The following is a 72,089-nucleotide window of genomic DNA, read 5'->3' as shown; positions in this document are numbered from 1 at the left end:
TCCGTTGGCTATGGGAAAAATTTTGTACAAACTCTGCAGAGTCATATACTCCTCCAAATCATCTATTCCCTGTCCTAGATCGATATTATCTTATCCTAATCAAATGTCAGTTTTGATGACAGAGACTCCGGTGATTCGCATGAGTGCTAATTCCGGTTACATGATTATTCCTGTGGATGGACTAACCCATTTATTCTCATGAATTAAATGTTTATTATGAGTATTATTTACTTGTGAATCAAAGCCCTTTCTGCGATGTCGCTCAGACGTCCGACTGTGGCATTGTTGTATTTTACTTTCTTTTCAAGCCCTTTATGTGATGTCGCCCCGATGTTCGACTATGGCATTTCTTTTTAAAGCCCTTTCTGTGATGTCGCCCCGACGTCCGACTGTGGCATTTCTTTTAAAGCCCTTTCTGTGATGTCGCTCCGACGTCCGACTGTGGCATTTCTTTTAAAGCCCTTTCTGTGATGTCGCCCCGACATCCGACTGTGGCATTTCTTTTAAAGCCCTTTCTGTGATGTCGCCACGACGTCCGACTGTGGCATTTCTTTTAAAGCCCTTTCTGTGATGTCGCCCCAACATCTGACTGTGGTATTTCTTTTAAATCCCTTTATGTGGTGTCGCTAAGACGCCCGACTGTGGCATCATTTCCTTATATTTATTTGTTCACCTTTCGAGGCGTCGCTTCAGACACCCGATCGGTAGTTATTTATGTTTTGATGGGATTTCAGGCGGACTACCGCCGTTTCCCTTTTACTTACCTTGTTATGCTAATTTTTTGAATGTACATTGCTGAATTATTCATGACGCATCCATGCATGCATTTGTTATATCTTACATCCGAACTGTCTTGCGAGTACTTTCAAAGTACTCACTGGCTTGTTTATTTGGCCAGATGCTGACGAAGGCGATCTCATGGATGAAGAGTTTGATAGCGAGTCCGACACCTAGAGGAGTCCCAGTCAGTCTCGTGCGACCCTGGATTTGGTCACTGTTTTATATCCGCTTCCGCTACCAAATAAATTCATCGAGCCTCACCTCGACGCTCGATGAGATGATAGACTTAGAGTCTTGTATTTCTCTCCCCGCTGTGTTTCTCCACCACCGCCCTATCCTCGAGTCAGTAGTATGCCTGCACACCACTGTGTCATGTCCGCCATTATGTCTAATTATTGGCGTGCTTGTAATAATTTGGTTGAGCAACCGTAGTTCGACCCTGTAATATATTTTATGCTACTGGCTTATTGTATCAAGAATTTGTCTACCGGTGAGGAGGATTTCTCTCATACTGGACTCAAAAGATTGGTTTCTCAATAAATATTTTTATTGGAAAACCGATCGTGACACCAGCACGGAGCCAGGCGGCAGCCGGCAGGCGGTCGGGCCAACAGCCGGTGCGAGTGGAGTCTGGCGGGCAAAGCCTGCAGGCAGCAAGGATGCAGCGGGACCAACCGGCCTGGGGGACAACGCGTAGGAGCTGGCGCGGACGCCGGATGCGGATTCCATACCCCGGGGACTCGGCGGACAGGCGTAGGAGCGGCATAGACGGAAGAGATCGGGCGCGCCGCGAAGAGGACCTGTGGGCCGTCCGGGTTGCCGAGTCGAACAGGCGGAGCCAGTAGGCGACCGACGCGCGCGGACCCAGCGCAAGGGCGAGAGAGGCTAGGCGGAGCCGGCAAGTGCGCGGGCACGCGGACGCGAAGTGGTGCAGCGGAGCCGACCGCCGTGGGGAGGCTGAGCGGCGCAGCGGGGGTGGCCCAATGGCGCGAGGCGGCGTGGCCGGGTACTGGGGCCGGCGCAGGCGGCGGTGGCCGAGGCCGCAACTGGCTTGTGGCTAGCGGGCGTGGAGCAGGCGGGGATGCGGGCTGGACCTGCATGTTTGGAGATGGCAAGGCAGGGGAGCGAGAACCAGCGCGCAAAGCCGGACGGCGGGGCGCGGAGCCTGGGGTCAGCCGGGAGCTAGCCAGTGCGGGCACGGGGCAGGAGCCGGAGGCCAGCAAAGGCGGGGCGCACGCGGACGTGCAGAGCAGTGTGCTAGCAGGGCCCGCAGGCATGGGTGCGTGCGTGCATTGTTTGGCCACTTTACGAGCAGTGTACGGGCGGTGTCCGACCACTGTGTTATATGGGAGCAGTGTATGGTATGATTTTTTGGTCATTGGCTAGCAACGATGCATGGGTGTATGGCGTAGTCTGGGTAGTATTTTGCTAGTGTATTTGGCTAATGGTTTGACCATTGTTGACTCGCATCTAGCTAGCTTGCGTAGATAGTATATGGAGGGGCGAGCGCTCGTGTGTCGGCCAGAGCAAGGCGCAACACATAGGGAAGCAAACGCAAGCGGCGCGTGGATGGCCACGGTCGACCGAAACAAGGCCCCGCGCGCCGCGCGCACGGACGGACAGCCGGCGTCACAACGGTGGTGATGACGAAGGTGGCGAGGCCGACGACGAGGACGCGCCGTCCCCCGCGGTTGCTCTGGGGGCGGGTCGAAGTCGAGTCCCCGAGTGCTACCGGAGAGATGGCGCGACACCGTGGTGGTGATGGTCCCACCCAGACTGTGGAACCAGCAGCAGCACGGTAGCATAGTACCACCCCACGGTGGGCGCCAATTGTCATGGTATTCTCACAGGGGGGGGTGCAAGACGACATATGCCACAAGGTGGCTTCGTGTGAGGGCAAGACTCCTATCGAAATATCCAGGGACGGGTATGCGAGTAGCATGCGCTAGTTTACCCAGATTCGGGGCTCTCCGGAGAAATAGCACCCCTACTCTTGCATGTCTGAGTATATCTGGTATATCTGGTACAGAGTTGCTCCTAGAGCTGTATCTGGGCTCAGTGCCATAGGCCTCTGGCTTTGTATATGCCTCGTATGTTGCCTTCTAGTGGCCGGCCATGCTCATGGCCGTGAGCATGTGACTGCTCATGCGTGAGTGTGTGTGTTCTCTGGATGGATGAATGGATGTATGGATGGCTATATATAGTGTGGGCTAGCTTAGAGAGTAAGCTAGGTGGTGGCATGGACAAGGCATGGTGGGTGTCATCCTTGTCCCTGGGTCACTTCATAAATAGTGCCAAGGGAAAGTGACACTATACATGATGGCTGAGGTGACACGTGAACAGTGCTCGGGTACAGCCGTCTCATCGGTGTCGGGTCGGGCTGCAGTCGGCAGCCGGCTGGTTGGCGCAGTCGGCAACCGGTAGTCGGCCGGGCAGAGCAGTCGAATGGGGAGCCGGCAGGAGCGGCCAGACAGTCGGACTGAGGGGCTTTGCTACCCCTGATGTCTTGAAATATCGTCTTGCTGTCTTTGGGGTACCCGTCGCCAATTACTCCGACAGTAGCCCCCAAGCCTTCGGGCAACTTGGCAAATTTGGGCGGAGGTTTTTTGGCGAGTGTTCATGGAAATGATCATGAAAAAGACAAAGTTAGTCCACGCAGATATATCAAATGTTTGCTTTTAGCATTGCATGTTTTATGCGGAGGGTGCCGACTCGGTTTCGTCTGAACCCCCTTAATCTTTTTCATGTTCCCTCCACTTTTTGGCTTGTGCTCTCGCTTGCCAGACAGCCGCTTTGCTCTCTATGGCAGAGAGTGGGCTGTGAAGCAGAGTGTACAGTCCTCAGAGGCTGGGAGCAGATTTAACTGAGCAGATACTCATAAAGGTAACGGTCGGGTCGCCCGAATCGTTTTTCTTCCCGGACATTTTTCGCGTGGGTGGCCTCCAGCGTTTGCTCTTGCTAGTCGGACAGCCACTCTGCGGTCTGTGACTGAGAGTAGGCCCTTCGTACCGCGCACGCTACTAAGCCGTCTATGGGAACTAACGTCTCAGGCCAAGCGGCCGGCCGCCGGGCCAACTCTGGCTGGCACCGGGGCGAATAGTGATGCAACTGTAATAAAATGCGGAGATAGCCCCCGAGCATCGCTCGAGGTTATCCGTTCTTGCGTGATGCAAAGATATGCGGGTGAGGAGCTCACATTGATTTTTGTGTAGCTGAGGCAGAGTTTGCCGAAGACAGCCGCCACGGCTCAACGCTTGCTGAGCACGCCGGCACACACGCTGGGTGTAGTCTTCCAGCCTCCGGGTGCTCAAAGGGGGTCCCGGCCGGTCAGGCTCGACCAGCCAGGTGGCAAGGCGGCCTGCAGCACCCTTTTTTTCTTATTTTTGTCTTCTGCCGGCTGCGGGCAGCCGGACAAAACTCTTCTTTTGTCTGCAATCTTCCGTAGGTGCGCGCCAACACACCCACTGGGTGTATCCCCCAAGATTCGGGCCGTCTGCTGAGCAGTCGGGCCGGATCTTCCGGCAATGACTTTGTCTTCTTTCCTCGCGGGGGCGCGTCAACATACCCATTGGGTGTAGCCCCCGAGATTCGAGCCGACTGCTGAGCAGTCGGACCGGATCTTTCGGCAACGACTTTGTCTTCTTTCCTCGCGGGGGCGCGTCAGCGCACCCGCTGGGTGTAGCCCCCGAGATTCGGGCCGACTGCTGAGCAGTCGGGCCGGATCTCCCGGCAACTAATTTTTCTTCTTCTTTTTCTCATCAGCCGCCTGTGCACAGCCGGACCGGCTCATCGGTCGGCCAGGCAGCGAAGCGGTCGGATGCACATCTAGCAGTCAGACGTACATTTCTTTCTTTTTCTCTGCGGGCTGTGGGCAGCCGAACGGCTTTCTACTCGTGGCCATGTTGATGGAGCAGTCTACCCACATCTTTCTCTCTTTTCTTTCTTTATTTCTTTTTGCCAGTCAGCCATGGGCACCCTGCCTTTTCTTTTTTCTTTCTTTTACCAGTCAGCAGGGGCTGAGCAACTGGATCTCTCTTTTTCTTTCGTTCTATCAGCCGGCCGCCCTGTTCTGTCAATGCTCAACCGGCCGAAGCGGGCGGCCGCAACTGCGGGGAACCGGCCGTGTCCGCGGACTGGAGCCGGCACGGAGCCAGGCGGCAGCCGGCAGGCGGTCGGGCCAACAGCCGGTGCGCGTGGAGTCTGGCGGGCGAAGCCTGCAGGCGGCAAGGATGCAGCGGGACCAACCGGCCTGGGGGACCACGCGCAGGAGCTGGCGCGGACGCTGGATGCAGAGTCCATCCCCCGGGGAGTCGGCGGACAGGCGTAGGAGCGGCACAGACGGAAGAGCTCGGGCGTGCCGCGAAGAGGACCTGTGGGTCGTCCGGGTTGCCGAGTCGAACAGGCGGAGCCAGCAGGCGGCCGACGCGCGAGGACCCAGTGCAAGGGCGAGAGAGGCTAGGCAGAGCCGGCAAAAGCACGGGCACGCGGACATGAAGTGGTGCATTGGAGCCGGCGGCCGTGGGGAGGCTAAGCGGCGTAGCAGGGGTGGCCCAATGGCGCGAGGCGACGTGGCCGGGTGCTGGGGCCAGCGCAGGCGGCGGGGGCCGAGGCCGCAACCGGCTTGTAGCTAGCGGGCGCGAAGCAGGCGACGATGCGAGCCGGACCTGCAAGTTTGGAGATGGCAAGGCAGGGGAGCGAGAACCAGCACGCAATGTCGGATGGCGGGGCGCGGAGCCTGGGGTCGGCTGGGAGCCGGCCAGTGTGGGCACGGGGCAGGAGCCGGAGGCCGGCAAAGGCGGGGCGCACGCGGACGTGCAGAGCAGTGTGCCAGCAGGGCCCGTAGGCATGGGTGCGTGCGTGCACTGTACGAGCAGTGTACGGGCGGTGTCCGACCACTGTGTTATATGGGAGGAGTGTATGGTATGGTTTTTTTGGTCATTGGCTAGCAACGATGCATGGGTGTATGGGGTAGTCTGGGTAGTATTTTGCTAGTGTATTTGGCTAATGGGTTGACCATTGTTGACTCGCATCTAGCTAGCTTGCGTAGATAGTATATGGAGGGGCGAGCGCTCGTGTGTCGGCCAAAGCAAGGCGCAACACAGAGGGAAGCAAATGCAAGCGGCGTGTGGATGGCCACGGTCGACCGAAACAAGGCCCCGCGTGCGGCGCGCATGGACGGACATCCGGCGTCGCAACGATGGTGATGACGAAGGTGGCGAGGCCGACGACGAGGATGCGCCATCCCTCGCGGTTGCTCTGGGGGCGGGTCGAAGTCGAGTCCCCGAGCGCTACCGGAGAGACGGCGCGACACCGCGGCGGTGATGGTGAAGATGGTCCTGCTCGGACTGCAAAACCAGCAGCAGCACGGTAGCATAGTACCGCCCCACGGCGGGCGCCAAATGTCATGGTATTCTCACAGGGGGGGTGCAAGACGACATATGCCACAAGGTGGCTTTGTGTGAGGGCAAGACTCCTGTCGAAATATCCAGGGACGGGTATGTGAGTAGCATGCGCTAGTTTACCCAGATTCGGGGCTCTCCGGAGAGATAGCACCCCTACTCTTGCATGTCTGAGTATATCTGGTATATCTGGTACAGAGTTGCTCCTAGAGCTGTATCTGGGCTCAGTGCCATAGGCCTCTGGCTTTGTATATGCCTCGTATGTTGCCTTCTAGTGGCCGGCCATGCTCATGGCCGTGAGCATGTGACTGCTCATGCGTGAGTGTGTGTGTTCTCTGGATGGATGAATGGATGGATGGATGGCTATATATAGTGTGGGCTAGCTTAGAGAGTAAGCTAGGTGCGGGCATGGACAAGGCATGGTGGGTGACATCCTTGTCCCCTGGGTCACTTCATAAATAGTGCCAGGGGACAAGTGACACTATACATGATGGATGAGGTGACACGTGAACAGTGCTCGAGTACAGCCGTCTCGTCGGTGTCGGGTCGGGCTGTAGTCGGCAGCCGGCTGGTTGGCGCAGTCGGCAGCCGGCAGTCGGTCGGGCAGAGCAGTCGAATGGGGAGCTGGCAGGAACGACCGGACAGTCGGACTAAGGGGCTTTTCTAGCCCCAATGTCTTGAAATATCGTCTTGCCGTCTTCGGGGTACCCGTCGCCAATTACTCCGACAAGTACGAAACGGTGTGAGCACCCTTAGTCTATTCCTTCTTGCTACTCCTTCCTCTCCATCCCGGCTACTCGCCACTCCCATGGCTCCACCGAAGAGGTTCTCGGTCGCGGAGAAGGGAAAGGCCCGTCACGAAGGGCCTGACTCTGCTCCGACCAAGCGCGGCCGGGCCGCCCTCGCAAGCATCCTGCGGCCCCTGTGGTGGCTTCCCGTAGTCGTGGAGGCGGTCCCCAGCGCGGCGATGAGTGCCCGGTTGCAGATGGGAGGCACGCCGCAGCCGCGCGACCCCCCTAGGACGCGCTTCCACTCGGCGGAGGTTCTGTCGAAGTTCGTCGTGTGGTCGGCGGACCCGACCAGCACCTGGCTCCAGCTCCCCCGCTTCTTTGTAGGTGAACTTCCGGTCGGCGCTCCGGGCGGCCTCTAGCTTCACATGGACGGTTGCTGCAGCAGGGCCTCCTAGGCTTCGCTGGAGGTCTCCGTCGCCGGGGATGTGGCTCTGACCCGTTGCTGGCAAACGTTCGCCCGTGCGCGTGGCCTGAGCCGGAGGTGCACCCTGCACTTTAAGTTCGACGGTGATGCCACCCTCTACGTGAGGGTGTTCGGGGAAGACGGCCATCGTGCTGGGTGCTGCCCCGAAACTTCACCACAATGTCATCGACGTAAGCCTCGGAGTTCCTCCCGAGCTGCCGGCCCAAGGCGATGTGCATCGGCCGCTGAAAGGTCACGCCTGCGTTGCGCAACCTAAATGGCATGCATGTATAGCAGTACACTCCACACGGGGTCAGGAAAGCCATTTTTTCCACGTATTCTACCGCCATCTTGATCGGGTGATAGCCCGAGAAGGCATCCAGGAAGCACAACAGGTCACACTCAGTGGTGGAATCGATGATCTGGTCAATGCGAGGGAGCGGAAATTGATCCTACGGGCAGGCCTTGTTGAGGTTGGTGAAGTCGACACACATGCGTTCCTTTCCTCCCTTCTTCGGCACGACAACCGGGTTAGCCAACAAATCCGGGTAGCGGACCTTGCGAATAACCCCTGCTGCCTCTAGCTTGCAGGACTCTTGGACGATGAAAGCTTGCTTCTCAGTGGACTATTGCCTCACCTTCTGCTTCACAGGGCGCACGTTGGGGCACACGTTGAGGTGATGCTCAATCACCCCCCTCGGGACCCCCGCTAGCTGATCAGGTTCCCATGTGAACAACTTCTTGTTCACGTGCAGGAACTTCACCAAGGCCTCCTCCTTCTCGAGTTCGAGGTTGGCACCTATGGTGAAGGTGGCGTTAGTGGACCCGTCCTCGTCGACTGGTACCTGCTTGGTTTCCGCCTTGTCTTGGGTGAATAGCTGGTTCTTCTTAGTCGGCGCAGCCCCCTTGGGCTCGAGGGCGTCAATGTTGGCGGGCTGCGCCACCACGGCCGTCTTGAAAGCAAGCTTGAGTGCCTATAGTGCATCTTTTGTGTCTCCTGACACGGTAAGGACACCGCTACTCCCGGGCATCTTCATGAGGTTGTACGCTGGGTGAGTTGCTGCCATGAACCGGGCCAAGGCCGGGTAGCCGACGATGGCATTGCAGGGGAGGCCGATGGGGGCGATGTCGAAGTCGATCAGCTCTGTGTGGAAGTTGTCGTAGGTGCCGGAGGTCATCGGGAGGGGAATCTGTCCCAAGGAGGTGCTGGAACCGACCCCGACACCCGAGAAAGACCTGCTGGGTTGAAGCCGCTCTGGTGGCACGTGGAGGAGGCTAAAGGCCTCCACAGAGAGCACGTTGAGGCCGGCACCGCCATCAATAAGGGTCCTGGTGACGGCCACTTGGCAGATGGTGGGGGTGCATAGCATCGGGAGCGCACCCAAACTGGCGGGGTTGGAGGGGTGATCATCCGAGTTGAAGGTCAGATCGGCCTCGGGCGCCACCCAGCCCAGGGGGGCTTCACGGTGCTTGGAGGAGGTGCCGATCTGGCGGGTGAACGGCTTGACATGGCGGCTCGTTGGTGGCGCCTATGAGCCGCCCAGGAGAGCTGCGACGACCGGGGGCACTGGCGCGGCGTAATGGGCGAGGAAGAGGTCGCGCAGCTCTCCCTAGGAGGTCACAGAAGCCGTCGGTAGGTGGAGCAGCCACATGCGCGGAATGCCAGTGAGGGCCATGGGAAACCAGTTGGCCATCACCCTATCGTCACCCCCGGCCTTGAGGACGGCCTCCTCGTATGCCAGAAGGAAAACCAACGGATGTGTCGCGCCGCTGTAGCGCGGCGGCTTCTCGGGCTTGAACTTGAGCGGCAAATGCACCTGCCGCAAGGCGGGGGGCCATGGCTCGGAGCCCCCTGGCCCCAGTGCCGACATCGGCTGCTGGAGCGGGCGGTACGTCCGTGGGGGCGCAACGGGCGTGGGACGACGAACCGGCTGGAGTCAGCGACGGGGTGGCGGTGTGGCCTTCGCGCCACACCGAAAGATGCAGGGACGAGGCCTGCTGCTCGTTCCCCATCGGGCCGGTGGCGACGTTGGCAGCAGGAGACAGGGAACGACGGGGGCGACTGCCGACGGGGGCCGTCTGGGCGACGCGGGTGGCGAGAGCAGTACAACGCTCGGCGCGAGCTCGGCGCGCGTCAGCCATGGACATGACAGAAGATCACACACGACCAGCGGAAGAAAGATTCTGGCGCACCCCTACCTGGCGCGCCAAATGTCGAATTTCGGGTTCCGGCAGACCCTTAAGGTTCGAACTCTGGGGTGCGTATGAAGATCTTTCCCCTACCAGCTCACGTCTCGAAGTCTCGCAAGGTATCTAGGCTAGGAAGAAGAACACACAAGGGACTAGAGATTTATACTGGTTCAGGCCACCATTGTCGTGTAATACCCTACTCCAGTGTGCGGTATGGTGGATTGCCTCATGGGCTGATGATAAACAATACAAAGGGAGAATAGCCTCGCGAGGGCAGTTCTTGAGCTGGTGCGATGAACTACTCGGATGAGTTCAGTCGCCTCTCTTTAGTCTATGCATGATCTGTTCTCGATCCTCTACTCTATGGTGGCTAGTCCTATTTATAGAGGGAGGCCTTGGGCCTCTTCCCGAATAATGAGCGGGAAGGGTGCCAACAATTGGCCATTTTGAAGGGGAACATCGAGTACACTTATCCTAACTAAAGTTGGTCTTCGGCTGCCAAAGGCTCTGACGATGACGCTGTCCTGGGCTCCACGATGACCTCCATCCTGCCGTTCTGTTGGTCTTGGTCTTGTTGCACCGAAATAGTAACCTTTGCCTGATTCCTTGGCCTGTGCTTGCCCCCTTTGCACCGAAGGGGAAACAAGGACACTGCGCAGGCCGGCACCCGCCTGGCGCCCGCTTGGTCTCAATCGTCATGGCTTGCATCACGGGCTCCTCCCGAGGTGCCCTTGCCTTGATCTCTCCGCCTCCTCGCGAGCCTTCCTGATGAGGCTGCTCCTGAGGAAGCTTCCTGTCGTCCGCCCTGCGAGGCTTGGCCCCTCGCGAGGGTCTTGAGCTTGAGCTGATGAAGCTGGGCTACACTAGGCCCCCACTCGAGCCATGCCACAGGCCGCAGGCAGGCAAGTCTGTGGACCCCCTTTCCCAGAACACCGACAGAGGCCATGAGACAGGGGGTCGCGCCCACCCCCTGGGCGTGCCCTACCCTCTCATGGGCCCCTTGAGGCTCCCCCGACCAACTTCTTTCACCTATATAAGCCTACATACCCTAAAAACATCGAATATCTAGATAGATCGGGAGTTCCGCCGCCGCAAGCCTCTGTATCCACCAAAAAACCTCTTGGGAGCCCATTCCGGCACCCTGCCGGAGGGGGCGATCCCTCACCGGTGGCCATCTTCATCATCCCGGCGCTCTCCATGACGAGGAGGGAGTAGTTCACCCTTGGGGCTGAGGGTATGTACCAGTAGCTATGTGTTTGATCTCTCTCTCTCTCGTGTTCTCTCTATAGCACGATCTTGATTTATCGCGAGTGTCGGTGTCAAAACCGGCGGATCTCGGGTAGGGGGTCCCGAACTGTGTGTCTAGGCGGATGGTAACAGGAGACAAGGGACACGATGTTTTTACCTAGGTTCGGGCCCTCGCGCTGGAGGTAAAACCCTACTCCTTCTTGATTAATATTGATGATATGGGTAGTACAAGAGTAGATCTACCACGAGATCAAGGAGGCTAAACCCTAGAAGCTAGCCTATGGTATGATTGTTGTTCGTCCTACGGACTAAAACCCTCCGGTTTATATAGACACCCGAGAGGGCTAGGGTTACACAGAGTCGGTTACAATGGTAGGAGATCTACATATCTGTATCGCCAAGCTTGCCTTCCACGCCAAGGAAAGTCCCATCCGGACACGGGACTAAGTCTTGAATCTTGTATCTTCATAGTCTTGGAGTCCGGCCAGAGATGATAGTTCGGCTATCCGGACACCCCCTAGTCTAGGACTCCCTCAGTAGCCCCCGAACCAGGCTTCAATGATGATGAATCCGGCGTGTTGATTGTCTTCGGCATTGCAAGGCGGGTTCTTCTCCAAATTCCATGTACTTGTCGAATAGTGTCTGGCTTCTTGTAAATATCGCGCTCCTCGGCTTCCACGCCCAATAATGGCCATCTTCCATGTGTTGAATGAATGTGAAAAGCCAGGGTATTTTTTCTTTTACCCCCCTAGCTGCACAAATGAGCCGCCTATAAAAGGGATGGGGATCTAGATCCGAATCACACCATCCTCCCTCCGCGAGCATTTATCGGAGAGCCTCTGACAAAAATCCATTCCATCATGGACAGCCGACGCGGCTCCTCCTCTCGCGCTCCCAGCCCTCAGCCTGGAGATTGGGAGAGATGCTCAGTCCCGCACATTGAGTTAGTGACACTCCAAGCCAAGGGATTTCTTCCCCTAGCCTTTATTGTTCCGGTTCGAGCCGGACTCGCCACCTACAAGGGCGGAAAGCAGGTGGAGAGCGTCCCCAATCCCTCCAAAGGAGAGCGGGTATGCTTTATCTCTTATCTAATAAGAGGACTCGGATTTCCAATACATCCGTTTCTCCGGGGGCTCCTGGAGTTCTACGGCCTCCAGCTGCACTACCTTACGCCTGCCTCCATTCTGCACATCGCGGGCTTCGTGGCCCTTTGTGAGCTGTTCTTGGGCGTCGAGGCTCATTTTGCACTGTGGAAGAGATTATTCTGCCTCGTACCCTGTTCTCATGAGGGGTCGATATATCAAGTGGGCGGAGCCGAGATATGGCGCATCGCCGGGAACGGATATCTATCCGGAACCCCGAAGAAGGCGTCCGAAGACTGGACTTTGGAATGGTTTTATATAGAAGACGCCCCGCTACCGGATCCAGTTCGGATTGGCCTCCCGGAGTTTAGTAATGCTCCCTTGAAGAAACGCCTAAGTTGGCGTCCGCGGAGCTCTCAACTGGAGAATGACAGGGACGTCCTTTACCTGATGGGCCGGATAAGATTATTGGCTCATTCTGGATTGACCATGATCGGAGTCATGGCCACATGCATTATGCGGGGGGTGCAGCCGCTCCAGTATAGGGGCCACCCCATGTGGGATTTCAACGGGGATGATGATGCCACCCGTCATGGCCGTAAGGGGCCGGGATCGGTCGCTGATCTGGTGAAGATCCTGTCCGGCCTATACAAAGGGGAGGAGGAGAACTTCCTCCGTGCTAGTCCATTGAAAGGATTTTCTATGAACAATCCTCGAAGCTGGGTAAGCGGTCATTTCTTTTTGCCTATCCGATCCCCATTCCCATGGCTTAAGTATCTCATTTTGTGATTTCGACGCAGGAACTGCACCGGGTCGTAGAGGAGATACACAGCCCGGCTCCACAACCCGAGGATCCAGAACGGTCCCTCGATCCGGCCTCCAAAGAGGATCCAGATATAAAGGTGGAGCTGATCGATGGGGTGTTCCACCAACTTAGCATCGACAATGCTTTGGTCGCCCTTACGGCCGACTACCCCAGAATTTTACCGGCTTCTCAGGTAACTGTGACCGAAGTCCTGATACCGTGACCCATCCACGCTTATTTCTAATCACCGCATACCAATGGTGTTCCGCAGGAGGTGCCTTTGAGGCGGGAAGCCGAGCCTGCAACGGTATGGCGTGCCACCGTGTTTCAAGGAAAGGTTCCTGGATGGCGTACTAACGCTCGTGACCTTTTTAGGAAAAAGAGCGCTCGCCGGACTGTGTCCGGAGAGGTTGCCAATCAAGCCTCCGCCAGCCAGGCTCCAACGCCAGGTCCGGAGGGGGAGGCGAACACAAGGCGCGCTTCGGATGCTCCTCCAACGGAGGATGCCGATAGGTTGTCCGCCACCAGATCTGAGGTGGAGAGTGCCATGAATCACAGGCGCCGCCGGACAGTTCTTCATGACGCATGTTTCTCCCAAGAGGCATTAAATGCCTTTAACTCGGGAGATGCGCACCTCCGTGCCGCTCAAGATGGTCTAGCCAAAGCCACGGAGCAGTATGTGAAAGACATACGGGTGAGGAATTTTGACAATTATATATGCCAGTAGCCCCCGAGACTTTAAATAGTTAGAATAACTGATTTAAAGATCATTTGTTATGTAGGATCTTACAGAAAAGAATACCCAACTGTCCCAGGAGCTTCAAGAGTGCAAGGCCCAACTTGAGGCCGCACTGGCCACGACAGGGGAAGCCACAGAGACCACCTCTGGTAATATAAGCTTCAAAAGAGAAGCAATTTGTTAAATGCGGTGTGTGTATAAGTCTGACAATATTATTGCAGATGGCGCCGGACTAGATCCGGACAAGCAACAGCTCCTGCACCGGTTAAAAGCCGGCGAGAAAGTGCTTACAAGGGTGTGGTAAGAGAAAAATAACCTCCAAGATGCCAACACCCAGCTGGGCGAGGAACTAAAAGAAGTTCGGGCTCAGCTGTCTGACTCCGTTAAGGAGAATCGGCGGCTTCGTCGCGACATTTATAGTAAGTGCTTGAGCGAACTGTTGAAAAGAAGAGTTCGGCAAGGAAGTCGTTTAACAGAAATATGTCTGTAGGTATGCTCACAGGTCGTCCTGCAGAGGAAATTCCCGGTTCAACGGGTGACCTACTTCTCGAGCTGCTACAACTGCAAGAACGAGTTCGGTAGGTGATGAGCGGCGTCGCCCAGGCCTTGTGGCCATCCATCTCCCTACCCGAAGGTCTTGGAGAGCTTGCAGAGAAGCTTCAGGGAGCACGGCGGTGCTTCCAGCTATGGAAGGTATCGGCCTGCCTTCAAGGCGCCTGGGAGGCCTGGGCCATGGTGAAGACGCGGTACACGAAGGCTGACCCAAACCACATGGCCGAGTTCGGACCTGTGGGGCCCGATGGGAAGGAGATCCCTGTGAGCTTAGTGTACGGCCAAGTAGAGTTGGCCGCAAAACATTCCCAGCGGGACTGTAAACTAGACAGCCTATTAGATGGTATAGAAGAGGAATACAATCAGTCAATTTGACTATGTAATTTAAAATGACATGTAAAATGCCTTCTAGCCGGATCGTAGATCGTTTGCCGTGGCGAACCTTTTCGCTTCAACCTCGGGACCCGACAGTCCGGAGTGTGTCCGAATACCCTCGTGGTTATATAAAAACCCGGGGCATGTGTGGAGACCAGGCGTAGGGGTCATTAGTGCTTTATCAGACAAGTGCCCAACTAGTTATGTTATATTACATGGTTAGTAAGAAACATATTCTAGGGAGAATAGTTCCCTTAGGGGTTCCTTTCCCTGGGAGGCATGCCCTAAAGTGCATGTCCGGATTGCAAAAAAAGCAGGAAAGAATCTAGGGGTAGATAAATAAATAGGTAAGAAATCATCTTTTAATTCACCGACCGAATATTCCCTTAAGAATGCTAGCTTTCGGCTTCACCCAGTCTGAGGTACACATCCGGCTGACCCAGCAGTAACAATCGCATAGGTGCTCCCTTTACCTCCTAGCCGAACAATCGGGAATGTAGGTGTAAGCACAGGAGCCAGGCAACCCAGCTTGGCCAAAACTTATGTCATATCGATGCATATAATGGTGAATAAAAGGTACATGCAGAAGTGTGACACATGTGTTGGGCATAAAACCCGTATAAATAAGCTTCTGTTAAAGAAGCCCCCAGGTATAATGAGTGCGAGTAGCACGTCAAGTGTGTGCGAACAATGCGCAGGCGAGCCTCCAAAGGCTTTGAGAAAAAAGGAGGGAGAACGAGAGAAATAAAAGATAGCTAAAGTATAAAATGTAGACGGAGGAAGGAGACGAACCCAGAGTCCGGCGCTAGGCGTAGAATCTTCGAAGACGGGCTGCGTTCCATGGGTTCAGCTCGAGTTGGTTATCCGATGCCTTTCACAGACGGTGCGCTCCACCGGTCAGGACTTGGTCGATGATGAAGGGACCTTCCCATTTGGGCTTGAGTTTGTCCTTTTTCTTGTCCGGCAGGCGTAGAACTAGTTCGCCAACATTGTAAGTTTTGGCCTGTACTTCTCTGCTTTGATATCTTCGAGCCTGCTGTTGATAGAATACAGAACGAGCTTTTGCCACGTCGCGCTCCTCCTCTAAGGCGTCCAAACTGTCCTGCCGATCCAGCTCGGCTTCTCTTTCTTCGTACATGCGCACGCGAGGTGAGTCATGAATTATGTCGCAGGGCAAAACTGCCTGTGCGTCGTATACCATAAAAAATGGTGTGAATCCGTAGTGCGATTCGGCGTGGTCCGCAGCCCCCAGAGTACGGAGTCGAGCTCCTCTACCCAGTTCATGTTAGATTCCTTAAGGGACCGCACTAGTCTGGGTTTGATGCCGCTCATGATTAGACCATTTGCTCGCTCGACTTGACCGTTAGTTTGAGGGTGATAGACTGAAGCGTAGTCGAGCTTGATGCCCATGTTTTTGCACCAGAGTTTAACCTCGTCGGCCGTGAAGTTCGTGCCGTTATCAGTGATGATGCTATGGGGGACGCCGTAACGGTGTACTACCCCTGATATGAAGTCTATCACAGGTCCGGATTCGGCCGTCTTAACTGGCTTGGCCTCTATCCATTTGGTGAATTTATCCACCATGACCAATAGGTATTTTTGCTTGTGGGTTCCTCCTTTAAGGGGTCCAACCATGTCAAGCCCCCAGACTGCAAATGCCCAGGTGATGGGTATAGTTTTGAGGGCGGTGGGTGGCATGTGGCTTTGATTAGCAAAGAGCTGGCAACCAACGCATCGTTGGACTAAGTCCTGAGCATCTGCTCGAGCCGTCGCCCAATAAAATCCTGTATGGAAGGCCTTGCCTACAAGGGCCCGGGCTGCAGCGTGGTGCCCACCGAGTCCGGCGTGAATTTCAGCCAGAAGACTTCGCCCTTCCTCTTCGGAGATACACCTTTGAAGGACTCTGGTTGTGCTTTTCTTATAAAGCTCTCCCTCATGGACCTTATAGGCTTTAGATCGTCGTACTATGCAGCGGGGCCTCGTTTTGGTCCTCGGGAAGTTCCTGCCTAGTTAAGTAGGCTAGGAATAGCTCGGTCCATGGGGCAATGACTGCCATTATTTCATGGGCTGAAGGTGTTATTTCATTGGCAGAACCGCCGATTGTGTCAGAATGTTCGGTGTTGGGCGATTCGGTTGGGTCCATTGAGCCATCCCTCCAGTATGGTTCCGTGCCCTTTAGGGGTTTTTTGCTTTTTGGTATTTAACCCAGGTGCCTGGCGATGATGCACCCTTTTATTTCGGACTAGGGTTGTATTCGGAGCCGGATTATCCCAAAATTTCGTTTCGGTTTTCCAGGCGCTCTCCATCATACAGTACTTTCGTACTATGGACGCCAAGTCAGAAAAGCATGTAATTTCACAACGACTTATGGCGATTAGGATTTCCTTGTCCATGCAATTATTGCAGAAAAGTGATATTGCGTCTTCCTCGCGGCAGTCCTTTATCCTGTCCATAACCAGGAGGAATCTGGCCCAGTAATGGTGTACGATTTCAGCGGGCTCTTGCCGGATTCGGGATAGATCACTTATGTTTGGGTGGGCGGGTGGAATTATATTCGGAACCCCGTCCAATCTAAGACTCAAGGGCCAAAAAGTTTCAGAACTTGGAAGCTTGGGTTTTTGGATATTGTCCAATGAATCTAGCCGGCTGCCTGACTTTAGGTTCAGGACTTGATCGACGTCTGTCCCTCCGTGGGAATCCGGCATGGAGGGGTCGGGAATTCGGACATAACTAGTCCTTAATATTGAAGAGGGGTCGCCATACTGTTCCTCCACTACAACAACATGGTGGGTAGCCTGGGGAGAGTTGATCTCTCTCAGATTGGTTTTAGGCCCAATTTGATTGTAGTCCGTAGCGACTCCCAGGGCAGCGATGCGATCCAAGAGCTCTTTTAAGGAGGAGAGCTCCATCGGATCTAGCTGCTCGGCGAGTTCCGAGTTGACGTGAAGATTGCTTTTGATGATCCGAGAAGTCATCGTCGGCGCGGCGGCCGAACAGACGGTCATAAGAAAACCGCCTAGCCGGATAGTTTGGCCTATGGCCAAAGCTCCTTTAGCAACGGTGCCGTCTTTAAAGATGGGACTAGGCATCCTTCCTGATGGCGACGGCACAGAGGAACTCTTAATGAAAGCACCAATGTCGGTGTCAAAACCGGCGGATCTCGGGTAGGGGGTCCCGAACTTTGCGTCTAGGCGGATGGTAACTGGAGAAAAGGGACACGATGTTTTTACCCAGGTTCGGGCCCTCTCGGTGGAGGTAAAACCCTACTCCTGCTTGATTAATATTGATGATATGGGTAGTACAAGAGTAGATCTACCACGAGATCAAGGAGGCTAAACCCTAGAAGCTAGCCTATGGTATGATTGTTGTTCTTTCTACGGACTAAAACCCTCCGGTTTATATACAAACAGGAGAGGGCTAGGGTTACAGAGAGTCGGTTACAATGGTAGGACATCTACATATCCGTATCGCCAAGCTTGCCTTCCACGCCAAGGAAAGTCCCATCCGGACATGAGACGAAGTCTTCAATCTTGTATCTTCATAGTCTTAGAGTCCGGCCAAAGATGATAGTTCCGCTATCCGGACACCACCTAGTCCAGGACTCCCTCAGCGAGCTTCGCTATTATAGTTGGATCTTATGATGTTTTTCCCCCTCTACTCTCTTGTGATGAATTGAGTTTTCCCTTTGAAGTTATCTTGTGGGATTGAGTCTTTAAGGATTTGAGAACACTCTATGTATGTCTTGCCATGTTTATCTGTGGTGACAATGGGATATCACGTGCCACTTGATGTATGTTTTGGTGATCAACTTGCGGGTTCCGCCCATGAACTTATGCATAGGGGTTGGCCCAAGTTTTCGTCTTGACTCTCTGATAGAAACTTTGGGGCACTCTTTGAAGTACTTTGTGTTGGTTGAATAGATAAATCTGAGATTGTGTGATGCATATCGCATAATCATGCCCATGGATACTTGAGGTGACAATGGAGTATCTAGGTGACATTAGGGTTTTGGTTGATTTGTGTCTTAAGGTGTTATTCTAGTATGAACTCTTGAATAGATTGATCCGAAAGAATAACTTTGAGGTAGTTTCGTACCCTACCATAATCTCTTCGTTTGTTCTCCGCTATTAGTGGCTTTGGAGTGACTCTTTGTTGCATGTTGCGGGATTGTTATATGATCTATCTATGTTATTCTTGCTGAGAGAACTTGCACTAGTGAAAGTATGAACCCTATGCCTTGTTTCCTACCATTGCAATACCGTTTACACTCACTTTTATCATTAGTTACCTTGCTGTTTTTATATTTTCAGATTACAAATACCTATTTCTACCATCCATATTGCACTTGTATCACCATCTCTTCGCCGAACTAGTGCACCTATACAATTTTCCATTGTATTGGGTGTGTTGGGGACACAAGAGACTCTTTGTTATTTGGTTGCATGGTTGCTTAAGAGAGACCATCTTCATCCTACGCCTCCTACGGATTGATAAACCTTAGGTCATCCACTTGAGGGAAATTTGCTACTGTCCTACAAACCTGTGCACTTGCAGGCCCAACAACGTCTACAAGAAGAAGGTTGTGTAGTAGACATCAAGCTCTTTTCTGGTGCCGTTGCCGAGGAGGTGAGTGCTTGAAGGTATGTCTTTAGATCTTGCAATCGAATCTTTTTGTTTCTTGCTTTATCACTAGTTTAGTTTATAAAACAAAACTACAAAAAAATGGAATTGAGTTTGTCTCATACACTTCGTCTTTTTAATATCTTTTGTTGGAAAGGAAAATTGTGCTCAAGTGCTAGAAGAAGAATGCATTAAAAAGCTTGGTACTAAGTCTTTGAATGATGAGCATGATTGCAATGTTGTTAGTATAAACTCTTTGAATATCCCTAGTACTAATGAAGATTGCACTAGTTATGATGAAAATGTATCTTATAAGCATGTTGATTTGTGTGGAGAAGATTGGATTTGCAAGTACACACCAAATAGGGAAGATAGTTTTTGCAAGAGGCATAAGTATTTAGAAACTAAATTGTTGCAAGAAAGCCTTGATGTCTGTGCTGAAAAATTCAATATTTTTTGAGCTCCTTGTGAACTTTCCAATGTACGTGGTCATTTAAATCTCCAATGCAAATTGTTTCAAGATCGAATCATGTCCAAAAATTGTGATAGATTGATTACCCTTGGGCATCATAAAGAGATTAGTCTTCTTCTGGGGTATGAAGAAATGAAACATATAACTGAGGGTATTCCAAAATTTAATCTTGATAGATTTCTTGATTTTGATCTAGAGAAGATTTATATGTTTTCTGCGGAGAATTGCATTGAAAACCATTATATTGCCAATTACCTAAAGAAAAGAAAGCAAATAGAAGATGATGAGAATACTAATGAAAGGGAAGAGACTCCCCAATATCCTCCTATTATTTCTTATGATGAATCAGGTAACGAGGAGGAGATTTCTATTCAACCAATCTCGTCAATAAGGAGCTCAAAGAGGAATGTTGAACCCACACATAATGTGAATAAGAAAAAGAAAAGAAGGAGCAACAAAGGTAGAAAGGTATCCCTCCCAAATGATGTTGCTCCTACTACTCATCGTGATGATGATAATTGTTATACTATTGGTGTTATCCGTATTTTTAATGATGAGAGTGATTATGCTAATGATATGCAAAGCCACAAGCTTGAGGATGCTATGTTTGATGAAGTTGATATGTTTAGTCCCCCAATTTTTTATGAGAATATTATTATGATGAAAGCATGCCTCCTATTTATGGTGATTATATTGATGAAAGTGGATTTGGAGAGGTCATGACTTTATTTAGTGATGATTCCACTATTTCGGAAGAGGTTCCAATTGATTATGAGAACAAAGTTGCTATCTATGATGATTATTGTAATGACTTGTATGCTATTAAGAATAATGATAACCATGAAACTTGTCATCATGATTTTAGTTTTCAATTGGATTATGCTTCACATGATAGTTATTTTGTTGACTTTGCTCCCACTACCATTGATGAGAAGTATTTTGCTTATGTGGAGAGTAGTAAATTTTCTATGCTTGTAGATCATGAAAAGAATGCTTTAGGTGCTGGTTATATTGTTGAATTCATTCATGATGCTACTGAAAATTATTATGAGGGAGAAACATATGCTTGTAGGAATTGCAATAATGTCAAGTTTCCTCCCTATGTGCTTAAAATCTTGAAGTTATGCTTGTTTTACCTCCCTATGCTAGTTGATTATTGTTCCCCTAAGTTGTTTTCTCACAAAATCCCTATGCATAGGAAGTGGGTTAGACTTAAATGTGCTAGTCATATGCTTCATGATGCTCCCGTTATGTTTCAATTCTTATCTTTTATGTGAGCATCATTGTCATCATCATGCCTAGCTAAAAAGGCATTAAAGAAAAGCTCTTGTTGGGAGACAACCCAATATGTATCCTTACTGTTTTTGTGTCTCCACATGATTATGCTACTGTAGTAATCATGTTTTATTGCTTTTGTTTCAATAAAGTGCCAGGTAAGACCTTTAGGATGGCTTATAGTGATAGTTGTGTTGATCCTGCTGAGAATCAGAAACTTTTTCACCCAGTAAATTAGTTTTGTTAATTCACAGAAACGTGCTCTAGATCTGATTCTTCTTGCTATGGATTGGTACACTAATTTCTTAGGACTTCCTAATTGTGTAGGATTTTTGTAGTTCCATAAGTATACGTTTGATACAGATTACTACAGACTGTTCTGTTTTTGACAGATTCTGTTTTCTGTGTTGTTTGCTTATTTTGATGAATCTATGAGTAGTATCGAAGGGTATGAACCATAAAGAAGTTAGAATACAGTATATATTACACCAATATGAATTTAGAATGAGTTTGTTACATTACCTAAGTGGTGGTTTTATTTTCTTATACTAACGGAGCTTACGAGTTTTTTGTTGAGCTTTGTGTTGTGAAGTTTTCAAGTTTTGGCTAAAGATTCGATGGACTAAGGAATAAGGAGTGGCAAGAGCCTAAGCTTGGGGATGCCCAAGGCACCCCAAGTTAATATTCAAGAATAGCCAAAAGCCTAAGCTTGGGGATGCCCCGGAGGGCATCCCCTCTTTCGTCTTCGTTCATCGGTAACTTTACTTGGAGCTATATTTTTATTCGCCACATGATATGTGTTTTGCTTGGAGCGTCATTTTCTCTTGTTAGTATTTGATTGATGTTATTTAGAATAATGTTTTGCATCTTTATTTTCAATAAAAATATCAAGTATAGCCTTTACCATGCTTATTTTGCTAGTATACATGTTGCTGTTTGAAAAAAGAAAGTTTACCGCTGTTGCAAAAATTCCCTAGAAAAGTAAGAGAATGATATAATGTTGAAACTTTTTGCATAATTAGCTGTGATAAATCTTCTACAGCGTAGTAGTTTTCTCATAATTTTTGGAGTTAGGTAAGTATGATGAATCTTGCATTCTTTACAGACTATACTGTTTTGACAGATTGTTGTTATGGTTGCATTGTTTGCATATGTTTGCTTGTTTAATGATTCTATTTGAGGATAGGAGTATTAAGTATGCAATGTTGAATAATAATTTTAGTGATTTGTTACAGTAGAAAATTATAAGGTTTTGCATTGGTTTATACTAACCTATCTCACGAGTTCTTGTTGAGTTTGGTGTGGATGAAGCTTTTGATAAAAAGAGAAACTATGATATGAGAGGAATTAAGGAGACACAAAAGTTCAAGATTGGGGATGACCAAGGCACCCCAAGATAATATTTCATGAAGTCCCACGCATCTAAGCTTGGGGATGCCCCGTAGGCATCCCACCTTTCTTCTTCAACAACTATCGGTTAGTATCGGTTGAGCCTAAGCTTTTGCTTCTTCACATGAGTTGTGCTATCCTTGCAATGTCATTTTGTTTTGCCTTGATTGCTGTTTGAATACAATACCAAGATCTGAAATTATTTAGCTACTCATTAATCTTCACTTATATCTTTTTGGAGTAGTTTGTCATTTACTCGTGTGCTTCACTTATATCCTATGAGTAAATGGTTGAATGAGTTGATTGTCACAAATCTGAAATTTTATATGTCTCATTTGCTTACCCCATGGGGAGTAATGACTTCACATCTAATAAGTAGAGGTTGTAAATTTATTGAAGGTTAGCAAGCATTGTATTGGTCATTGGAACAATTCATGAAAGAACATTGAAGGAAGAGAGATTCCACATATAAATACACTATCCTAGACATCTTTTATAATTGGGATCACTCATTAAGTATGACATGCTAAAGAGTTGATGTTGGACAAGGAAGACAATGTAATGGGTTATGTTTTCGCACATCACAGTTAAAGTATATTGTCATGGATCATTTGAACATGTTGAGCTTGCCTTTCCCCCTCATGCTAGCCAAAATTCCTTGCACCAAGTAGAGATACTACTTGTGCTTCCAAATATCCTGAAACCCAGTTTTGCCATGAGAGTCCACCATACCTACCTATGGATTGAGTAAGATCCTTCAAGTAAGTTGTGATCGGTGCAAGCAATAAAAATTGCTCTCTAAATATGTATGATCTTTTGGTGTGAAGAAAATAGCTTTATACGTTCTTGTTATGGAAGCAATAAAAGCGACGGACTGCATAATAAAGGTCCATATACAAGTGGCAATATAATATGACGTTCATTCGCATTAAGATTTTGTGCATCCAACCCTAAAAGCGCATGACAACCTCTGCTTCCCTCTGCGAAGGGCCTATCTTTTACTTTATGTCTTTTACTTTATGCAAGCACCTCGTGTTGGAAAGATCCTGATATATATATCCAATTGGATGTAAGTTAGCATGAACTATTATTGTTGACATCACCCAAAGGTGAATACGTTGGGAGACAACACTATAAGCTCGTATCTTTCTCAGTGTCCGATTGAAAATCCATAACCATTAGTATTGCGTGAGTGTTAGCAATTGTAGAAGACTATATGATAGTTGAGTATGTGGAGTTTGCTATTCCTGAAAATAAGATGAATTGCAATTGTTTGATGACTGAGAATGAAGTTTGCTAGTTTTCAAGAAAGTTTATGGTCTATGCTTTGACATGTGAATTGCTTGTTACTTTATCATCAGGAGTTTTATGAGATGAACTACTATTATGACATATAATCATGCCAGAAAAGGTGATTGAAATTATCATTGATCAAACTTGTGCACCTTCTAGCATTCACACTTCATAAATTCTTTCTTTTATCATTTACCTACTCGAGAACGAGTAGGAATTAAGCTTGGGGATGCTGATACGTCTCCAATGTATCTATAATTTATGAAGCATTCATGCTATTTTATTATCTGTTTTGAATGATTATGGGCTTTATTATACACTTTTATATCATTTTTGGACTAACCTATTAACCGGAGGCCCAACCCATATTGCTGTTTTATTGCCTGTTTCAGTATTTCGAAGAAAAGGAATATCAAACGGAGTCCAAACGGAATGAAACCTTCGGGAGCGTGATTTTTAGGAAGGTTATGATCCAGGATACTTGGAGTTCACGTCAGAAGATCATCGAGGAGGCCACAAGACAGGGGGCGCACCCACCCCCCCTGGGCGCGCCCTACCCTCTCGTGGGCCCCTCGAGGCTCCCCCGACCAACTTTTTTCGCCTATATAAGCCTACGCACCCTAAAAACATCGAATATCAAGATAGATCAGGAGTTCCACCGCCGCAAGCCTCTGTAGCCACCAAAAACCTCTCGGTAGCCCATTCCGGCACCCTGCCGAAGGGGGGAACCCTCACCGGTGGCCATCTTCATCATCCCGGCGCTCTCCATGACGAGGAGGGAGTAGTTCACCCTCGGGGCTGATGGTATGTACCAGTAGCTATGTGTTTGATCTCTCTCTCTCTCTCTCGTGTTCTCTCTATGGCACGATCTTGATGTATCACGAGCTTTGCTATTATTCTTGGATCTTATGATGTTTCTCCCCCTCTACTCTCTTGTGATGAATTGAGTTTTCCCTTTGAAGTTATCTTGTCGGATTGAGTCTTTAAGGATTTGAGAACACCTGATGTATGTCTTGCCGTGTTTATTTGTGGTGACAATGGGATATCACGTGCCACTTGATGTATGTTTTGGTGATCAACTTGCGGGTTCCTCCCATGAACCTATGCATAGGGGTTGACACACGTTTTCGTCTTGACTCTCCAGTAGAAACTTTTGATCACTCTTTGAAGTACTTTGTGTTGGTTGAATAGATGAATCTGAGATTGTGTGATGCATATCGTATAATCATGCCCATGGATACTTGAGGTGACAATGGAGTATCTAGGTGACATTAGGGTTTTGGTTGATTTGTGTCTTAACGTGTTATTCTAATACGAACTCTTGAATAGGTTGATCCGAAAGAATAACTTTGAGGTGGTTTCGTACCCTACCATAATCTCTTCGTTTGTTCTCTGCTATTACTGGCTTTGGAGTGACTCTTTGTTGCATGTTGAGGGATTGTTATATGATCTATCTATGTTATTATTGTTGAGAGAACTTGCACTAGTGAAAGTATGAACCCTATGCCTTGTTTCCTACCATTATAATACCGTTTACGCTCACTTTTATCATTAGTTACCTTGCTGTTTTTATATTTTCAGATTACAAATACCTATTTCTACCATCCATATTGCACTTGTATCACCATCTCTTCGCTGAACTAGTGCACCTATACAATTTGCCATTGTATTGGGTGTGTTGGGGACACAAGAGACTCTTTGTTATTTGGTTGCAGGGTTGCTTGAGAGAGACCATCTTCATCCTACGCCTCCTACGGATTGATAAACCTTAGGTCATCCACTTGAGGAAAATTTGCTACTGTCCTACAAACCTGTGCACTTGCAGGCCCAACAACATCTACAAGAACAAGGTTGTGTAGTACACATGAAACCCCACAGCCCCTAGAGCTAGTTCGAAAGCTCACGAACACTGAATACATCCACCAAAGCAAGATCGTAGGGTTTTACGCATCTTTGCAGCCCGAACTTTGGTAAATCCCCTTTGTGTGGTCTGCTAGTCCCGCTCTTCTCACGATCCCCGCGCCCCACAACCGTAGAAGGGATTCCAGTGATCCCATAGGTGTCGTTTCCCACCGACAGGCGGGGCTTGGAGCTGCGCCTGTGACGCCGGTGCTTTGATTGCTTCTCCAAGGGGTTATCGTCTGTATTGCCATTGCTTTCTTTGGGGGTGTCCACCATATATATATCATATGATGAGGTGGCTATCCAGCGCCCTATAGGCGGTGGTTCCTGTTCTTCTCCTGCATCATCGTCCATACCATCGTTGTCTTTGGAGTTGAAGTCAAGCATGTCGGTTAAGTCATCAACAGTGGCTATGAAAGCACAAGTGCTCCCTGGGTGGTTTTGGTAATTAATGTCAACATATCTCTTGTTGGACTAACACTTTTACCTAGTATATTTCTGACAAATTCAACAATGGAGTGGCATGGACTAAAGGATGTGGAACCCCTTCAAGATGCTAAGGACAAAGGATTGGCTGAAGCTCCAAGATCAAGACTCTACATTTTCTATTTTAGTGATCCAAGATCACATTGAGTCTATAGGAAAAGCCAATACTATCAAGAGGGGATGAGGTGTTGCTTAATGGCTTGCTTGCTCAAGTGCTTAATGATATGCTCCAAAGCCCTCAACTGCTTTCTCACATCCACATATGTCCTAAACCAGAAAGTCTAACTCGGCCCTACCGATTCTTTCTATCCGGCGCCACCGAGTTTAGATGTCTTAGCCACTGCCACAAACCCTAGGCAAATCGGTTTCACCGATAGGGATCTTGGTCTGATAGAGGCGAAGGTGTCCCGTCTTTCGATGAGATGATGGATTTCGCTTTGGTGGAAGTCGACTTTGACGATCCGACTACGAACGTGCGAGGACGTCGCGCCTTAGCAATCGCTAAACCAACTCCGAGAGGTTATTCACCACGATGGAGCACGATCAACCTGACCACGAGGGTCTGTTTCCTGCGAGCAAACGAAGAACAAGCAAGAAACTGAGATTGCAATCTGGATATTGTGAATATAAGATGAAAGCTTTATTGATCAAGGTGGGGTTCTGTGACGCCTTTGTCTGGTCGTTGAACACAAACGAAGTACGCGAAGTTGCAGCTATGGCGAACTTTAATCTAAACAAAACCCAAAGAATAAACGGTGCCCTAAGGCTGTATATATGGAGGAAGGGGGGGGGATTTCGTGACCCTTGGTGGAGGGGTCCGAAATCAACCCTATCTCTTGTTTCCCCACACATACAGACTCTAAAAATAGCCTATACTTATGTATTTTGAAATTACATGGGCCTGGCCCAATAATAAGGTGACGCAGCACCTAGAATAGCCTCTAGACGAAATTTATGAAGTGGCATCTTGTATATTTCGTCCAAGGCTTCATGCACCCATTATGGTGGCTTCAAAGTCCTGAAATCATCACTTGTAACTCCGTTCTTGTTCCCCTTGCGCATGCCATCATCTCCATGCTTGCTCTTGCTCCAATGTTCATCCTTTTCCAAGCTAGGCCCTTCATTTGTAAGCAAAACAAATGTATCCAATTTAGGCAGCATCATATTCTCATGAACATTAGAATCATTACCAAGAAACGAAAGTACCTGGTAATTTAGTTGGCCTGCGCGAGCTCTCATAATTGGTCCAGTATGTATAGCAGCAGGGGCTGTGGGTGTAACAATGGTATTGATGTCCTCATCATCCTCCCTTCATGAAATGAAGTCGTCCTCGACGGAAGTTCATCTTCCTCACCCAAATAAGGCTTCAAATCTGCAATGTTAAAAGTGGGACTAACCCCAAAATCTGCAGGCAGCTCAAGTTTATATGCATTATCATTTACTTTCTCCAACAACTTAAAGGGACCAGCAACATGTGGCATTAGCTTTGATTTGCGCAAATCAGGAAGTCTATCCTTACGCAAATATAACCAAACAAGATCTCCAGGTGCAAACACAACATGTTTTCTACCCTTATCTCCAGCAAGTTTATATTTAGCATTCATACGCTCAATGTTTTCCTTAGTTAACTCATGCATTTTTAAAATCAATTCAGCACGTTCTTTAGCATCAAAATTAACCTTCTCCGAAGATGGAAGAGGCAACAAATCAATAGGTGCACGAGGTAGGAAACCATACACAACTTCAAAAGGGCACATCTTAGTAGTAGAATGCAATGAACTATTATAAGCAAATTCAATATGAGGCAAGCATTCCTCCCACATTTTCTTATTATTCTTCAAAACAGCCCTAAGCATAGTAGACAATGTTCTATTGACTAATTCAGTTTGTCCATTAGTTTGGGGGTGACAAGTAGTACTAAAAAGCTGTTTAGTCCCCAACTTAGCCCATAAACATCTCCAAAAGTGGCTAAGAAATTTAGTATCACGATCTGAAACAATAGTATTTGGCACACCATGCAAGCGAATAATTTCACGAAAGAACAAATCAGCAACATTAACAACATCATCGCTTTTATGACATGGTATAAAGTGTGCCATTTTCGAGAATCTATCCATGACAACAAATATGCTATCCCTCCCCTTCTTTGTTCTAGGTAAACCTAAAACAAAGTCCATAGATATATCCTCCCAAGGAACACTAGGTACAGGCAAAGGCATATATAAACCATGCGGATTGAGTCGTGACTTAGCTTTTTGACATGTAGTGCAGCGAGCAATAGAACGCTCAACATCCTGTCTCATCTTTGGCCAAAAGAAATGTGTAGCAAGTACGTCCTCCGTCTTCTTCACGCCAAAGTGTCCCATTAGTCCTCCTCCATGCGCCTCCTGCAACAACAAAAGACGAACGGAGCTAGCTGGAATGCATAGATTGTTAGCACGGAACACAAATCCATCATTAACGACGAACTTGTTCCATGTTCTTCCTTCTTTACAATTCTGCAATACATATTTAAAATTAGCATCATGCACATATTGATCTTTGATGGTCTCTGTCAGTGTCAAAACTGGCGGATCTTGGGTAGGGGGTCCCGAACTGTGCGTCTAGGCGGATGGTAACAGGAGACAAGGGACACGATGTTTTACCCAGGTTCGGGCCCTCTTGATGGAGGTAAAACCCTACGTCCTGCTTGAATTATATTGATGATGTGGGTATTACAAGAGTAGATCTACCACGAGATCAAGGAGGCTAAACCCTAGAAGCTAGCCTATGGTATGATTGTTGTTCGTCCTACGGACTAAAGCCATCCGGTTTATATAGACACCGGAGAGGGCTAGGGTTACACAGAGTCAGTTACAATGGTAGGAGATCTACATATTCGTATCGCCAAGCTTCCCTTCCACGCCAAGGAAAGTCCCATCCGGACACGGGACGAAGTCTTCAATCTTGTATCTTCATAGTCTTGGAGTCCGGCCGATGATGATAGTTCGGCTATCCGGACATCCCCTAGTCCAGGACTCTCTCAGTAGCCCCCGAACCAGGCTTCAATGACGACGAGTCCGGCGCGTATGTTGTCTTCGGCGTTTGCAAGGCGGGTTCTCCTCCATGTTCCATGTGTTTGCCGAATAGTGTCTGGTTTCTTCATAAATGCTGCGCTCCTTGGCTTCCACGTCCAATAATGGCCTTCTTCCACGTGTCGTATGAATGCGAAAAGCCAGGGTATTTTTACATTTTGCCCCCCCAGCTGCGCGAATAAACCGCCTATAAGAGAGGCGAGGATCCAGATCCGAATCACACCATCCTCCTCCCGCAAGTACTCATCGAAGCGCATCTGACAAAAATCCATTCCAACATGGACAGTCGACGCGGATCCTCTTCTCGCGCTCCCAGTCCTCAGCCAGGAGACTGGAGGAGATGCCCAGTCCCGCATAGCGAGTTAGTGACGCTCCAAGCAGAGGGATACCTTCCCCCGGCCTTTATGGTTCCCGTTCGAGCCGGACTGGCCACCTACAAGGGTGGGAAGAAGGCGGAGAGCGTCCCCAATCCCTCCAAAGGAGAGCGGGTATGTTTCGTCCCCTACTTAATAAGGGGACTCGGATTTCCTATACATCCGTTTTTCCGGGGGCTTCTGGAGTTCTACGGACTCCAACTTCACCACCTCACACCTGCCTCCGTTTTACAAATCGCGGGCTTTGTAGCTCTTTGCGAGCTGTTCTTGGGCATCGAGCCCCATTTTGCACTGTGGAAGAGACTGTTTTGCCTCGTACCCCGTTATCACAAGGGGTCGATATATCAAGTGGGCGGAGCCGAAATATGGCGCATCGCCGGGACCGAATATCTATCCGGAACCCCGAAGAAGGCGTCCGAAGACCGGCCTTCGGAGTGGTTCTATATGGAAGATGCCCCGCTGCCGGACCCAGTTCGGATCGGCCTCCCGGAGTTTAGCAACGCTCCTCTGAAGAAACGCCTGAGCTGGCACCCACGGAGCCCTCAACAGGAAGATGATAGGAGCGTCCAATATCTGATGGGCCGGATACGGTTACTGGCCCATTCTGGATTAACCATGATTGGAGTCATGGCCACATGCATTATGCGAGGGGTGCAGCCGCTCCAATATAGGGGCCACCCCATGTGGGATTTCAACGGGGAGAATGACGCCACCCGTCATGGCCACAAGGGGCCGGGCTTGGCCGCCGATCTGGTGAAGATCCTGTCCGGCTTGTACAAGGGGGAGAAGGAGGACCTCCTCCGCAGGAGTCCATTGAATGGATTATCCATGAATAACCCTCGGAGCTGGGTGAGCGGACGTTCATATATCTGATCCGTGCGTTCAAAGATAAGTGTCTTACTTTATGATTTCGACGCAGGAACTGCGCCGGGATGTGGAGGGCATAGAAAGCCCGACTCCTCAACCCGAGGATCCGGGAAGATCCCTTGATCCGGCCTCCGGAGAGGATCTGGACATAATGGTGGAACTGATTGATGGGGTGTTCCACCAGCTCAGCATAGACAATGCTCTAGTCGCCATTACGGCTGACTACCCCAGTTTATCTCCGGCTTCCTAGGTGAATACGACCGAAGTGCTAACATCGTTACTTTTTAATGCTTATTTCTGTTCACCGTGTACCAACGGTGCTTCGCAGGAGGTGCCTTTACGGCGGGAAGCCGAGCCCGCAGCGACTGACCAACCAGGGTCAGTGCGGCCCAACAGGCGGAAGAGGAGTGCGGCGCGAATCGAAACATTGCCGCAGAGGTATGGCGCACCCTTGTCCTTTAAGGGAAAGGCTCTTGGGAGGTATATTAATGCTCATTATTCTTCCAGGAGAAACAACGCTCGCCAGACTGAGCCCGGAGAGGTTGCCAACCAAGCCTCCACCAGCCAGGCTCCAACGCCTGGTCCGGAGGGGGAGGCGAGCGCAAGGCGCGAGCCGGATGCTCCTCCAACGGAGGATGCCGACAGGTTGTCCGCCACCAGGTCTGAGGTGGAGAGCGCCATGAATCACAGGCGCCGCCGGACAGTTCTTCGTGACGCGTGTTTCTCCCCAGAGGCGTTGAATGCCTTTAATGCGGGAGACGCGCACCACCGTGCTGCTCAAGATGGTTTAACCAGAGCCACGGAGCAGTATGTAAAAGATATACGGGTGAGGAATTTTAATGGTTATATATGCCAGTAGCCCCCGAGACTTAAAATAGTTAAACTAACTGATTTAAGGATCATTTGTTATGCAGGATCTTACGGAGAAGAATACCCACCTGTCCCAGGAGCTTCAAGAATGCAAGGCCCTACTTGAGGCCGCGCTAGCCGCTGCCCGGGGAGCCACAGAGACCCCCTCTGGTAATTCATATTTTTGAAAAGAGAAGTATTTTATGAAGTGCAGCGTGTGTGTATGATCTGACAATAATATTGCAGAGGGTGCCGGACTAGATCCGGACAGGCAACATCTGCTGCGCCAGCTTAAGGCCGGCGAGAAGGTGCTTACAAGGGTGCAGCAAGAGAGGAACAGACTCCAAGATGCTAACACCCAGCTGGGCGAAGAACTAAAAGGTGTTCGGCTCCAGCTATCTAACTCCGTAAAGGAGAATCGACGACTTCGTCGCGGCATTTACAGTAAGTGCTTGAGCAAACTCTTTAGAAAAGAAGAGTTCGGCGAGGAAGTCGATTGACAGAAATGTGTCTGTAGGTGTGCTCACGGGTCGTCTGGCGGAGGAGATGTCTGGTTCTACGGGAGACCCTCTTCCCGAGCTGCTGCAACTGCCCGAACGTGTTCGGCAGGCGATGAGCGGCGTCATTCAGGCCTTATGGCCTTCCGTCTCCCCACCTGAGGGTCTTGGAGGGCTTGCGGAGAAGCTTCAGGAAGTACGGTAGCGTTTCCGTCTGTGGAAGATATCGGCCTGCCGTCAAGGCGCCAGGGAGGCCTGGGCCATGGTGAAGACGCGGTACACGAGGGCTGATCCAAACGACATGGCCGAGGTCGGACCTGTGGGGCCCGACGGGAAGGAGATCCCTGTGAGCCTGATGTACGGCCAAGTAGAGTTGGCTGCGAAATATTCCCAACGGGACTGTAAATTAGAAAGCCTGTTAGATGGGATTGAAGAGGAGTACAATCAGTCAGTTTGACGATGTAATTTAAAATGACAAGTAAAATGCCTTCTAGCCGGATTGTAGATCGTTTGTCTTTGTGGACCGTTTCGCTTCAACCTCGGGACCCAACCGTCCGGAGTGTGTCCGAATACCCTGACGGTTATACAAAAACCAGGGCATGCATGGAGACAAGGCGTAGGGGTCATAAGTGCTTTATCAGACAAGTGCCCAACTAGCTATGTTATATTACATGGTTAGTAAGAAACATCTTCCAGGGAGAATAGTTCCGTTAGGGGTTCCTTTCCCTGGGAGGCATGCCCTAAAGTGCATTTCCAGACTGCGAAAAGAGCAGAAAAGCATCTGGGGGCAGAGAAATAAATAAGTAATAAATCATCTTTCAGGTCACCGACCGAATATTCCCTTAAGAACGCTAGCTTTCGGCTTCACCCAGTATGAGGTACACATCCGGCTGATCCGGCAGTAACAATCGCAGAGGTGCTCCCTTCACCTCCTAGCCGAACAATCGGCAACGTAGGGGTAAGAACAGGAGCCAGGCAACCCAGCTTGGCCAAAACTTAAGTCATATCGATGCATATAATGGTGAGTAAAAGGAACATGCGGAAGTATGACACATGTGTTGGGCATGAAGCCCGTATAGATAAGCTTCTGTTAAAGAAGCCCCCAGGTATAACGAGTGCGAGTAGCACATCAAGTCAGTGCGAACAAAGCGCAGATCGGCCCTCAAAAGGCTTGTACTGAAAGAGGGAGGAAAAAGGAGGGAAAACAAAGACAGCGAAAAAATATGAAAGGTGGACGAAGGAAGGAGACGAACTCTGAGTCCGGAGCTAGGCGTAGAATCTTCGGAGACGGGCTGCGTTCCATGGGTTTGGCTCGAGTCGGTTGTTAGATGCGTTGCGTAGATGGTATGCACCGCCGGTAAGGACTTGGTTGATGATGAAGGGACCTTCCCATTTGGGCTTAAGTTTGTCCTTTTTCTTGTCCGGCGGGCGTAGAACTAGCCCGCTAACGTTGTAAGTTTTGGCCCGTACTTCTCTACTTTGATATCTTCGAGCCTGCTGCTGATAGAATGCGGAATGGGATTTTGCCACGTCGCGCTCCTCCTCTAAGGTGTCCAAACTGTCCTGCCGATCCAACTCGGCTTCTCTTTCTTCGTACATGCGCACGCGAGGTGAGTCATGAATTATATCGCAGGGCAAAACTGCCTCAGCGCCGTATACCATAAAAAATGGTGTGAATCCGGTAGTGCAGTTTGGTGTGGTCCGTAGCCCCCAGAGTACGGAGTCTAGCTCCTCGACCCAGTGCATGTTAGATTCCGTGAGGGACCGCATTAATCTGGGTTTAATGCCGCTCATGATTAGACCATTTGCCCGTTCCACTTGACCGTTAGTTTGAGGGTGATAGACTGAAGCGTAGTCGAGCTTGATGCCCATGTTTTTGCACCAGAGTTTAACCTCGTCGGCCGTGAAATTCGTGCCGTTATCAGTGATGATGCTGTGGGGGACGCAGAAACGGTGTACTACCCCGGATATGAAGTCTATCACAGGTTCGGATTCTGCCATTTTAACCGGCTTGGCCTCTATCCATTTGGTGAATTTGTCCACCATGACCAATAAGTACTTTTTCTTGTGGGTTCCCCCTTTGAGGGGTCCAACCATGTCAAGCCCCCAGACCACGAACGGCCAGGTGATGGGTATAGTTTTGAGGGCGGTGGGTGGCATGTGGCTTTGATTAGCAAAGAGCTGGCAACCAACGCATCGTTGGACTAAGTCCTTAGCATCTGCCCGGGCTGTCGGCTAATAAAATCCTGTACGGAAGGCCTTGCCTACAAGGGCCCGGGCTGCGGCGTGGTGCCCGCCGAGACCGGCGTGAATTTCAGCTAGGAGATTTCACCCTTCCTCTTCGGAGATACACCTTTGAAGGACTCCAGTTGTGCTTTTCTTATAAAGTTCTCCCTCATGGACCTTGTAGGCTTTAGATCGCCGAACTATGCAGCGCGCCTCATTTTGGTCTTCGGGGAGTTCCTGCCTGATTAAGTAGGCTAGGAATGGTTCCGTCCACGGGGCAATTACTGTCATTATTTCGTGGGCTGAAGGTGTTATTTCATTGGCGGAGCCACCGATTGTGTCAGAATGTTCCGTGTTGAGTGGTTCAGTTGGTTTTGGGTTGTTATATCGGGACTCTTCTTCCCATAATACGGATGGCTTAAAGAGCCGCTCCAGGAAGATGTTTGGAGGGACGGCGTCGCGTTTTGCGCTGATGCGTGCCAACACGTCTGCTGCCTGGTTATTATCCCGGGCTACATGGTGGAATTCGAGTCCTTCGAACCGAGCTGACATTTTTATGATGGCGTTACGGTAGGCTGCCATTTTCGGATCCTTGGTGTCAAAGTCTCCATTTACTTGGGATATTGCGAGGTTTGAATCCCCGCGCACCTCTAGGCGTTGAATACCCATGGAGATTGCCATCCAGAGACCATGTAGAAGGGCCTCGTATTTGGCTGCGTTGTTGGAGTCCGTGTACATTATTTGAAGTACGTATTGGACTGTGTCTCCGGTTGGTTACGTCAAGACGACGCCAGCCCCCAAGCCAGCCAACATTTTGGAGCCGTCGAAATGCATGATCCAATTGGAGTATGCGCCGTACTCTTTAGGGAGTTCGGCTTCGGTCCATTCGGCGATGAAGTCAGCCAAAACTTGCGACTTTATAGCTCGCCGTGGTTTGTAGGTTATGTCAAATGGTAAGAGCTCAATGTCCCATTTTGCAATCTTGCCCGTCGCGTCGCGGTTGTTTATAATATCGTTGAGAGGTACTTCGGAGGCCACCGTTATGGAACACTCTTGAAAGTAGTGTCGCAGCTTCCGGGATGCCATGAACACCACATACGCTATCTTTTGATAATGTGGGTACCGGGACTTGCATGGAGTTAAGACAGTGGATACGTAGTACACTGGTTTTTGAAGAGGGAATTTGTGCCCTTCTGTTTCTCGTTCAACGACGAGTACAACGCTGACACTTGATGTGTTGCCGTGATATATAATAACATAGGTTCGCCCAGGTTGGGCGCGGCCAGGACCGGATTTGTTGCCAATATGGCCTTAATTTCTTCGAGTCCGGCCGTGGCAGCATCCGTCCATTCAAAGTGTTCAGTGCGCCAGAGGAGGCGATAGAGGGGCAGCGCCTTTTCTCCCAAACGGGAGATGAAGCGGCTTAGAGTCGCCACACATCCAGTTAGTTTTTGTATTTGTTTGAGGTCTTTCGGGATATCCAATTGTGAATGAGCCCGGATCTTGGCTGGGTTTGCTTCAATTCCTCTACCGGATACAATGAAGCCCAAGAGCTTTCCGGCTGGTACGCCGAAAACACATTTTTTCGGGTTGAGCTTAATGTCGTATGCTCGGAGGTTGTCGAATGTAAGCCTCGAATCGTCTACTAGAGTTTCGACGTGTTTGGTTTTAACGACCACATCGTCTACGTAAGCCTCCACTGTTTTGCCTATCTGGGTGGCCAGGCATGTCTGAATCATGCGCTGATATGTTGCGCCGGCGTTTTTGAGTCTGAAGGGCATTGTGTTGAAGCAGAATGGTCCATACGGAGTAATGAATGCCGTTGCGGCCTGGTCTTTTTCCGCCATCTTGATTTGATGGTATCCGGAGTATGCGTCGAGGAAGCACAATGAATCGTGCCCTGCGGTAGCATGGATGATTTGGTCGATGCGAGGGAGAGGGAAAGGGTCCTTTGGACAGGCCTTGTTAAGGTCTTTGAAATCGACACAAAGGCGCCAGGATTTGTCCTTTTTTGGTACCATTACCAGGTTGGCTAGCCAGTCCGGATGTTTTATATCTCTGATGAATCCGGCTTCTAATAGTTTGGCTAGCTCGTCTCCCATGGCCTGTCTTTTGGGTTCGGAAAATCGCCGAAGAGCCTGTTTGACTAGCTTGAGTCCTTTTAGGACATTTAGGCTGTGTTCTGCCAACCTGCGTGGGATTCCTGGCATGTCTGAAGGGTGCCATACAAAAATGTCCCAATTTTCCCGAAGGAATTCTCGTAGTGCGGCTTCTACATCAGGATTTAATTGTGCCCCAATGGAGGCCGTCTTTGTGGGGTCCGTTGGATGGACCTGGAATTTGACTATTTCGTCTGCTGGATTAAAAGAGGTGGACTCAGACCTCTTATCGAGTATCACATCGTCCCTATCCACCGCGGAGCGCAGCGCAGTGAGTTCCTCTGCCGCTAGGGCTTTGGATAATGCCTCTAGGGCCAGTGCGGCTGTCTTATTTTTAGCGTGGAGTGCTATATCTGGATCACTGACAAGAGTGATTATTCCATTGGGCCCGGGCATTTTGAGCTTCATGTACCCGTAATGGGGTATAGCTTGGAAGATTGTGAATGCCTCTCACCCTAACAAGGTGTGATATCCGCTGCCGAACGGGGCCACTTGGAACGTGACCTCCTCGGACCTATAATTGTCCGGCGAGCCAAACACTACATCCAGTGTGATTTTTCCTGTGCAGCGTACTTCTCGACTAGGGATTATTCCTCTGAAGGTTGTTCTACTTCGCTCAATGCGGCTCCAGTAAATTTCCATTTTTTGAGGGTTTCCTCGTAGATGAGGTTTAATCTGCTGCCTCCATCCGTGAGTACCTTGGTAAGAGGAAAGCCGTCCACTATCGGACTGAGGACCAATGTGGCTGGTGCTCGGGCTGTTCGGAATTTAGGTTCGCCGCTGGCATTGAAGGTGATAGCCGTGTCGCTCCATGGATTTGTTGTTGCTACTTGGTAGACCTCGGCGAGGCTGCGGATTGTTCGTTTCCGCATGTTATTTGATGCGAAAGTCTCGAAGACTGTTAATACCGTACTGGTATTGTTGGGCTGGTTACCCGGGGCTAGAAAGCCTTCGCCACTTTTGGCCACCTGCCCTAGTATCCAACATGCTTGAAGGCTATGTGTTGGAGTGGTGCCCTCTGTACTATGGATTTTACAGGGTCCGTTGAGCCATCCCTCCAGTACGGTTCCGTGCCCTTTAGGGGGTTTTTGCTTTTTGGTTTTTAACCCAGGTGCTTGAGTATGACACATCCTTTTATTTCGAACTAGGGTTGTATTCAGGGCCGGATTGCCCCAAAACCTAGTTTCGGTTTTCCAGGCACTCTCCATCGCACAGTATTTTTGTACTATGGTCGCCAGGTCGGCGAAGCGTGTAACTTCGCGACGACTTATGGTGTTCATGATTCCCTTGTCTGTGTAATTGTTGCAGAAAATTGAGATTGCGCTTTCCTCACGGCAGTCCTTTATCATGTCCATGACCAGGAGGAATCTGGCCCAGTAATGATGTACTGTTTCATCGGGCTCTTGCCATATTTGAGATAGATCGCTTATGTTTGGGTGGGCGGGCGAAATTAAATTTGGAACCCCGCCCAATCTGAGGCTCAAAGGCCGAGAAGTTTCCGGATTTGGAGGCTTGGATTACTAGATGTTATCCAACAAATCTGGTCCGATGCCTGACTTTAGGTTCAGTACTTGATTGACATCCGTCCCTCCACGGGAATCCGGCATGAAGGGATCGGGAATCCGGACATAACTGGTTTTTAACATAGAAGAAGAGTCGCCGCATTGTTCCTCTACCACGACAACATGGTGGGTGGCCTGGGGAGAGTTAATTTCTCTCAGATCGGTTTTAAGCCCAATCTGATCATAGTCTGTGGCGTCTCCCAGGGCGGCGGTGCGATCCAAGAGCTCATTTATGAAGGAGAGCTCCATCGGATCTAGCTGCTCGGCGAATTCGGAGTTGACGTGAAGATCGCATTTGATGACCTGAGAGGTCATTGTCGGAGCAGCGGCCGAACAGGCGGTCATAAGAAAACCGCCTAGCCGGATAGTTTGGCCGGTGGCCAAAGCTCCCTTGACGACGGCGCCGTCTTTAAAGACGGGAAGAGGCATCCCTCCTGATTGCGACGACACAGAGGAACGCTCAATGAAAGCACCAATGTCGGTGTCAAAACCGGCGGATCTCGGGTAGGGGGTCCCGAACTGTGCATCTAGGCGGATGGTAACAGGAGACAAGGGACATGATGTTTTACCCAGGTTCGGGCCCAATTGATGGAGGTAAAACCCTACGTCCTGCTTGATTGATATTGATGATGTGGGTATTACAAGAGTAGATCTACCACGAGATCAAGGAGGCTAAACCCTAGAAGCTAGCCTATGGTATGATTGTTGTTCATCCTACGGACTAAAGCCATCCAGTTTATATAGACACCGGAGAGGGCTAGGGTTACACAGAGTCGGTTACAATGGTAGGATATCTACATATTCGTATCGCCAAGCTTACCTTCCACACCAAGGAAAGTCCCATCCGGACATGGGACGAAGTATTCAATCTTGTATCTTCATAGTCTTGGAGTCCGGCCGATGATGATAGTTTGGCTATCCGGACACCCCCTAGTCCAGGACTCCCTCAGTCTCCAAACCAAATATTTTGAAGTCAAGTTGTGAAAGCATAGTATAGCGACGAGACAATGCATCAGCAATAACATTTTCTTTACCCCTCTTGTGTTTAATGACATAAGGGAAAGTCTCAATGAATTCAACCCATTTAGCATGTCTACGATTTAGTTTAGCTTGACTTCTAGTATGTTTCAAAGATTCACGATCAGAATGTATAACAAATTCTTTGGGCCATAAATAATGTTGCCATGTTTCTAAAGTCCGAACAAGAGCATATAATTCTTTATCATAAGTAGAATAATTCAGACTAGGCCCACTCAATTTTTCAGAAAAGTATGCAACAGGTTTGCCATCTTGTAATAACACACCTCCTAATCCAATTCCACTAGCATCACATTCAAGCTCAAAAGTCTTATTAAAATCAGGAAGTTGGAGTAAAGGAGCATGTGTCAACTTATCTTTCAATACCGTGAAGGCTTCTTCATGTGCGGTACCCCAAACAAAAGGCACATCCTTCTTTGTAAGCTCGTTGAGAGGTGCAGCAATGGTGCTGAAATCTCTCACATAACGCCTATAGAATCCAGCGAGGCCAAGAAAACTCCTCACTTGTGTGAATGTTTTGGGCTGCGGCCAACTCTCAATAGCTTCAATCTTGGCTTTGTCAACTTCGATTCCCTGTGGAGTAACAACATAGCCAAGAAAAGATACTCGGTCGGTGCAAAAGGTGCACTTCCCAAGGTTACCAAACAAACGTGCATCACGTAGAGCAATAAAAACATCACGTAAATGTTCCAAATGTTCTTCCAAAGATTTGCTATAAATCAGTATATCATCAAAATAGACTACCACAAATCGTCCAAAGAAAGCACGTAAAACTTCGTTCATTAGTCTCATGAAAGTACTAGGCGCATTAGTTAACCCAAAAGGCATGACTAACCACTCATATAAACCAAACTTAGTTTTAAATGCTGTTTTCCATTCATCACCCAATTTCATACGAATTTGATGGTATCCACTATGCAAATCAACTTTGGAGAATATTGTAGAGCCACTCAATTCATCAAGCATATCATCTAGCCTAGGAATAGGATGACGATAACGAATAGTAATATTATTAATGCCTCTACAATCAACACACATACGTGACGTACCATCCTTTTTAGGCACTAGTATAATAGGAACAGCACAAGGAGTAAGAGATTCGCGTATATAACCTTTGTCAAGCAGCTCCTGTACTTGACGCATAATCTCCTTCGTCTCTTCTGGATTGGTACGGTATGGTGCACGGTTGGGTAGCGATGCACCGGGAATTAAGTCAATTTGATGCTCAATCCCTCGAATAGGTGGTAATCCCGGTGGCACGTCTTGTGGAAAGACATCAGCGAACTCCTGCAAAATGTTAGTGATAGCAGGGGGCAAAGAGGAAGGCACGTCCTCGAATGAAAATAATGCTTCTTTGCACACAAAAGCATAGCAAACAGATTTGCTGAAATCTAGCTCATCAATATCAGATTTGGTGGCAAATAAGCATGCACTTTTCAATTTAATTTCAGAAGCAACACTAGATGGTTTATTATTAGGCTTCATTTGTTGCTCAAATTCTTTTTCCACAATCTGATTTTCACTCTTATTCTTCTCCTGTTTTGCTTTATTAGCTCTATTAATATCATCTTTCAAAATGGAATCAGGAGTCATAGGAAGCAAAGTAATATTTTTATCCTTATGAACAAGAGTATACTGATTGTTTCTACCATGGTGCACAAATGTTTTATCAAATTGCCATGGTCTACCAAGTAATAAGGAACATGCTTGCATAGGTGCCACATCACAATACACATAATCAGCATATGTAGAGATACTAAAATGCACACGAACTGTACATGTTACCTTAACCTTGCCGCTATTGTTGAACCATTGGATGTAGTAAGGATGTGGATGTGGTCTTGTGGTGAGAGAAAGCTTCTCCACCATCTCCATGCTAGCCAAGTTGTGACAGCTCCCTCCGTCTACGATGACGCGCACAGAACGTTCCTTCACAACTCCCTTGGTATGGAACAAATTGTGCCTCTGATTTTGCTCAGCTTGTGTGGCCTGCACACTCAAAACACGTTAGGCAACTAAACATTCATACCTGTCAGCATCTTCAGGAGCCATGTATTGCGTCTCATGATCAGAATCATCTCCACCATGTTCTTCACGTGTAATAAGAGCCAAAGTCTCCTCATCATAGTCACTAGCGGACTCATACCCACCATCCTCAGTAGCAATCATCACACGCTGAGATTTTCATTCTCGCGCATAATGACCTCCTCCTTTACAACGATGACAAATAATATCACTTGTGTGCCCTGTTGATTCCATGGAAGAAGAAGAGCTCTGTGTAGGTCTGGCAGGTGCGCTCTTCGTAGATAGTGGTGGTTGTGCCTGCTTTCTTGTATCACGACTGGAGGTGGCACCTGATGGAGGTGCTGGTGTAGTGGAAGTAGAAGATGCACGCGGTGTCCATGAGGAAGGTCGACCTGCAGAAAAGTTAGTGCGCGCCATTGCTTGTCGATCCTGCAATTCATGTTCAGCTTTACACGCAAGATGGAATAAACGAGTGATTTAGTATACTCCTTATACTCTAGAATGGTATGAATCTCTCTATTTAATCCACCCGTAAAACGTGCAAGCATAGCTTCATTCTCCTCAACAATACCACATCTAATCATGCCAGTCTGTAATTCCTGATAATATTCTTCTACAGAATTTTTTCCTTGTCTTAAATGCTGCAATTTTTGAAGCAATTCACGTTGATAATATGGTGGAACCCAACGACTACGCATAGCAGTTTTCAAAGCTGCCCAAGTAGCGGGAATAGGATATAATCTACAATGTTCAGACCACCATACACATGCAAAACTAGTGAGAGCACAAACAGCAGCAGCAACCCGTCTCTCCTCGAGATATTGTAAACATGTAAAACATTGTTCAGTTTCTAACTCCAAAGTAAGATATATATCAGGAACATATCTACCCTCAAATGGTGGAATACTCAATTTCAGTTTGGGAATATGGACATCATCTCGTACCTGAGGTGGTGGTGCAGGCCTACCATTACGAATATATACCTGAGGTCGACCTGCTGGTGGTGGTGCTGGTGGCTGCACGTAGTTCTGATTTTGATCAACCTCATCCTCATAATCGCCCGCATACTCATCATCCTCCTAGGTACCAGCAGCAGCAGTAGCAGGAGCCAAAGAAGCATCAACAACATGAACAGCAGCACCAGAAGTTTGGCCATCCTCAATAGGAACACGTTCGCTCGTCCATACTGATTCGGAAGGATGCATTGTTGTTGTTGTTGTAGAGGTGCGATAGGTGCAGCCGACAGTGGTTGTGGAAAACGCGCGAGCAATTCATTAAACTTGCTATCAAGCTTTGTTTCGAACGTCTTCTCAATGCCATCTATCTTCTCCATGGCCTCGTCAAATATGTTTAGCACATCTTGCACCTGTCCACTCATCATTTGCTGAAATTTATCATGTAGTTGTTTGTTCGTCAGGTTCTCCCAATTAGTCTCATCGGCTTGTGATCCTACCATGGTTAGCAGCAAATAGAAACACACAAGAATATGATCCTACAGACTACTAAGAAGTGGTGGTGGTGTATCACAAACTCGTCAAGCAAATCTCAAATTCTTACCAGTTCTTACCCAGCAGCAGGTGGTGATCGGCAACCGTTGTAGTCAAAACTCTCAAAGCTTGGATATAGCGATTACTAGGGAGAGTCAAACGCACGACGTAGATGTATGTGGAGCTGGGAAGGCTTATAATATGGTAGCAAAAAAGGTCAGCAATAATCAATTCAGAGATGCAAAGTTGAATAAACGCTCAACGACGATACTGTGCTGGTCCTAGGCTAGACCGTGCTAGAGACGCGAGCCTAGAACACTAACAAAATCACGGTGCCGCACGTAAACAAGGGAAAAGCACACTCTGAAAAAAAAAATCGCTCCCTTTTTTTTGCGCTGCTTTTTTTGCGCTGTTTTTTTTGCGAAAAATCACTATAATGGCGAGTGTCTCAAAACTCTTCCCAGGTCAAACTGACAGGATGGGCACGAAATTTTTTCGACCAATTTTTTTTTCGACTGCCTGGACTCAAAAACTGGAAACAGGTCAAAAAAACTTTCTATAACGGCGACTGTCTCAATACGCTTAGAAACACCTAAAAATAGGATAGCCAGAATTTTTTTTATCAAGTGCGTTTTTGGAATTTTTTTTTCCCGAAACCTACTCCGGCAAGGAAACACGAATCGGAAACTAGATGGAACCTGAAAACAAACCTAATATGCAAGGAACTCGGATTGGTGGTGGATATATGGTGGTAGATGGCAGCGGTGGTGATATATGGCAGCGATGGTGGTAGATGGATATGGATTCGAAGCGGTGGCGGATAAGCGGTGGTGGTAGATGGCAGGGGCGATGATGATGGTGCAGCGGCGGCGTGACAACTTATGACCAGAACTCGAAACTCTAAAAGACTAGACTCTAAGACCAGCAACTAGACACGATGATGCAACCGCAAATTCAACAACACAAATACAGAAAAGATTATGCAAAGGCTCAGACTGGTTCGGATAGGATGAACTAACCCTAAATTTTTTTGTGGCTTTTTCGTGGACTATAGGTATGAAGAACAGACTCGATCTAAACTACGAAAAATTGTAAAATCTCACCAAGCAACCTGGAAATCTGATACCACTTGATAGAGGCAAAGGTGTCCCATCTTTCGATGAGATGATGGATTTCGCTTTGGTGGAAGTCGACTTTGACGATCCGACTACGAACGTGCGAGGAAGTTGCGGCTTAGCAATCGCTAAACCAACTCCGAGAGGTTATAGACCACGACAGAGCACGATCAACCTGACCACGAGGGTCTGTTTCCTGCGAGCAAACGAAGAACAAGCAAGAAACTGAGATTGCAATCTGGATATTGCGAATATAAGATGAAAGCTTTATTGATCAAGGTGGGGTTTTGTGACGCCTTTGTATGGTCGTTGAACACAAAAGAAGTACGCGAAGTTGCAGCTATGGCAAACTTTAATCTAAACAAAACCCAAAGTCTAAACGGTGCCCTAAGGGCTGTATATATGGAGGAAGAGGGGGGGGACTTCGTGACCCTTGGTGGAGGGGTCCGAAATCAACCGTATCTCTTGTTTCCCCACACATACGGACTCTAAAAATAGCCTATACTTATGTATTTTGAAATTACATGGGCCTGGCCCAATAATAAGGTGACGCAGCACCTAGAATAGCCTCTAGACGAAATTTATGAAGTGGCATCTTGTATATTTCGTCCAAGGCTTCATGCACCCATTATGGTGGCTTCAAAGTCCTGAAATCATCACTTGTAACTCCGTTCTTGTTCCCCTTGTGCATGTCATCATCTCCATGCTTGCTCTTGCTCCAATGTTCATCCTTCTCCAAGCTAGGCCCTTCATTTGTAAGCAAAACAAATGTATCCAATTTAGGCAGCATAATATTCTCATGAACATTAGAATCATTACCAAGAAACAAAAGTACCTTGTAATTTAGTTGGCTTGCGCGAGCTCTTTTAATTGGTCCAGTATGTATAGCAGCAGGGGCTGTGGGTGTAACAATGGTATTGATGTCCTCATCACGGTCTCACCGAAATGGGATTGTAATCTCTCTGTATGTCCATTACCAAAATCGGTCTCACCGAGTTTGAGCAATAGGTACTACTGAGATTACAATGCAAACTCTCTGGTTAGCTTATTACCAAAATCGGTCCCACCGAGTTTGTGTAATTGGTCTCACCGAGTTTGCCTGACCAACTCTCTGGTTAACTTATTACCAAAATCGGTCCTACCGAGTTTGAGTAATTGGTCTCACTGAGATTACGTTATGCCCTAACCCTAACCATATCGGTCCTACCGAGTTGCATGTCGGTCCCACCGAAAATCCTAACGATCACTAGATTTGCTGAATCAGTCTGACCAAGTTTACCAATTCAGTCCCACCGAGTTTGGCAAGTTGTGTGTAACGGTTATATTTTGTGTGGGGGCTATATATACCCCTCCACCTCCTCTTCATTCGTGGAGAGAGCCATCAGAATGAACCTACACTTCCATCATCCATTTTCTGAGAGACAACCACCTACTCATGTGTTGAGGCCAAGATATTCCATTCTTATCATATGAATCTTGATCTCTAGCCTTCCCCAAGTTGCTTTCCACTCAAATCTTCTTTCCACCAAATCCAAATCCTGTGAAAGAGAGTTGAGTGTTGGGGAGACTATCATTTGAAGCACAAGAGCAAAGAGTTCATCATCAACACACCATTTGTTACTTCTTGGAGAGTGGTGTCTCCTAGATTGGCTATGTGTCACTTGGGAGCCTCCGACAAGATTGTGGAGTTGAACCAAGGACTTTGTAAGGGCAAGGAGATCGCCTACTTCGTGAAGATCTACCGCTAGTGAGGCAAGTCCTTCGTGAGCGACGACCATGGTGGGATAGACAAGGTTGCTTCTTTATGGACGCTTTGTGGCTGGAGCCCTCCGTGGACTCACGACCATTACGCTTCGTGGGTTGAAGTCTCCATCAATGTGGATGTACGATAGCACCACCTATCGGAACCACGGCTCAAAAATCACCGTGTCTCCAAATTGTGTTTGAATTCTACAAACCCTTCCCTTTACATTCTTGCAAGTTGCATGCTTTACTTTCCGCTGCTCATATACTCTTTGCATGCTTGCTTGATATGTATTGTGAGTGTTAAACTTGTGCCTAAACTACATTCCAACTTAAAGAAGTTAAAAACTGCAACTTTTGGTACTTAGTGTCTAATCACCCCCCCTCTAGACACCTCTTCTCGATCCCTCTCAATTGGTATCGGAGCTTTGGTCTCCATTGCTTTGGTTTAAACACCATTGGAGGAAGATGGATGAGTCTACTATTGGGAGTCTTAGACATAGAGTGCCTATACTTGATGGAGAGTACTTTCATGAGTGGAAAAATGAGATGCTTGTGATTTTCAATCAATATCATTTGAAAAAGTACATTGCTGGCCCTTGTGCACCTCGTGTTGATCCAATGCATCCTACCCTTCATGAGTCAATTCACATGATCCGCCGAACTTATCAATAGAGGATTGCCTAGAAACCTGATTGGATGTTTGCCTACTCTTAAGTGTGCCTGCACCATATGGAAATTTCTTGAGGAATGCTTTCCAAATTATTCCTTGAAAAATCTAGATGAAATTCTCCATAAGTCTATTGCCTTGAGTAAAATGAATTCCAGTGATCCTATATTTGGTGATTGTCTATTTGAGGTTACAAACCTTATGCGTGCCAAAGGAGATGTTGGAATTATTAGTGATATTATTTCTGAAGCTATAAAAATTCATAAGCAAGATCATTATCAAACTCACTCTAACGAATCACCCTCTCTAGGATTTGATCCACCACATGACGATGGTGAACATGGATACTATGATGAGGATGATGATAGTGACTTCGATCTTGATGATGCAATGAGACACTTTGGTCTTATGGCAAATCTTAGGGGATATATGGCAGGAGGAAAGGAATGGGTTCTTGATAGTGGATGTACCGATCACATGACCGGAGATAAAGACATGTTTTGGGAGCTTGTAGAAAACGATGGTCCTCGAAAGTATGTCACCTTCTGTGACAACTCAAAGGATAAGGTGGTTGGCCTCGGTAAGGTGGCCATATCACATGATAGCTGCATACAAAATGTCATGCTTGTTGAATCTCTTGGCTACAACTTACTTTCAGTATCTAGACTTGCTGATTTCGGTTTCAATGTCCTATTTACTGAAGTAGATTGCCAAGTGTTTCGTAGAGATAATCATAAAATGGTCTTTACCGGTGTACGTAGAGGTGATCTATACATTGTTGATTTCACTAAAACGGCTCAACCTAGAACGTGCTTTATTTCTAAATCCTCTAAAGGTTGGTTGTGGCATAGACGATTAGGTCATGTTGGTATGCGAAACCTTGAAAAGCTTATTAAAGGAAATCATATCCTTGGAGTTAACAATGTCATATTTGGTAAGGATAGACTTTGTAGCGCTTGTCAGGCAGGTAAACAGGTTGGAGGAAGGCATCCCGTGAAGAACATCATGACCACAAGGAGGCCACTCGAGCTACTTCACATGGATCTCTTTGGTCCCAACACCTAGAAGAGTCTCGGTGGAAATTCTTTTGGTCTAGTTATAGTTGATGATTTTTCAAGATTTACGTGGGTGTTCTTTCTCGATGATAAATCGCAGGTCCAAAAGATCTTCAAAAACTTTGCTAGGAAGGCCCAAAATCAATTCAAAGTGAAGATCAAGAAGGTTCGCAGCGACAATGGAACGGAGTTCAAGAACGCAAATGTGGACACCTTTCTTGACAAAGAAGGGATTTCACACGAGTTCTCGGCTACGTACACACCTCAACAAAATGGAGTTGTTGATAGGAAGAACCGGACGCTCATCGAAATGGCGCGAACGATGCTTGATGAGTACAAGACGCCAAAGCACTTTTGGGCGGAAGCGGTTGAGACAGCTTGTCATGCAACAAATCACTTGTATCTTCACAAGCTACTCGGCAAGACGGTATACGAGTTCCTCACCGGTAACAAACCCCAAGTTGGATACTTTCGAGTATTCGTCTCAAAGTGCTACATTCCTGATAAGCATCGTCGTTCTAAATTTGCTCCTATGTCTCATGAAGGTTTCCTACTTGGTTATGGCTCAAACTCCCACACATACCGTGTCTACAACAATTTCACCCGAAAGGTTGAAGAGACGGTAGATGTGAAGTTTGATGAATCTAACGGCTCGCAAGTAGAGCAATTGCCAATTGATGTAGGAGACAAAGACCCGTCGGAAGCAATCCAAGACTTGTCTATTGGCAAGATTCGTCCAATGGAAGTGAAGGAGAGTACCTCGTCTATCCAAGTGGAAGCTTCTACCTCACGACAAGGTGAACCAAAGTTTGATACGGAAGCATCCACAAGTGGGGCACACCAAGATGAAGAAAACGAGGAAGTGCGCCAAGACGAACGTCAACAACCTCCTTCTCCACCACGACAAGAGAATGACAACGCCAACAATGAAGAAGGCCAAGAAGAAGAACAATATGAAGAAGATGTTCAACCAAGACCCAAGCAAAAGCTTTCACGAGTTCGAGCAAGAATTGCTAAAGATCATCCCATCGAGAAAATATACAATGATATCCAAACTGGGAGAATCACTCGCTCTAAAACTCGTTTAGCTAACTTTTGTGAACACTATTCATTCATCTCTAGCATTGAACCTATAAAGGTTGAAGAAGCATTGGAAAATCCGGATTGGATAAATGCCATGCATGAAGAGCTACACAATTTTGAGAGAAATCAAGTTTGAACATTGGTTGAGAAGCCCGACAACAACCACAACATCATCGGTCCCAAATGGGTGTTTCGCAACAAGCAAGATGAAGATGGACAAGTAGTTCGCAACAAAGCACGTCTCGTCGCCCAAGGCTACACACAAGTCAAAGGTATGGACTATGGTGAGACTTATGCTCCCGTTGCTAGACTCGAGTCCATTCGCATCCTACTTGCCTATGCTAATCACCATGATATCACCTTGTACCAAATGGACATCAAAAGTGCTTTTCTAAATAGAGGAGGAAGTTTATGTTAAGCAACCTCCCGGCTTTGTTAATCCTAAGAAACCCGATCATGTTTACAAACTTAACAAAGCTCTTTATGGTCTTAAACAAGCTCCTAGAGCGTGGTATAAATGCTTGACCAAGTTCCTTATTGAAAAAGGCTTTGAAATTGGGAAAATTGATTCTACTCTTTTTACTAAAAGGGTCAATGGAGAACTATTTGTGTGCCAAATCTATGTTGATGATATTATATTTGGTTCTACTAACCCTCATTTTAGTGAAAAGTTTGGAAAGCTAATGTCAGAGAAGTTTGAGATGTCTATGATGAGTGAACTCAAATTCTTTCTTGGTTTGAAATCAAGCAAACTAAGGAAGGTACCTTTGTCTCTCAAACAAAGTACACCAAGGACTTATTCAAGAAGATCAATATGCAAGAATGCAAAGGTATGACAACACCCATGCCTACTAGTGGACATCTTGATTTGACCAAAGATGGTGAACCGGTCGATCAAAAGGTTTATCGCTCTATGATTGGTTCATTGTTATATCTATGCACTTCATGTCCCGATATCATGCTAAGTGTGCATGTGTGCACGATATCAAGCTGCTCCTAAAGAATGTCATCTTAAGGCCGTGAAAATGATAGTGAAATACTTAATCCATACACCAAATTTTGGCATTTGGTATCCTAAGAGGGCCTCTTTCGATCTTGTTGGCTACTCCGACTCGGACTATGCCGGTGACAAGGTTGATAGAAAATCCACTTCGGGTACTTGTCAATTTCTTGGTAGATCTCTTGTGTCTTGGTCTTCCAAGAAACAAAACTCGGTATCCTTATCCACCGACGAAGCGGAATACATTGCCGCTGGTTCATGTTGTGCTCAATTACTTTGGATGACCCAAACTCTTAAATATTATGGGATATATGTGAAACATGTTACATTACTTTGTGACATTTAAAGTGCTATCAAGATTGCTCACAATCCCGTGCAACACTCTCGAACTAAGCATATTGAAGTTTGTCATCATTTCATTCGAGATCATATTGCTAAGGGTGACATTAATCTTAAGCATGCTCGCACTAAAAAGCAATTAGCGGATATATTCACTAAACCACTTGATGGTAGGGTGTTTTGCAGGTTAAGAGGAGAATTGAACATCATTGATGCTTCAAACTTGGAGTAGGAACTCCATTGGATACATGCAAGACATGAGCTTATGACTAATCCTTGATATTTCTCTTATGATGAAACTCTTATGTCTTGGATATATTTGCATCTTGCATGTTATGTAACCCTTGTAGGTACTTGGATGAATCTAATTCTATGAGATTGCAACTCACTCACATCTTGAGCAATCTCTACATCACCAAGTCTCTACACAATGGTGGTTGAAGACAAGGAAGCACAAAACCATTCAAACATATCCTATGACAAATTCTATGTTGAGTTTCATGATTGTCATTTTGGATACACAGTGCTCTTCCTTGCAAAAACTAACCCATGTAGGTAGATGAACTCAAATTCCAAGTGGTGCTCCCAACTCTTGATGAGCTACATCAACCTTGAGCAACCCACACAAGTTCAACTACATGATCATGATCAACACCACCACGCAAGGTATGTTATTCCATCTTAGAGAAGCTTTACTCCAAGTCATGAGTCAAAGCAACTCGACAAGATGTGAATACATCAAGATGCTTAAACGAAAAATGGTAATCCCATTTTGAGCTTAAACGATGAGTATGACCTATGATCAAGTGATCTCACTTGACTCCTAAGTCAATATACTCTAACATAGGTGACTTTGTCGCCGACCAATTCTAGATGAAGTTCTCTCGTGTTCTTTTCCGTGCTCTTGCATTTGTCTCATGCATATTTGTTTCCCCTTTCTCAAAAAAAACTTCATCTAGATTTGTTTTTCTTTTATATTTGTTCTGCATCCAATTCCTTGCAAATCCTTGTGAGATATTACATGTCTGGAGAGCTGAGGTGACAAGTGATTTCTCTGTGATGAACTCGGTCACACCGGTTTCTTGTGTTCGGTCTAACCGAAATCATTCGGTGCAACCGAAGCATCCAACTCGGTGCCACCGATTTCACAACAGGAAAAACATTTTGCCACTTATTCCTGCGTTACTTTTTGATCTAGCTCCACTCAATGAATCTTGCCCTCTACAAGCATCACATTTTTATCATTACTTTGTGCTGTGACTCAAGGACCAAACCCATTCACGACAAATTCCAGAAGGCCCTTCTTGGAAATTGATGTCAAAGGGGGGGAGAGAGAGATCACATCAAAGCTTATCACCTCAACAGGGGGAGAGAGATATCTCCAGGGGGAGAGAATACTCAAGAAGAGAGTAAACTTCAAGGATCCCAGATGCTTGGTGTTCAAGAGGAGAGATGCCACATGTCTTCTTAAGGAGAAAGACATGTTCATATGTGCTCATTTGCATTAGCTCTGTTCATTTGTTTCTTTGAGCTCTGTTTCTGCACTTTGCTCTGATTTTCCGTTCCCTATCTTCTCCCAGTATCCCATGCTAGATTCAAGGGGAGCAAGACATCTAAGGGAAGAAACTCTTTAAATTCATTGCACATCTTTACCTTTGGGGACATGTCTATATCAAATGTGGTACTCAGTACTCACTCTCTACATGTCATCCCAGTCTTGGTACTCTTGTGGTTTCTTCCTGTTTGCTCTGGCTAGTAAGTGCATCTGTGTTGTCTAACCTTATTTTCATAGGTTCATTCCATCCTAAGCCAACTCAAGACCACATGGTAAGTATATGCATCACAATCATGTATATGAGAAATTCTTGCTGTTGTACATACTGTTTGCAAGGACTCATGAGCATGAAGGTACATTTCTCATACTTACATCATTTGCTTTGATGCATATAACCAAGATACATGTCACACATTGCTTACTCTGTCATGTTTATGCATTCACATGCTTCTATATTCCATATTCACATGATTGCATACATGTAGGGCCGGGGAGCCTATGCTTGTTACATGTCTTTACAAAGCTTACTTGCCATTCTCTATACCTTTATCTAAAGCTTTGATGTACATTGCCATCAATTACCAAAAAGGGGGAGATGGAAAGCACAATTGCTCCCTGGGTGGTTTTGGTAATTACTGTCAACATATCTCTTGTTGGACTAACACTTTTACCTAGTATGTTTCAGACAAGTTCAACAATGGAGTGGCATGGACTAAAGGATGTGGAACCCCTTCAAGATGCTAAGGACAAAGGATTAGCTGAAGCTCCAAGATCAAGACTCTACATTTTCTATTTTAGTGATCCAAGATCACATTGAGTCTATAGGAAAAGCCAATACTATCAAGAGGGGATGAGGTGTTGCTTAATGGCTTGCTTGCTCAAGTGCTTAATGATATGCTCCAAAGCCCTCAACTACTTTCTAACATCCACATATGTCCTAAACCAGAAAGTCTAACTCGGCCCTACTGATTCTTTCTATCCGGCGCCACCGAGTTCAGATGTCTTAGCCACTGCCACAAACCCTAGGCAAATCGGTTTCACCGATAGGGATCTCAGTCTCACCAAGATGGGATTGTAATCTCTCGGTATGTACATTACCAAAATCGGTCTCACCGAGTCTGAGCAGCCGGTACTACCGAGATTACAATGCAAACTCTCTGGTTAGCTTATTACCAAAATCGGTCCCACCGAGTTTGTGTAATTGGTCTCACCGAGTTTGCCTGACCAACTCTCTGGTTAACTTATTACCAAAATTGGTCCTACCGAGTTTGAGTAATCGGTCTCACCGAGATTACGTTATGCCCTAACCCTAACCATGTCGGTCCTACCGAGTTGCATGTCGGTCCCACCAAAAATCCTAACGGTCACTAGATTTGCTGAATCGGTCTGACCGAGTTTACCAATTCGGTCCCACCGAGTTTGGCAAGTTGTGTGTAACGGTTAGATTTTGTGTGGAGGCTATATATACCCCTCCACCTCCTCTTCATTCGTGGAGAGAGCCATCAGGACGAACCTTCCAGCATCCATTTTTTGAGAGAGAACCACCTACTCATGTGTTGAGGCCAAGATATTCCATTCCTATCATATGACTCTTGATCTCTAGCCTTCCCCAAGTTGCTTTCCACTCAAATCTTCTTTCCACCAAATCCAAATCCTGTGAGAGAGAGTTGAGTGTTGGGGAGACTATCATTTGAAGCACAAGAGCAAGGAGTTCATCATCAACACACCATTTGTTACTTCTTGGAGAGTGGTGTCTCCTAGATTGGCTAGGTGTCACTTGGGAGCCTCCGACAAGATTGTGGAGTTGAACCAAGGAGTTTGTAAGGGAAAGGAGATCGCCTACTTTGTGAAGATCTACCGCTAGTGAGGTAAGTCCTTCGTGGGCGACGAACATGGTGGGATAGACAAGGTTGCTTCTTCGTGGACCCTTCGTGGGTGGAGCCCTCCGTGGACTCGCGCAACCGTTACCCTTCGTGGGTTGAAGTCTCCATCAACGTGGATGTATGATAGCACCACCTATCGAAACCATGGCTCAAAAATCACCATGTCTCCAAATTGCGTTTGAATTCTCCAAACCCTTCCCTTTACATTCTTGCAAGTTGCATGCTTTACTTTCCGCTGCTCATATACTCTTTGCATGCTTGCTTGATATGTATTGTGAGTGTTAAACTTGTGCCTAAACTCCACTCCCACTTAAACAAGTTAAAAACTGCAACTTTTGGTACTTAGTGTCTAATCACCCCCCTCTAGACACCTCTTCTCGATCCCTCTCAGGCTATTAGGTGGGTGGTGGGTGGGGATCAAATTTCTTCGTCGTCCACTTCCCACTCAAGCCGGACATAGTTCGGCCAAGAATCTCTCGTCAAGGAAAGAGACCTTAATGAGTGCAGCACATTACATAAGGGCGAGTGCTGAAAATATCCGCGACGGTGAACTCCATGACCGGTGCCCAATCAGATTCGATAGGCACAGACGCACGCGGTTCGGATCCTGTAGCTGGAGACGAGTCCGAGGATCCGAGGATACCATCCTCACCGGAGTTGGCTTCAGTGTTCAGCTCCAACGCTAATGAGTGTTCGGCCTCTGTGGCTGGGTCTATCCACCCCTCCTCGAGGATGCGATATGCTCCGGTTTGATTCCCGGGGCCGCCGTAGGTACGATCTCCCAGACACTGTCTGATGGCAGATCTAAGTCATGCTCGTCGTGAATGTTCGGCGCACCTAACATGGGCTCGAATCCGTCGAAGATCAAGTCTCCGCGAATATCGGCGGTATATTTCAAGCTTCCAAACCTGACATGGTGGCCAGGGGCGTAGCTATCGATCTGCTCCAAGCGGCCAAGCGAGTTGGCCCGCAGCACGAAGCCGCCGAATACGAAGATCTGCCCGGGAGGGAAAACCTCCCCGTGGACCGCATCTTTGAAGATGATTGTAGGAGCCATCAAGCCTTACCGCGACGACATAGTGGAACTCTCAATGAAAGCACTAATGTCGGTGTCAAAACCGGCGGATCTCGGGTAAGGGGTCACGAACTGTGCGTCTAAGGCTAATGGTAACAGGAGGCAGGGGACATGATGTTTTACCCAGCTTCGGGCCCTCTCGATGGAGCTAATACCCTACTTCCTGCTTGATTGATCTTGATGATATGAGTATTACAAGAGTTGATCTACCACGAGATCATAGAGGCTAAACCCAAGAAGCTAGCGTATGATTATGATTGTTGTTGTCTTACGGACTAAACCCTCCAGTTTATATAGACACCGGAGGGGGCTAGGGTTACACAGAGTCGGTTACGGAGAAGAAAATCTAAATATCCGAATTGCCAAGCTTGCCTTCCACGCAAAGGAGAGTCCCATCCGGACACGGGACGAAGTCTTCAATCTTGTATCTTCATAGTCCAACAGTCCGGCCAAAGTATCTAGTCCGGCTGTCAGAGGACACCTTAATCCAGGACTCCCTCAAGCACCCTTGTCCACTCAAGCAAGCTCGAAGAGCTCCTGAGCCCGCCAATGGCCGCCTCGGTCGTTGGTGGCTGCCTCTGAAATTCGTGACAACCGAGCCCTCCCACTCCCACCTGACCTCACCAGAGCTCCACCAAGTCACCGACGAACCTCCCCATGATATTTCCCTATCCTCAGGTGGCCCCTATCCATGAATTCCATCAACTCCCAACACCTCCGTCCACCGCCGCGGGAGCCCTTCTCAACCCTGACCCCTCCGCCTAAAACCAAGGGTCCAGGGAGGTCCGGCTCATCCCGCCGATCACTCCGGTATGTGGAACGGCGCAGGAGATGGCCGGAGCTGGCCGGAGTCGCCGTCGGGCGTCGGCTCTGCCTCGACCAGGCGTGGGCGTGAGCGAGGAAAACGAAGCCGCCCCGCCAACTGGCTAGTGGGCCCCGCGGCCCCACGTGTCAGTGGCTCGGCAAGCCGACCCCGCCTTTGCCATGCTGGATAAGTGGAGGCGTAATCCACTGGATTACGTCTTCGCTTATCGAAAGCGTGTTCCTCTTCTACTTTAGCATAAAATGCATTTTCACTTTTGGAAAACGCGTTTCCTTCTAATGCGCTTTCAAATTTTCTGTCCAGGCCCTATTTGAAAATATTTTCACTACAAATGGGTCCCTAGCAGAAAAACTATCACAACTTGATGTAGGGTGGAACCCTACGTGGACGATCTTTCAAGTTTGGAGTGGATCCTACGGGGAATCACGAAGAACACGCGGAAGCACAAAGGGGAACACGGAGGAAACGAGAGGGAAATCACTCAACCAACAAGGAATCAATAACACAAGTGCTAGATCACCGAACACAAAGAGATACATATGATCCACAATCAACAAAGGTAAGGATACAAAGGTAACCGATCTTCTCCGTGAGGAGGTCTTGAATCCACAAGGGGATCTTCCCACGAGGGGTTCTTGAATCCGATAGGTTCTTCTCCAAGGAGGCCGCGGTCTCTCACGAGGAGGAGATCCGATGGATGAGCAAAGCTCTATCTCTAACTTGAGCTAAATCAACGCTAACCCTAACTAGGAGGAGGTGGAGGAGTATATATAGTCATGGGCCACGAAGGGGTAAGTGGGGGATACATGGACTCGGTCCAATACACTGTGCGCAGACAGGCGTCGGACGTCCGGTGGGTTCCGGTCATCCGGAGGCTCGGGAAGGTCCGGACGTCCGGGAGTCTTCGGACTTCCGTAAATTTGGCTCGGGTGGAGAAGTACCGGACGTCCGGAGGGGTTCGGTCGCCCGGGGGCCTGGGAGTCGTCGGACGTCCGGTCCGGGTCGGACGTCCGGCCGCTGTAGCATGCGTTGGCCTGGTTTCCTTGGGCTGGCGTGACCTTCAAGGGCCGGATGTCCGGGCTGGGTCGGTCGTCCGGTGGCTGTAGCTTCGGGCAGCTCCTTCTCTTGGTCCTTGTACTTGGTGTCCTCGCTAGCTCTTCCGTTGGATGTGGTGGCTCCATGGCTTTCCTCTAAGTACCTGATCATGCATAGGACACACGTTGGAGGTAGTAGCCATGTCTCACATGTAGAAAGTGAAGGTTCGGAGAGGAGCGAGTTCACCTTGTGTCCAATGGCGTATGTTCGAGGTCTCATCATATGCCCACTTGGGGTTTGGAGAGCAGTCGGAGTGTACATGGGGATGAACGTGGGATGCTCCGCATTATCTCCCCCTCCCTTGGGAAAGATCCATCCTCGGATCGTGATCCTCATCACCATGGAAACGGTTATTGGGGAGGAACTTGTAGTTGGACGGAGTTGAAGACATGGCGCAATCCAAGTAGTCCAAGGTGTCGCCGGAGTGATAGACATGCAAAAAGAGCAAACACAAGCAACACTCGGGAATACAATGGTTAGCGCACACAAAGTGTCCATCATGAAAGAATGAGTCCGCGTGGCAAGATTGGTCGTGACAAAGCGCATGAAGCTTATCAAGATGATCTAGAATGAGATGCAAAGCATTCATGGGAACAAAAGCATGGTGCACAAAGCGACAAATTCTACCATTGTGCAAAATGATGTCATAGAGAGACGGTTTATCAATAGCATGAATATGGTAATGGATTCTCAACATGTGTATGTTATCATGCAATTGATGGTCGACAATATGATCATGATGTATGAATATGCCATCAAGGTAGATCACAACAAATTTGCTAAGAAAATGCACAAGCTCATATATCATGGATGACATGGGAATAGGTGCAACAGGACAATCATAATGTGTGTCAATCCATGCATAGGGTGCAAATTTGTCATGGGTGGTCTTGTACCATAGCTCGATGTCGTGGCACTCCTCAACTCGAAGGTCCATAGGGTCCATCTTCAAAGTCGGTCCTCAATCCAATATATGTATCATGTAGACAATAAGAAGGAAACAACAATGAAAGAATGACCCGTCCAATATGTGTATTTGAGTATGGCTCAAATGGAAGGAGGTCACCTTTAGGAGGTTCTCAAGGATGAAGGAGTTGCGCATCTTGTATGCCTTCACATAGCCAAGTTGTCTCGTGATGTTACCGCCTTGTGAATCCTTCAAAATGAAAGAACATGACAAACACTCGGAAAAACAAATGAGGTTAGCGGAAGTGCAAAACCTATCATTCGTGTGGTAAGATACCCAACAAGTGTATGCATCATGCTCATCATAAGAAATGACAAGGGAGTACTGCATAGTATGGAGGCATATGATGCGAGAACAACCAAATGCAATAGGCTCAATCAAACAAGCATGCATCACAAGTAAAGTGTCCAAGTCTCCAAGATCAATAAGCAGAGATGCAACTATTGGAAACAAGCGACAATAGAAAAGATATATCATGTGAGAGGCATGAACATATAGGTCATCAACCCAAGAAAGCGAGTAAGAGTGGAACATGGGTGATGCAACATAGCAAGCAATCATAGCGATCAAGTCAAGCAAGCTAGTAGTGCGAAGATGCAACATACTAGAAGGAATCATGGCAAGCATGTCATGTGTGCAAATAGTGGGCATGAATAATTCACATGCCATAGCACAAGCATGAAAGCAAGATATGAGGAAAGTAGGTTCATGGTGTTGGCAAGAAGTCCTGTGTAAATAGCAATGGAACATCATGACTCTCCCAACACAAAAATCAACAATAGTATGAGGCACATGATAAACATGGCAATAGCAACAAGGATCTCCACCAAGCTTGCAAATACACATAGAAGTATCATAATGGTGAATCATGGGTAGATGCAAGCAAGGTTCACAATTGCATGGCAAATGCATAGAAGCAAGTATAACATGCAATGTGAACATGGGAAAATGAGCGTAAGGTGACAAGTGGTAAATAGCCCATAGCCGTGTGAGAGCCAAGTAGAAGAGATGTGCGTAGTCCTTGCGCGAAGGGAACGGTGGTAAGGATAGTCCACGGGATCCCAAGTCGTCATTGCTCTCAAGAGATCGTTTCGTCAACTCATGGGATTGTGAGGTTGACGAGTGTTCATAAGTACCTACAGAAAACAAAGACAAAGAGAAAATTGTGTGTGCATGGTATATGTACACATCATCCATCATGATGCACACATGCATGTGTCGGTTAGCACAAAATAGCCAACGCTCAAATAAATGAGATGCATGATATAGAAACATGTCATCCATCATGATAGGTTTGTTGTTATGTATGTCATAATGGAGACTCAAAGGATGTAATGCATCATGAGAAATATCTAGAGCATTGTTATTCATGGAATGCATATGGTGTACACTATCATGAGAATCATGCAAAGTATGGAATGCATCAAAATCTCCTAATATGTATGAGGTAACTATGGGGGTCTCCTCATGAGCATTAGTAGGAACGTCACATGGAGAACATTGACAACATCCAAAACAAAGCATATTTGGAACAATGTGATCATGGCATGGCATAGTAGATGAATTGTGCAAATCATGTAAAGTAATCATGGCAATATCATCACAAGAGAAGCAAAAGCCTATGACCATCATCTCGTCATCTATGCCATAAGTGCAAATGGGATTTATTTTAATGGGGCATGCATAGTTACTATGTTGAGATTGAAATGATGCAATATGGGAGATCTCACTCATAGCATATGACAAGTTCAATGGATTGTCAAACATGATGTGACCAAAAGAATTTTCACAAGATATCCTATGAAGCATAGAATGACAACTAGGCAACTCAATATGGTCATCATCATATTCATCATAAATAGGTAAGTCTAGGCATGAAGAAGTCTCACTAGCATGAAGCATGGATATAGGTGGGTCAACATCATGGAAGCAATCATTGTCAAGAGAGTCCACTAGTGGGACAAGAGAAGCACCATCCCCTATGTTACCGTTGGAGCGTCGCTCATGTGTTGTAGGTTAGGTGTTGAAGATCGTCTCGTTGTCATCTTCATCTTGATGGAACCATGTGGGGGGTGTATCATCGTCCACCATGGCCATCGGTTTTCCCATTGGAGGGAAGGACTCATCGAGGGTAGGCATGTCGTAATGTAGGAGACTTAGCACCAAAGAAGAAAACACACTAGGAGTAGAGGTTAAGTCGTTAGAAATCATAGTGGCCTCATATGCCGTGTCAACTACCTCACTCACTAAGTGTTGTGGCTCACTCACTCCCTCAAGGATGCTCTCACTCATATGGTTGGTGGAGTCACTCAAATGGCGCTCAACCTCACATAGGATGTGTGGCATGCTCTCATGTGTGGGGCTAGTGGTGGTCACACTCATCCTCTTATAGGAAATGCTCTCAATGTCACGTATGGTGGAGTCACTCATGTCACTCATGTGGTGGTGGCTCTCCTCACATGGCACTTGGGGCATCTCTTCATATGTGGGTGTCGGAGAGATGTAGGTGCAAATGTCTCCAAGCGCGGTCGCGCAGCTTGACACGGAGTAGGAGTCCAATGTGGCGCTGTCTTCATGTTGTTCAAGAGGTTCGCGCTCGTCGCCGTAGTCGAAGGGTATGGTCCTTGCTCGACCGTCTTGTCGCTGTCTTGTTGTTGGAGGCCCGTATGATGTGGCACCTCATAGCTCGTCTCCATGACCGAAGGGAATTTCCCATGCTCGGCCATCTTCCTTGGGGGGCTTCCGAAGCTGGAAGTGTCGCCCTCTCTCGTAGGTGATCGCCTTGGACTTGATGAAGTTGTTGTAGGCATACTCGTGGGAAGTAGGCGAAGATGCCGTACGTCCAAAGGCGAAGATGCCTTGATAGCATTTGGCGAAGATGCCAAAGTGGTGGTGGTAGCCGTAGTGCCGTCTTGGTAGTGGCCGTCTCGCGGTCTTCTTTTGTGCTCTTGATGCTTGGACTTAGCGTGTTGGTACTTGTGCATTTGCGCATGTGGAGCATCTTCATGATGATGGTGTCGTTGTCGTGCTTGAGCTCGTTGGTGTTCGTCGTGGTCGTGCACATGATGCTTGGAGGTGACTTGCACTTCATGACGATGTTGATCATGAACGTGATGGTGGTTGCCATGTAGATGTTGACTTGGACGACTTGCGCTTGCATCTTGTTTGCGTTCTGAAGATGATCGACTTCGTCGCCGCCGCCTTGAAGATGACAAAGGGGAAGTAGAATTGATCAAGTCTCTAATCTCCTCCATCCTTGCATATTGCTCCTCTTTATGTGCGGCAAGCTTCTTCTCGATGTGCTCTCGCAATCTTGATTGTGCGCCTTGCACTTGTCGTTGCAGATCAAGATAGACGCTTTGGTGATGTAGTTGTTCACGCCGTCGTTGTTGTCGAGGACTGGAGAGGAAATGCCTTGCCTATCCAGCACAAAACTCGAGCAAATATGAGTGGAGAAAGAGAAGAACTTATACCAATGTACCTTGACCGATGTTGACAATGAATCAAGTTCACTCAAATGCGGACAATGAAATAGCACTATTGGTACCAATCCTTGTCGGTTCTCACACCTACACAAGTAAAGCTTATGGAGGAGCTCGGTGAGGATAGTGGCACAAATATTTGATGCAAAATGTTAGCAAGAGTCAATAATGTTGAAAGAGATTCACAAATTCGCAAGTGAAACAAATGGACCAATAGCAATGAAAGGTACAAGGAAACACACACACGGATAGATAAATGGGGTCATGCAACCAAGGAATGAGCACAAAATGTGGAATCCTCGGAAAACGCTCGTGTTGCACAACTCAAGAGAGATGCTAGTACGATTGCTCAATAGGCGGAAACGACACTTGTGCACAACCTATAAGATGCAAAATGGATAAACTTTCTATCCCAAGTATGCTATGTATGTATGGTTCCCGGTGTTTCTCTCAAGATGATCCAAGATGATCGGATATGACAATCTTATGTGCAATGTGGTATGATGCTATGGCACTTGCTTACAAGCTTCTTTGCTCTCTTTCTTTTGCTTAAAAGCTTTATTTTCTTTATTTTTTTTTCTATGGCCACTTTTGCACAATGCACAAACCAAGATAGCAATTGTGTATATACGGCAACAAAATTGTGACACAAGATATGATACCAATATGATATGGTATGTATGCAATGGGAAGTATGATCACTAATGTGCACAAGTAACGTTGCCGGCAATACTCAAATGGCTAGTCTTGATAGGCAAGTAACGCAAAATGGGCTAGGGGTTATCAATGCAATTTGCAAGGGGAATGTACAATGGTGTCGTCGAGGTTACCGTCCTTTGCGATGATGAGTGGCGGTGTTCTTGATGTAGATACCAAGATGATGGAGACTCGTCCCTAAGTAGCCGAAACACCTTAGGAAACGGAAAAACCGTGAACTCAAAATCTCAAATGACAAATGTCAAATGGTGGTAGCGGGAATGCGGTGGTGGTTTGCACTTGGCAATGCGGAAGTGGAATGATGACTATACACGTCTCCAAGTTGAAGTTGCCGTCCCTAAGTAGCCGAAACACCTGAGGAGACACAAGCCACAACTCAAACAAGCTCAAACAAAATTGGGTTAAGTTGGTGGTGGCGGAAGTGTATGGTGGGCACGCTTATGCGGAAGTGGCGGTGGTGGTTGATGAAGAAGCAATTGTCCCTAAGTAGACGAAACATCTTAGTAGACTCGAATCACTACTAAAGCAACCACTAATGCTATGGTGAACAAAATGGGTTAGGTTGCGGAAGTCGGTGGTGGCTATGCGGATGATATGGTGGAAGGCCTAGGCAAAGATGCCAAAGTTCCAAATATTTGATGGAGTCAAATGATGTTTGTGGTATTTTTGTGGGAAGGGGGATGTCAAGAGCTTCAAAATGAGCTAAAGAACGTCGAAATTGGAGTTAGGATGAATTAGTTATGGCCGAAACAAGAATCAGCCGAAGTCAATATCTACAGGTTACGGACGTCCGGAAAGGTCGGATGTCCGGGGCGTCGAACGTCCGGAAAAGTCGGAAATCCCTAAATTCGGTTCGGGTTAGGGGTTCCGGTCGTCCGGAAAAGGTCGGACGTCCGGTCGTTCCTGGGGCTCCAGATGTCCGTAAAATTCCGGTCGTCCGATGTGTCGGGGTCAACGCGAGATGTGAGTTCGGGGGCGCGATTTTGAGCGGAAAATGGAGATTTCAGGGTCAAAATTCGCAGGATTTCATGGATGAAAGATGGGGAAACTTGGGGAAATGCTAGATCCACTCGAGACCAAGCAAATCCATGGATCAAAATCAACAAAACATCATCAAACCAACAAATCACAAAAAAAATTGGGGCTATTTTTGGTGGTCATTTTCGGATTTAGGGAAGAACACAACAAAATCAAGCTAGAAAAAGAGGGGTAGGGGCTCCAAAAACGTGATCAACGTGGCTCATGATACCAAGATGATGTAGGGTGGAACCCTATGTGGACGATCTTTCACGTTTGGAGTGGATCCTATGGGGAATCACGAAGAACACGCGGAAGCACAAAGGGGAACACGGAGGAAACGAGAGGGAAATCACTCAACCAACAATGAATCAATCACACAAGTGCTAGATCACCAAACACAAAGAGATACATATGATCCACAATCAACAAAGATAAGGATACAAAGGTAACCGATCTTCTCCGTGAGGAGGTCTTGAATCCACAAGGGGATCTTCCCACGAGGGGGTCTTGAATCCGATAGGATCTTCTCCGAGGAGGTCGCGGTCTCTCACGAGGAGGAGATCCGATGGATGAGTGAAGCTCTATCTCTAACTTGAGCTAAATCAACGCTAACCCTAACTAGGAGGAGGTGGAGGAGTATATATAGTCATGGGCCACGAAGGGGTAAGTGGGGGATACATGGACTCGGTCCAATACACTATGCGCAGACAGGCGTCGGACGTCCGGTGGGTTCCGGTCGTCCGGAGGCTCGGGAAGGTCCGGACGTCCGGGAGTCTTCGGACTTCCGTAAATTTGGCTCGGGTGGAGAAGTACCGGACGTCCGGAGGGGTTCGGTCGTCCGGGGGCCTGGGAGTCGGCGGACGTCCGGTCCTGGTCGGACGTCCGGCCGCTGTAGCATGCATTGGCCTGGTTTCCTTGGGCTGGCCTGACCTTCAGGGGCCGGATGTCCGGGCTGGGCTTCGGGCAGCTCCTTCTCTTGGTCCATGTACTTGGTGTCCTCGCTAGCTCTTCCTTTGGATGTGGTGGCTCCGTGGCTTTCCTCTAAGTACCTGATCATGCATAGGACACACGTTGGAGGTAATAGCCATGTCTCACATGTAGAAAGTGAAGGTTCGGAGAGGAGCGAGTTCACCTTGTGTCCAATGGCGTATGTTCGAGGTCTCGTCATATGTCCACTTGGGGTTTGGAGAGTAGTCGGAGTGTACATGGGGATGAACGTGGGATGCTCCGCATCACAACTTCTCATCCGTAGCTCCAAATGAGGTGATTCTAAAGCCCACTTCTTCGTCTCATTGAGCCCGTTCTGTTATCGCACTATCACCATGCTTTGACATTCTAAAAGTGACCATTATGCCCTTGCCCTTATTCATCCCCTCCAAGAGAGAAAGATTTTTGGTGATTCATTCCGCGAGCTTCTCGGACTTTCTCCCGGTGATTTCTTCCACTCTAGGGAAGTCACACCCTCCATTTGCATCACCGGATGGTTTAAATTATTTGAACTCGTTTAAAATATTATTTTAGCTACTTGTGTTTTGGTCATGGCATTTTCTTGGAGTTGTTTTTGAACTTGTTATTGCCATGATTTTTCTTGGAGTTCTAGTGCTAATATTTTGTAGCTTATGTGGATGTCATGTTGCCTTTGGATTATTAGTGGCTAGTATGATTATTTTTGGGATGGTAGTTGGTATGTTGCTTTGTAGTATTATTTTCGGAGATGATGCGTGCATGTGGATCTTAGCTGGATAGCTAGGTCTTGCGATTGGGATAGTAGCATTATCGTTCTTGGATTCATCATGATAGTAGTGTCATGGTGCCCTTGGAGTGTTATGTTATGGCTAGGTCATGCTTTGGATTATTTGGTGGATATTTCTATGACTTGGATTACAGGTTGATAGATGATATCAGAGTATCAGTTATCGTAGATATGCTTTGGGGATAAATTCCATCATTAAGTTGGTCAGGTGCCACCGAACTGGGCTTTCCCCAATGCAACCACATTTGCCTTTATGGGAAGGCCCTAATGCGGTCTATTGCCGTGCCTCTCCCCGGTGCCTCCCACTAGGGAAGGTTATGGGCGTGCGTTACCCAGATCAGGTCAGCAGACATAACCTTGTGTGCTTGTAGTTGTTGTAGCTGACTTGTCCCCGTTTGGTACAATTTTTGTTTTCCCACAACGGTGGCCATTGAAGCCTTTGGTAGACATGGGGCCACCCAGGACTGAACCCAAAGGGGGTGTTGATTGGAGTGGCCGGGAGAGTTTCATGATAGTAGGTCGGTTTTGTCGGAACGCCATTGGTCCACCCGAATGGGAGTACGAGGCCATGGGTTCCGTGGTGTGGGTACAGTGTGCTAACCTCTATAGAGTGTGTGTGTTTAATCTATCGATTGTCGCGTCCTCGGTCATGGGCACAAGTTCGTACTAGTTCACACCATTCGGTCAACACTCACGTGACGGAATGACTTTTATAGGACTGATATGATGAGCTGTGACAGTTTGGCAGGATGATGATGATGATGTTGGGATGATCTTGAGGATAATCATTCAATTGGTGATGTGGTCATGCAGTGATCACATGGAGGTATAGATCACGAGGTGATTGAGATGGTATATTGCTTGGCCGGTTAACCAAGCGTGAGATGGTTATTGAGATCTGAGATGGTGGTTTAGCTGTTTTGTAGTAGTTCATATCATGCTTAGTAGTTGCTTTCGTATCATGGTAGCTGTTAACTTTATTAATCTGCTAATGCTATGTTGGTGTCTTGCCTTTATGCTTTTGGTTGTTGTGAGCTTGCAAGTACATTCAATGTACTGACCTGGCATGTCATGCCAGATTGCATGTGATGCGGTGATTGATTGATTGCTTGTCGTGGTTTCTATTCGAGCGAGCTAGATCATGTCCCAGGTAGAGTCACTGTGGAGTGGAGTTCACCACCTTCGTCGTTATTCCACTGCTAGAAGATTTCTGCTGCTACGAGTTGTTCCGCTGCTAGCATAGAGCAAGTGTAGTATCACAGGCGTAGTGTCGTCGTGTTGATGTGATCCTCTGTAACATCAGATACTTGTATTATTATCCTTTGTAATAAGAACTTATTTGTTCTATGTCAAGCAGTTCCGTATTCCAGAAGAATTCTCCTCGATCTCTGGGCTGGAATACGGGGCGTTCCGGTTTCTCTGAGCCGGCATGCTACAGGCTTGGTCTCACAGCAGGTTTAGTGTAGGACGCCCTAGTCAGCGCGAGCAGTATAAACCGGTTGAAATTGGTAGTATAGAGTCTGCCTTGTTGATTGCATTTGGTTGCTGCATATTTTTGTTGCATAGCATGGATATAGCCTTAGTATTTGTGCTAATGGTTTATCTGGTGAGTGTAGCTGGCATCGGTTCGGATCCACTATAGCTCAGCCATTGCATTTCTCCGGTTTTCTTTTCTTGCTCGTTCTTCGGTGTTTGGTGTCATTTCTATCCCAGCTGAGTGATGCCAAGTGATCCCGACACTGTTTGCAAAAATGGTGCTCAGGTATCGTGTCGATATCCTTCTTTCAGCATCCCCTATCATTTCGGTGATAGACATGCTTCTATCCTGGATTGTCCATTTTATCTTGTCGTGTTGGCAACCCTTAATGGTCTCAGTCATCGTAAAAAGGGCAATGTCAGCGACTCAGTTTTTTCCTTGCTGTCCTATTTCTTGGACGAGTACGGATCTTTTTCTGCCCGCTTGATAATAATGTGCTCGCCTCCGAGCTACACTACATGATTACCGAGTACGTCCTCGCCTCCGAGCTACACTACAAAAAAAATACACTTCCGTGATGATACGTGTTTGTCACAGTAGGTCGCTTTTTTTGTCATGCATGTACATCCATGACAAATTTATGACAGAATCAAGATAGTCATACCTGTGCTGTCGTAGAAGTGTTCCATGACATTACCAAAATTATCATCACGGAAGTGTCCACTTCCATGACGATAAATCGCGCGTCACAGAAGTGCTTTCATCAAGGGTGACCGACACGTGGCATCCACCGTAACGAACGCTGTTAAGCTATCGGGTCGGATTTTGGATCCGCTCGTTAACAGCCCCGACCAATGGGAAATTTCCATGTGTAAAATTCTGATTGGCCGAAGGGAACACCTGTCAGCTCGTCAGTGGGCCAGATGCCGCCCGTCCATTGGAGGAGACATGCCTATGGTACGTTGACACGTGGCTGGGCCCAACACAGGCCCATATAGGTTAAAAAGGCCGACCCAGTCAAAGGCCTGTAGAAGTTAATCAGGTACTAGTGGGCCAGCCCAATAACGGCCTGCTTAATAAAGTTCCATTTACGGCCCGAAACCAGATCTGGCCCGTTAATTGTTCGCCCAATATTTGGGCCCATTTACAGCCCGAAGCCAGATCTGGCCCGTTAATTGTTCGCCCAATATTTGGCCCCATTTGCGGACCGAAGCCAGATCTGGCCTATTAATTGTTCGTCGAACATTTGGGCCCAACTACAGCCCAATAACTTTTGGCCTGTTAGAGGCTTGATGTAGACATGGGCCCATTTCAGCCTGGTGTGACTTTCGGCCTAGGAATGGCCCGTGCTGCCCATGGGCTATATATGGTCCGACAGGACATCGGGCCCACTAACGGCCCGTGCTAAAGGTGGCAATAGTTAAGCCCAACATGACTTTGGGCTTGTTAAAGTCCTGTCGCGTAATTCGGCTCGTTGATGCCTGTACTAAGCTTTCGGCCTCTTAAAGGCCCATGATATCAGTGGGCCAACTAAGGCCCGAGATATGTTTCGGCCTGGTAACGACCCGTGAGCTAACTGGGCCCATAACGGCCCGGTCTACATTTCGGCCTGCTGAAGGCCCGTCGACGACTAGTGAAAATTGAGGCCCAACATGCATTTTGGCCTGCTCAAGGCCCGTCGTTTCATCTCGGCTGTAACAGGCCAGTACAATATTCAGCCTGTTAATGGCCCAACGCTACCTGGGCCAAACTAAGCGCTGGGTCGACAAAAGGCCCAACTAAAATATAGGCCGGTGTAAGTTTGGGCCTGTCGCAATGTGTGCAGGCCCCAATCATTCGGGCCCAAGAAAGACGCAGGCCGGCCCAATTGTGGCCCACTAAAAACCTAGCCCATTAGAGTCGAATGTTTCGGCCCGGTCGACTACATCTGATTTCTTTCAGATAGCGAATGATGGCAGTAACTAGTAGGAATTAAGAACCAACCTACTCTATACAATAAAGAAATTACGGCATAGTAACTAAGAATAAACTTACACTATACAATAAAGGATTTAAGGTATATTACATCCACCGGGCATCAAAGCTTGCCACCAGTGATCATAAAGCGCAACGAAGAAGCAGATTACAAAAACTGGGCACTATTGCAGTGTAAATAAATAATACTGAATCGAGACCACTTCCAAGACAGTTCAAGAAAGGTTAGCCTTGCGGGGGAACTGTTGCGCAGGCTGCTGAGCAAGGATGTGAGACCGGCCTAGCATGTCGGTCATAGCTTCCAGGTGTAGCTGTTTAGCAATCTTTCTTAGAGATAGGACTTCAAGTCGAAGTTGAGTTTTAGAATGCCTTTCTGCTAGAACTTGGGACTGAAGAAGTCGAACTGATTCAGACAACGAATTCCATGAGCTTGTCTGACTGTTAGTCTCAATTAACTTGAACACTGCATCAAGACAAGACTTTGGGGTTGTCTCGCTATCTTCAAGATGTTTTGCCATCTTTGTTGCAATATATGTTGGATTTGTCTCACAGCCTTCAGCAGACTTGTGCATGACATCAGGCATATCACCCTGAAACAAAGCAGAGAGATGACAGGTTTTGCACGTGTATAAACAAAGATGATAACTGTTCTGTCAATTCTATCCAATTTCAAATTAGAAAATAAAGAGTAAGTTCAAAATATCAATAGCATAATTTGGCATTGTTCATAATGTGGGGAGCTTCACCACACTACTGGATTACCATGTCAACATAACAAGCATAGATGAAGGGCAAAGAAAATCATTGTATCTATTTTGGATAATGTGCATGGCATGTTGTTCATATCATCAGCCACATTAGTAAGATAAAACAGGAGATGACAAGGTGCAAACGTGGGCTGCTTCACCACACACTGGATTATAGATCCACAAAACCAAGCAAACATATAGGAAGTATTAAGTAATGTGCATGGTATGAATAAGAAATTTGGTTTTACAAGTAAAACTTAGAACTTATGGTTCTTACGAACATGCATTTTGGTATAGACAACAAACTAAACAGCAGTAAACAATAGGGAGTATGAGCAAATTAAACAGCAGTTGAGGATAAAGGCTTTAGAAGGACTGACTTACATTAACAGTTAACACCGGCTTTATAATGGCCTTCTCCATGTCAAGGGAAGGATAACTCAAGAATTTTAGCACATAATCTTCTTCATAAGCATTGCATGTACTCTACATTTTGTAGAGAGTAATTATAGATATGATAATACTTGAAGGGATAGAGGATAATGAAGATAAGATGCAGACTGATGCTACATAATCAACTACCAATCCCTGGAAGTACAAGCGTTACAGGACAAAATGTACTGACAAGAGCAATGGGCTACACTTCTTTACTGGCATTGTCTGTGTATTCTACTTGTTGGTAAGACTAAATATAGATCTGATCTTTTTTAGTAAATGGTGGGCGAGGGAGATAAGATGCAGAATGCTACAAAATGAACCAATCCCTCTTCCCATAATACAAGAGTGTTTTGAACACTGGTGTACTGTACAAAACGTTCTTATATTATGGGACGGAGGGAGTAGCTGTTAATGTAAGTACAGTGATAGACCACGTTCAGTCCTTACAGGAGGACTGCAGAGCTAAACCTCTTCAATAGCATCGGGTTGATTCTAAATTTGTGTAAGAGTCCATACGGATCTTATATGTCCACCAAATGGACGATTATGAGGCTAACATGTGTAGTGATGCTACATAATCAAACATCTATGAAAGTAAGTATGGTCATACAGGGCAAGAGGTACCCACAAGAGCAATGAGTGTGCAGTATAGTTGCGAGATTCTGTGGTCCCTTGAGAACTAATGTTCTTCTGCTAACAGTTTTCGTACAAGTGAGACATTAAGGAAAATGCAGAAATGTAGTTCAAATTGTGATGTGATATCATAGACAGTACCTTACGCTGCAGCCGAGACCAATGTGTAACAAGATTATTCCAGTCACCGTCGGATAAATGTAGCACCGGAGACTTTACAGAAATTTAATTCAGAGGCTTGCCATTGAAGTGCGCTTGCCTCAAGTAGGAACGATACTTCATCAACGAGTGCTTGAAAAGCGCAACGAACTCTTGCGTGTCATCACAATCCAGTTTGCTCCTCGCCTATTTAAAAGAATAAAATCTTGTGTCTTCTGTTAGCAGAAACATATGCAGTAATGACCATGAATAACATTAGTACATTACTTACACGTTAGTTGTGGAGGAAGACTGGAAATTGTTCTGTGTCTGTGGTATAATCTTTCCATGAAGGAAAGATGCGCACAAAGCTTCGTCTTCTAAACTGGGAAGAAATGGAATAGGGGTCCTATTTGCTGCAATTGGGGCTCTCTCTGGTTCGAAAAGGGATTTGGCAACTGGTTTTGGTGTACTCTTTGCTAGAATGGGGTTTTTGCGTCGTACAGCTGGTGCTATGTCAACTGGCATAATCATACTGTTTGCCGCAGTTGGGGTCTGCTGAGTTGGGGCATCAGAAATGACCAGTGTAGTAGGGCTAGAGTCTGCTAGAGTTGGGGTATTTTGTGGGTCAGGTGATATTGCAACTACACCTAATAGGCTATTTGATTTATCAGGTGCCACTACCTTTTCCAAATACTTTGCTTGTGCTCCTCCACGATCAGCAATTGCCCTCTTCCTTTTGAACAACTGATACACAAGAACAACATTGGAATGGATAAATATGGTATGATGACAGATGGAATATGTATTGAAAATGGATAGGCATGGCGTATTCACATACACGATGTGTAAACTAAGCTAATGGCATTTCAACAAAGTAGAAGCAATGCAAAGCATCAGTTGCAAGATATGTGCGAGCAATGTGACCTTGGAAAGTTAGAGCAAGTACCATGATGGGTGAATCAGATAGGGCATCTTCCTCTGACGCCTCCACTAGGGAGCTACATTGACTTAGGTCTCCCTCTAGCTCAGAATCACTGTTAGGATCATATTCTGAGCATGAATCTGTAGGTGGAGAGCGTTTGCATTGCATTGCATCCAGACTTGATTTCAGTCCCTTAATGCGAAGTTTGACAGCCATGGCATTGTTCTGCTTTATTCTTTTCATGCGCGCAAGCTCATAATCATTATGATGTTGTTCAGAATCCGAGATTCATGAAAACATAAAAAGTAGTCAGATTATCTATGGAATGCATTGCGGATTCAACTTGGAGAGTGTCTCCCTATAAATCCCTGCATATGCAAAGTTCACCTCCCCAACCGTGTCGACCAGACCACACACAGAAATACAAACCCCTTATGTCTCTATAACAGGCGGGCACACATTTCAAAACTAAAGTAGGAACATTAGAATCATATGAAATTTGTATTTGAACAAATAAACTAAGCAATTATGACTGGCGTAATGTTTAGCTTCAAGGGTGGAATGTTGGTAGTGCGACACAAAGCAAGTAGGTAGATTGTATTCCATGTAAAAGATCGAAACCTACGTAAAAGCTGGAAATGATACTTTATTTCCATACAATGCAGTGTTCGTTACCCACACATGATGGAAGAGATCACATAGAGAAATACTATACACTCATGTCTACGGTTCCAGTATTTAGAAACAGGGTGGTCCACCCTAAAAGAATATTGACAACAAATATGGCAAGGCAAGCATAGATGTGGTGAATCAATCATTTACTTGTGAGCTTATTAGGACAAGTATGCAGAACTATAACTGCAGTAAGAGACCGTCCAAAATCTGAATGAAGAAGTTTGTCTAGCACTTATTGTTTGCAACTAATCGACGTGAATAATTGGATATTATATCGAATGAGTAAGAAAGACAAGTAAAATTGTCAACAAACCTGGCTTGCAGTAGTAATCTGGGTCAATGTCACTACGACCAACAATACAAAATGACTAGTTTTTGTGCCGAGGGCCGGAATTTTGAAAACCCTGTGAACTTTAGAGGTACTAAAGATTACCGAAATACATCTGAACCATTAAGTGTAGGTAGCAGTGAGCACACAGCAAACCCTAATGACAGTCCTGCCTAATGAGTAATGGATCAATTAGAAAATGGGTGATGAGGAGTGGCTGCTGAGTGTTGAGGACGTATGTTAGGATAAATCGGGTTGGCTTGGTGGGTGTTGCACGCCTGAGCCCTGAACGGACTGGGAAGGTAGGCACAGCGGCGCGCCCGGGCAGCGGTGACGCTGTTGGGCGAGCGGCCCCTGGCCTCCTGCTAGTCCGGCGTCTCCTCCTACAGTCATGCCGTCCGGGGACGGCAAGTCGCCGGCGAGGCAGGCGGCTGGGGGCGAGTAGAGATCGGAAGCGCGCAGCAGAACAGAGGGGAATCGGGGCCTGGGACGATCCAAAATCCCAGGGTGGGCCGGCCCACTGTGGGCACCCTGTAGAAATACACACCCGAGTGGCGAACATGCATTTTCGAAACTAATTTAGGAACATTTAGCTGACCAATTAAACAACTCTATTTTAATAATATCATATTCGTATTTGAACATCTAAGCTTGTTTAGCTTGATGGGTGGAGCAGTGTTATTATAACACAAAGCACATATTCTGATCGTATAGTGATCATAAAAGGGGGAAACTCTAAGCATATTTTTTTAGCAAAAGAGTGTTTCCCCACCGATTTCTATTAAAGAAACCACCACGGAACCAACATGATCAATTAAACCCTAAGCATGATCAATTAAACCGTATTATGGCTATGCCATGGTAGATTTGAAGCTGCAAACCGGAGAAATGATATTTAGCATCCATTGTTTGCTTCGAACTAAGAACTAAATTCTAAGAGCTGAAAAGAAAGTAGAGTAACCAAGTTAAGATCTATTTTCTGGTTGAGATCAAAAAGTTGAGGAGATATGAAGTACCACCTCTCTTGCGGCGTCGTGTAGGTATCAGGGGTGCGATGCTGTCGGTGGCGTTGAAGCAGATCTGCGACGGTAGAAGGGTGCATCAGGGGATAAGTCCCGTTCCGGTGGAAGAGAAGGTCGTGTGAGCAGCCCCGGCAAAGAGGACGACGGCGCCGATGAAGCGAGAGGACGCGATGCAAGGCTATTGGTCCGTCGCCGTGGATGAGAAATGTCCATCTCTAGCAGTGGACGACGCAGTCTTGGTAGGCGCTCCGGCATGATGGAGGACGGTGGCGATGGATGTGGTGGAGGACGGCGGCGATGGATGGGGTGGCGGACGGAGGCTGGTGTGGGGATGGGGTGTTCTAGCGCGGACGGTGTATGATGGAAAAATGGAGGGATAGGTATGGGGAACCATGT

The sequence above is a fragment of the Triticum aestivum genome, chromosome 1B (genome assembly GCF_018294505.1).
Source record: "Triticum aestivum cultivar Chinese Spring chromosome 1B, IWGSC CS RefSeq v2.1, whole genome shotgun sequence".
Classification (NCBI taxonomy): Eukaryota; Viridiplantae; Streptophyta; class Magnoliopsida; order Poales; family Poaceae; genus Triticum; species Triticum aestivum.
Note: the sequence above shows the minus strand (reverse complement) of the source record.